At 42.3% G+C, this 72,089-nt stretch overlaps 1 protein-coding gene across 1 annotated transcript; it reads right to left on the bottom strand.

The window, feature by feature from the left end:
- Window positions 1-56,179: 56,179 nt before the first annotated feature.
- Window positions 56,180-62,497, bottom strand: LOC130273208 (histone H3.v1-like). Its single transcript, XM_056519625.1, has 3 exons — window positions 62,055-62,497; window positions 59,507-59,821; window positions 56,180-56,348 (listed from the first exon to the last, which is right to left on the bottom strand). The coding sequence occupies exons 1-3, from the start codon at window positions 62,254-62,256 to the stop codon at window positions 56,224-56,226; spliced, it is 642 nt and encodes a 213-aa protein (XP_056375600.1). The 5' UTR covers window positions 62,257-62,497; the 3' UTR covers window positions 56,180-56,223.
- Between the last annotated feature and the right edge of the window lie 9,592 nt (window positions 62,498-72,089).

The following is a 72,089-nucleotide window of genomic DNA, read 5'->3' as shown; positions in this document are numbered from 1 at the left end:
GAGCGAACTTACAGTAAATTTGATTCATCACAAACTTCTCGGCTCGGTGGTTGCTGACTTTTCCTGCATAAATTAGTTCAGCTTTTCGGTGCTCCGGTGGGCTGGAAAAGGTGGATACAGTCCTAGGAAAGAGTCTCCTAGGACTGTATCCACCTTTTCCAGCCCACGGGAGCATCTGAAAGCTGAACTAATTTATGCAGGAAAAGCCATCAACTGCCGAGCCGAGAAGTTTGTGACTAATCAAATTTACTGTAAGTTCGCTCATCTCTACTAGCTATCTTAACTTAGTTTAACATTGTGCTATTTGTTTTTGACAGGAGGTGGCACTTTTTTTTAATTACAAAAGCCTAGTAAGAAGGAATCTTGTTGTTTTTAAATCTGTATGTAAAATGTGTAGTTTTGCTATGTGTAAATTTGTACCAATAGTGTGCTGTACTTGCCAGCTATTGTGATAATTTTTTTAAATTCCTATTTCTACCTTTTTTAACCCAAATCATAGGTTTTTTTTACTGTCCATGATTTTTAACCAAAATCATGAGACTGAAAATTTTTTTCTTCACTTAAACAGCATATAACTCCTTGAGACGTTATGTATGTTGATTTGACAAAATTGGTGAATTTGAAAAATTTTGGTTAAAATTTTTTGAGATTGTAGGCTATGGAAGCATTTCTGCGTACTGTCATTTGCATAAAATGATGCACAGAATTGGTAAGGCACCAATTTTGGAGATGGATAGGAAGGCTGTAAGGGGAGGAGGAGGCCTCTATTAGGGCACAGTGTCTTTCATTTCTCTATGCTCTTAATAGATAATACAGTAATGTTCCCATAGCCAGCTATCGTAACTCAGTTTAACATTGTGCTATTTGTTTTTGACAGGAAGTAGCACTCAAAAGCCTAGAAAGAAGAAATCTTGTTGTTTTATATCTGTATGTAAAATGTGTAGTTTTGCTATGTGTAAATTTGTACCAATAGTGTGCTGTACTTGCCAGCAATTGTTATGATTTTTTTGTATTCCTACTTGTACCATTATTTTTAACCAAAATCATGAGACTGAAACATTTTTTCTTCACTTCAACAGCATATAACTCCTTGAGACGTTATGTATGTTGATTTGACAAAATTGGTGAATTTGAAAAATTTTGGTTAAAATTTTTTGAGATTGTAGGCTATGGAAGCATTTCTGCGTACTGTCATTTGCATAAAATGATGCAAAGAATTGGTAAGGCACCAATTTTGGAGATGGATAGGAAGGCTGTAAGGGGAGGAGGAGGCCTCTATTAGGGCACAGTGTCTTTCATTTCGCTGTGCTCTTAATAGATAATACAGTAATGTTCCCATAGCCAGCTATCGTAACTCAGTTTAACATTGTGCTATTTGTTTTTGACAGAAAGTGGCACTTTTTTTTTATCACAAAAGCCTAGAAAGAAGAAATCTTGTTTTAAATCTGTATGTAAAATGTGTAGTTTTGCTATGTGTAAATTTGTACCAATAGTGTGCTGTACTTGCCAGCTATTGTGATAATTTTTTAAATTCCTTTTTGTACCTTTTTTTTACCCAAATCATAGGTTTTTTTTTTACTGTCCATGATTTTTAACCAAAATCATGAGACTGAAATTTTTTTTCTTCACTTCGACAGCATATAACTTCTTGAGACGTTATGTATGTTGATTTGACAAAATTGGTGAATTTTAAAAATTTTGGTAAAAATTTTTTGAGATTGTAGGCTATGGAAGCGTTTTTGTGTACTGTCATTTGCATTAAATGATGCAAAGAATTGGTAAGGCACCAATTTTGGAGATGGTTAGGAAGGCTGTAAGGGGAGGAGGAGGCCTCCATTAGGGCACAGTGTCTTTCAATTCACTGTGCTCTTAATAGATAATACAGTAATGTTCCCATAGCCAGCTATTAGAGATGAGCGAACTTACAGTAAATTCGAATCGTCACGATCTTCTAGGCTCGGCGGTTGCTAACTTTTCCTGCATAAATTAGTTCAGCTTTCCGGTGCTCTGGTGTGCTGGAAAAGGTGGATACAGTCCTAGGAAAGAGTCTCCTAGGACTGTATCCACCTTTTCCAGCCCAGGGGAGCACCTGTAAGCTGAACTAATTTATGCAGGAAAAGCCATCAACTGCCGAGCCGAGAAGTTCGTGACAAATCGAATTTACTGTAAGTTTGCTTATCTCTACCAGCTATCTTAACTCAGTTTAACATTGTGCTATTTGTTTTTGACAGGAAGTGGCACTCAAAAGCCTAGTAAGAAGAAATCTTGTTTTAAATCTGTATGTAAAATGTGTAGTTTTGCTATGTGTAAATTTGTACCAATAGTGTGCTGTACTTGCCAGCTATTGTTATGATTTTTTTGTATTCCTATTTGTACCATTTTTTTAACCCAAATCATAGTTTTTTTTTTACTGTCCATGATTTTTAACCAAAATCATGAGACTGAAACATTTTTTCTTCACTTCAACAGCATATAACTTCTTGAGACGTTATGTATGTTGATTTGACAAAATTGGTGAATTTTAAAAATTTGGGTTAAAATTTTTTGAGATTGTAGGCTATGGAAGAGTTTCTGTGTGCTGTCATTTGCATAAAATGATGCAAAGAATTGGTAAGGCACCAATTTTGGAGATGGATAGGAAGGCTGTAAGGGGAGGAGGAGGCCTCTATAAGGGCACAGTGTCTTTCATTTCGCTGTGCTCTTAATAGATAATACAGTAATGTTCCCATAGCCAGCTATTAGAGATGAGCGAACTTACAGTAAATTTGATTCATCACAAACTTCTCGGCTCGGCGGTTGCTTACTTTTCCTGCATAAATTAGTTCAGCTTTCCGGTGGGCTGGAAAAGGTGGATACAGTCCTAGGAAAGAGTCTCCTAGGACTGTATCCACCTTTTCCAGCCCACGGGAGCATCTGAAAGCTGAACTAATTTATGCAGGAAAAGTCAACAACTGCCGAGCCGAGAAGTTTGTGACTAATCACATTTACTGTAAGTTCGCTCATCTCTACTAGCTATCTTAACTCAGTTTAACAATGTGCTATTTGTTTTTGACAGGAGGTGGCACTTTTTTTTAATTACAAAAGCCTAGTAAGAAGGAATCTTGTTGTTTTTAAATCTGTATATAACATGTGTAGTTTTGCTATGTGTAAATTTGTACCAATAGTGTGCTGTACTTGCCAGCTATTGTGATAATTTTTTTGTTTTCCTATTTGTACCTTTTTTTTAACCCAAATCATAGTTCTTTTTATTTTACTGTCCATGATTTTTAACCAAAATCATGAGACTGAAACATTTTTTCTTCACTTCAACAGCATATAACTTCTTGAGACGTTATGTATGTTGATTTGACAAAATTGGTGAATTTTAAAAATTTTGATTAAAATTTTTTGAGATTGTAGGCTATGGAAGCATTTCTGCGTACTGTCATTTGCATAAAATGATGCAAAGAATTGGTAAGGCACCAATTTTGGAGATGGATAGGAAGGCTGTAAGGGGAGGAGGAGGCCTCTATTAGGGCACAGTGTCTTTCAATTCACTGTGCTCTTAATAGATAATACAGTAATGTTCCCATAGCCAGCTATTAGAGATGAGCGAACTTACAGTAAATTCGAATCGTCACGATCTTCTATGCTCGGCGGTTGCTGACTTTTCCTGCATAAATTAGTTCAGCTTTCCGGTGCTCTGGTGTGCTGGAAAAGGTGGATACAGTCCTAGGAAAGAGTCTCCTAGGACTGTATCCACCTTTTCCAGCCCAGGGGAGCACCTGTAAGCTGAACTAATTTATGCAGGAAAAGCCATCAACTGCCGAGCCGAGAAGTTTGTGAGGAATCAAATTTACTGTAAGTTTGCTTATCTCTACCAGCTATCTTAACTCAGTTTAACATTGTGCTATTTGTTTTTGACAGGAGGTGAGGTGGCACATTTTTTTTATTACAAAAGCCTAGTAAGAAGGAATCTTGTTGTTTTTAAATCTGTATGTAAAATGTGTAGTTTTGCGATGTGTAAATTTGTACCAATAGTGTGCTGTACTTGCCAGCTATTGTGATCATTTTTTTTAATTCCTATTTGTACCTTTTTTTAACCCAAATCATAGGTTTTGTTTTTTACTGTCCATGATTTTTAACCAAAATCATGAGACTGAAATTTTTTTCTTCACTTCAACAGCATATAACTCCTTGAGACGTTATGTATGTTGATTTGACAAAATTGGTGAATTTGAAAAATTTTAGTTAAAATTTTTTGAGATTGTAGGCTATGGAAGCATTTCTGCGTACTGTCATATGCATAAAATGATGCAAAGAATTGGTAAGGCACAAATTTTGGAGATGGATAGGAAGGCTGTAAGGGGAGGAGGAGGCCTCTATTAGGGCACAGTGTCTTTCATTTCTCTATGCTCTTAATAGATAATACAGTAACGTTCCCATAGCCAGCTATCGTAACTCAGTTTAACATTGTGCTATTTGTTTTTGACAGGAAGTGGCACTCAAAAGCCTAGTAAGAAGAAATCTTGCTGTTTTAAATCTGTATGTAAAATGTGTAGTTTTGCTATGTGTAAATTTGTACCAATAGTGTGCTGTACTTGCCAGCTATTGTTATGATTTTTTTGTATTCCTATTTGTACAATTTTTTTTAACCCAAATCATAGTTTTTTTTTTACTGTTCATGATTTTTAACCAAAATCATGAGACTGAAACATTTTTTCTTCACTTCAACAGCATATAACTTCTTGAGACGTTATGTATGTTGATTTGACAAAATTGGTGAATTTTAAAAATTTGGGTTAAAATTTTATTGAGATTGTAGGCTATGGAAGCGTTTCTGTGTACTGTCATTTGCATAAAATGATGCAAAGAATTGGTAAGGCACCAATTTTGGAGATGGTTAGGAAGGCTGTAAGGGGAGGAGGAGGCCTCTATTAGGGCACAGTGTCTTTCATTTCGCTGTGCTCTTAATAGATAATACAGTAATGTTCCCATAGGCAGCTATTAGAGATGAGGAGAACTTACAGTAAATTCAATTTGTCACAAACTTCTCGGCTCGGCGGTTGCTGACTTTTCCTGCATAAATTAGTTCAGCTTTCCGGTGCTCCGGTGGGCTGGAAAAGGTGAAAAAAGTCCTAGGAAAGAGTCTCCTAGGACTGTATCCACCTTTTCCAGCCCACTGGATTATCTGAAAGCTGAACTAATTTATGCAGGAAAAGTCATAAACTGCCGAGCCGAGAAGTTTGTGACTAATCTAATTTACTGTAAGTTCGCTCACCTCTACCAGCTAACTTAACTCAGTTTAACACTGTGCTATTTGTTTTTGACAGGAGGGGGCACTTTTTTTTTATTACAAAAGCCTAGTAAGAAGGAATCTTGTTGTTTTTAAATTTGTATATAAAATGTGTAGTTTTGCTATGCGTAAATTTGTACCAATAGTGTGCTGTACTTGCCAGCTTTTGTGATAATTTTTTTGTATTCCTATTTGTACCTTTTTTTTTTAACCCAAATCATAGTTTGTTTTTTTTACTGTCCATGATTTTTAACCAAAATCATGAGACTGAAACATTTTTTCTTCACTTCAACAGCATATAACTCCTTGATACGTTATGTATGTTGATTTGACAAAATTGGTGAATTTAAAACATTTTTGTTAAAAATTTTTGAGATTGTAGGCTATGGAAGCATTTCTGTGTACTGTCATTTGTATAAAATGATGCAAAGAATTGGTAAGGCACCAATTTTGGAGATGGTTAGGAAGGCTGTAAGGGGAGGAGGAGGCCTCTATTAGGGCACAGTGTCTTTCATTTCGCTGTGCTCTTAATAGATAATACAGTAATGTTCCCATAGGCAGCTATTAGAGATGAGGAGAACTTACAGTAAATTCAATTTGTCACAAACTTCTCGGCTCGGCGGTTGCTGACTTTTCCTGCATAAATTAGTTCAGCTTTCCGGTGCTCCGGTGGGCTGGAAAAGGTGAAAAAAGTCCTAGGAAAGAGTCTCCTAGGACTGTATCCACCTTTTCCAGCCCACTGGATTATCTGAAAGCTGAACTAATTTATGCAGGAAAAGGCATAAACTGCCGAGCCGAGAAGTTTGTGACTAATCTAATTTACTGTAAGTTCGCTCACCTCTACCAGCTAACTTAACTCAGTTTAACACTGTGCTATTTGTTTTTGACAGGAGGGGGCACTTTTTTTTTATTACAAAAGCCTAGTAAGAAGGAATCTTGTTGTTTTTAAATTTGTATATAAAATGTGTAGTTTTGCTATGCGTAAATTTGTACCAATAGTGTGCTGTACTTGCCAGCTTTTGTGATAATTTTTTTGTATTCCTATTTGTACCTTTTTTTTTTAACCCAAATCATAGTTTGTTTTTTTTACTGTCCATGATTTTTAACCAAAATCATGAGACTGAAACATTTTTTCTTCACTTCAACAGCATATAACTCCTTGATACGTTATGTATGTTGATTTGACAAAATTGGTGAATTTAAAACATTTTTGTTAAAAATTTTTGAGATTGTAGGCTATGGAAGCATTTCTGTGTACTGTCATTTGTATAAAATGATGCAAAGAATTGGTAAGGCACCAATTTTGGAGATGGATAGGAAGGCTGTAAGGGGAGGAGGAGGCCTCTATTAGGACACAGTGTCTTTCATTTCACTGTGCTCTTAATAGATAATACAGTAATGTTCCCATAGCCAGCTATCATATCTCAGTTTAACATTGTGCTATTTGTTTTTGACAGGAAGTGGCACTTTTTTTTTATTACAAAAGCCTAGTAAGAAGGAATCTTGTTGTTTTTAAATTTGTATATAAAATGTGTAGTTTTGCTATGCGTAAATTTGTACCAATAGTGTGCTGTACTTGCCAGCTTTTGTGATAATTTTTTTGTATTCCTATTTGTACCTTTTTTTTTTAACCCAAATCATAGTTTGTTTTTTTTACTGTCCATGATTTTTAACCAAAATCATGAGACTGAAACATTTTTTCTTCACTTCAACAGCATATAACTCTTTGAGACTTTATGTATGTTGATTTGACAAAATTGGTGAATTTAAAAAATTTTGGTTAAAATTTTTTGAGATTGTAGGTTATGGAAGCATTTCTGCGTACAGTCTTTTGCATAAAATGATGCAAAGAATTGGTAAGGCACCAATTTTGGAGATGGATAGGAAGGCTGTAAGGGGAGGAGGAGGCCTCTATTAGGGCACAGTGTCTTTCATTTCGCTGTGCTCTTAATAGATAATACAGTAATGTTCCCATAGCCAACTATCGTAACTCAGTTTAACATTGTGCTATTTGTTTTTGACAGGAGGTGGCACTTTTTTTTTTTATTACAAAAGCCTAGTAAGAAGGAATCTTGTTGTTTAAATCTGCATGTAAAATGTGTAGTTTTGCTATGTGTAAATTTGTACCAAAAGTGTGCTGTACTTGCCAGCTATTGTTATAATATTTTTGTATTTCTATTTGTACCTTTTTTTTAACCCAAATCATAGTTTTTTTTTTTTACTGTCGATTTTTAACCAAAATCATGAGACTGAAACATTTTTTCTTCACTTCAACAGCATATAACTTCTTGAGGCGTTATGTATGTTGATTTGACAAAATTGGTGAATTGTAAAAATTTTGGCAACATTTTTTTGAGATTGTAGGCTATGGAAGCGCTTCTGCATACTTTCATTTGCATAAAATGATGCAAAGAATTGGTAAGGCACCAATTTTGGAGATGGATAGGAAGGCTGTAAGGGGAGGAGGAGGCCTCTTTTAGGGTAGTGTCTTTCATTTCGCTGTACTCTTAATAGATAATACAGTAATGTTCCCATAGCCAGCTATTAGAGATGAGCGAACTTACAGTAAGTTCGATTCGTCACGAACTTCTAGGCGCGGCGGTTGCTGACTTTTCCTGCATAAATTAGTTCAGCTTTCCGGTGCTCCGGTGGGCTGGAAAAGGTGGATACAGTCCTAGGAAAGAGTCTCATAGGACTGTATCCACCTTTTCCAGCCCACGGGAGCACCTGTAAGCTGAACTAATTTATGCAGGAAAAGTTATCAACTGCCGAGCCGAGAAGTTCGTGACAAATCGAATTTACTGTAAGTTCGCTCATCTCTACCAGCTATCTTAACTCAGTTTAACATTGTGCTATTTGTTTTTGACAGGAGGTGGCACTTTTTTTTATTACAAAAGCCTAGTAAGAAGGAATCTTGTTGTTTTTAAATCTATATATAAAATGCGTAGTTTTGCTATGCGTTAATTTGTACCAATAGTGTGCTGTACTTGCCAGCTATTGTGATAATTTTTTTGTATTCCTATTTGTACCTTTTTTTTAACCCAAATCATAGTTTGTTTTTTTTACTGTCCATGATTTTTAACCAAAATCATGAGACTGAAACATTTTTTCTTCACTTCAACAGCATATAACTCCTTGAGACGTTATGTATGTTGATTTGACAAAATTGGTGAATTTTAAAAATTTGGGTTAACATTTTTTGAGATTGTAGGCTATGGAAGCGTTTCTGTGTACTGTCATTTGCATAAAATGATGCAAAGAATTGGTAAGGCACCAATTTTGGAGATGGATAGGAAGGCTGTAAGGGGAGGTGGAGGCCTCTATTAGGGCACAGTGTCTTACATTTTGCTGTGCTCTTAATAGATAATACAGTAATGTTCCCATAGCCAGCTATCTTAACTCAGCTTAACATTGTGCTATTTGTTTTTGACAGGAGGTGGCACTTTTTTTTTATTACAAAAGCCTAGTAAGAAGTAATCTTGTTGTTTTTAAATCTGTATGTAAAATGTGTAGTTTTGCTATGTGTAAATTTGTACCAATAGTGTGCTGTACTTGCCAGCTATTGTGATAATTTTTTTGTATTCCTATTTGTACCTTTTTTTTAACCCAAATCATAGTTTTTTTTTTTTTTTACTGTCCATGATTTTTAACCAAAATCATGAGACTGAAACATTTTTTCTTCACTTCAACAGCATATAACTTCTTGAGGCGTTATGTATGTTGATTTGACAAAATTGGTGAATTGTAAAAATTTTGGCTAAATTTTTTTGAGATTGTAGGCTATGGAAGCGCTTCTGCGTACTTTCATTTGCATAAAATGATGCAAAGAATTGTTAAGGCACCAATTTTGGAGATGGATAGGAAGGCTGTAAGGGGAGGAGGAGGCCTCTATTAGGATAGTGTCTTTCATTTCCCTGTACTCTTAATAGATAATACAGTAATGTTCCCATAGCCAGCTATTAGAGATGAGCGAACTTACAGTAAGTTCGATTCGTCACGAACTTCTAGGCGCGGCGGTTGCTGACTTTTCCTGCATAAATTAGTTCAGCTTTCCGGTGCTCCGGTGGGCTGGAAAAGGTGGAAACAGTCCTAGGAAAGAGTCTCATAGGACTGTATCCACCTTTTCCAGCCCAGGGGAGCACCTGTAAGCTGAACTAATTTATGCAGGAAAAGTTATCAACTGCCGAGCCGAGAAGTTTGTGACAAATCGAATTTACTGTAAGTTCGCTCATCTCTACCAGCTATCTTAACTCTGTTTAATATTGTACTATTTGTTTTTGACAGGAGGTGGCAATTATTTTATTACAAAAGCCTAGTAAGAAAGAATTTTGTTATTACTATATCTGTATTTTAAATGTGTAGTTTTGCTATGTGTACTTTTATACCAATAGTGGGCTGTACTTGCCAGCCATTTTGATGGGTTTTCTGTATTCCTATTTGTACTTTTTTTTTTAAAACCCAAATCATACTTTTTTTTTTTACCGTCCATGATTTTTAACCAAAATCATGAGACTGAAACATTTTTTCTTCACTTCAACAGTATATAACTCCTTGAGACGCTATGTAAGTTGATTTTACAAAATTAGTGAATTTGAAAAATTTGGGTTAAAATTTTTTGAGATTGTTGGCTATGGAAGCCTTTCTGAGTGCTGTCATTTGCATAAAATGGTGCAAAGAATTGGTGAGGCACCAATTTTGGAGATGGATAGGAAGGTTGTACAGGAGGAGGAGGCATCTATTATGGCACAGTGTCTAACATTTCGCTGTGCTCTTAATAGATAAAACAGAAAAGTTCCCATAGCCAGCTATCTTTAATCTGTTTAATATTGTACTATTTGTTTTTGACAGGAGGTGGCAATTAGTAAGAAGGAACTTTGTTGTTCTTATATCTGTATGTGAAATGTGTAGTTTTGCTATGTTTACATTTATACCAATAGTGTGCTGTACTTGCCAGCTATTTTGATGATTTTTCTGTATTCCTATTTGTATCTTTTTTTTTTTTTAAACATTAGAACAAATGTTTTATTAAGTGCATAAAACAATAAACACGTGGACATAAATCACACAGAAGCTTTGGCATGAGGATAAAACAGCTCTGAAATACAAACAGAAGATCGCATAAGAACAATATCAGGTCCACTAAAGGATATCGGCAGATCTAGAAGAATATACTGAAAAGACCATGTCAACAGTAAGAAATAGCAAAAATAAAATTTGCAACCTAGGAACATAACGGAAAAGTTGAAAATAACCTTTTTTTCAACCCAAATCATAGTTTGCTTTTATTATTGTCCATGATTGTTAACAAAAATCATGAGACTGAAACATTTTTTCTTCACTTCAACAGTATATAACTCCTTGAGACGTTATGTAAGTTGATTGGACAAAATTGGTGAATTTTAAAAATTTTGGTTAATTTTTTTTTGAGATTGTAGGCTATGGAAGCTTTCTGCGTACTGTCATTTGCATAAAATGATGCAAAGAATTGGTAAGGCACCAATTTTGGAGATGGATAGGAAGGCTGTAAGGGGAGGAGGAGGCCTCTATTAGGGCACAGTGTCTTTCATTTCGCTGTGCTCTTAATAGATAATACAGTAATGTTCCCATAGCCAGCTATCGTAACTCAGTTTAACATTGTGCTATTTGTTTTTGACAAGAGGGGGCACTTTTTATTATTACAAAAGCCTAGTAATAAGGAACTTTGTTGTTTTTAAATCTGTATGTAAAATGTGTAGTTTTGCTATGTGTACATTTGTACCAATAGTGTGCTGTACTTGCCAGCTATTGTGATGATTTTTTTGTATTCCTATTTGTACCTATTTTTTTTAACCCAAATCATAGTTTGTTTTTTTTACTGTCCATGATTTTTAACCAAAATCACTAGACTGAATTTTTTTTCTTCACTTCAACAGCATATAACTTCTTGAGACGTTATGTATGTTGATTTGACAAAGTTGGTGAATTTTAAACATTTGAGTGAAAATTTTTTGAGATTGTAGGCTATGGAAGCGTTTCTGTGTACTGTCATTTGCATAAAATGATGCAAAGAATTGGTAAGGCACCAATTTTGGAGATGGATAGGAAGGCTGTAAGGGGAGGAGGCCTCTATTAGGGCACAGTGTCTTTCATTTCGCTGTGCTCTCAATAGATAATATAGTAATGTTCCCATAGCCAGCTATCTTAATTCAGTTTAACATTGTGCTATTTGTTTTTGACAGGAGGTGGCACTTTTTTTTTTTTATTACAAAAGCCTAGTAAGAAGGAATCTTGTTGTTTTTAAATCTGTATGTAAAATGTGTAGTTTTGCTATGTGTACATTTGTACCAATAGTGTGCTGTACTTTGCCAGCTATTGTGATTATTTTTTGTATTACTATTTGTACAGTAACCCCCCAACATTCGATGGCCCCGACATATGATCAAATCGACATACGATGGCCTCTGTGAGGCCATGGCATGTCGATGTCAGCATCGACACACGATGCTTTTATATGTCGGGTCCATCGCATTAAATGCTATCCGGCAGTGCAAAATGCTTAAGCTACTGTCAGATAGCAGTGTTATGTGCCCCAGCAGGTTCACTTACCTATCCCTGCTGCTCTGGGTCCTCTCCGGGGTCCGGGCCCCGCTTTCCGGCATCATTATTACATAGCTGCGCACGCCGTCCCGGCGCAACAACGTAATAACGTCACCAGAAAGTGATGCCCGGACACTGGTGAAGACACTGGGCCGCAGGACCCAGAAGAAGATGCCGGAGCAGCGGGACCCCATCGTGATCCCCTGGGAGACATCGGGAGCAGTGAGGACGCGGTGCGGAGCGGCGGGGACAGGTGAGTATTTAATGCACTTTTACATTGCACGAATCCCTCAACATACGATGGATTCGACAAACGATGGGTCGTTTGGAACGAATTACCATCGTATGTAGAGGGACCACTGTGCCTTTTTTTTTAACACAAATCATAGTTTGTTTTCATTATTGTCCATGATTTTTAACCAAAATCACGAGACTGAAACATTTTTTCTTCACATCAACAGCATATAACTCCTTGAGACGTTATGTATGTTGATTTGACAAAATTGGTGAATTTTTAAAATTTGGATTATTTTTAGATTGCATACACTTACCAATGCTGTGCCATAGCACAGAATTGATCAGTGTTATCGGCGCTATCTTACTACAGGCTGTTGAAGCTTTCTGCACTAATGGAGCATAGATCAGACGAGCCGGAGGCAGATAGGCACCCTCCGCTGAGCTGATCGGGACACCGCAATTTTGCCGTGGTCCTGATCAGCTCCTCTGGGCTATCTGACAACCTATTTTCATACTTTTAGATGCTGCAATGAACTTTGATTGTGGCATCTAATGTGGTTAATGCTGGACATCACCCTGATTGGTGAACTCTGACATTAGCCACATGTCCCAGCTTTGGTGATAGCAGGCGGAACCAACCGGTTATGAAGCATAGAACTGGAGGGGGGACAGGACGTACATTTACACCCTGCATCCTTAAGGAAATACACATATGCGTACACAGTCTCTATATACTCATACACAGCGCCAATACACACATACAGTCATGGCCGTAAATGTTAGCACCCCTGACATTTTTCAAGAAAATTAAGTATTTCTCACAGAAAAGGATTGCAGTAACACATGTTTTGCTATACACGTTTATTCCCTTTGTGTGTATTGGAACTAAACCAAAAAGGGGAGGGAAAAAAAGAAAATTGCACATAATGTCACCAGACTCCAAAAATGGGCTGGACAAAATTATTGGTACCCTTTCAAAATTGTGGACAAATAAGATTGTTTCAAGCATGTGATGCTCCTTTAAACTCACCTGGGGCAAGTAATAGGTGTGGGCAATATAAAAATCACACCTGAAAGCAGATAAAAAGGAGAGCAGTTCACTTAGTCTTTGCATTGTGTGTCTGTGTGTGCCGCACTAAGCATGGACAACAGAAAGAGGAGAAGAGAACGTCTGAGGACTTGAGAACCAAAATTGTGGAATAATTTCAACAATCACAAGTCCATCTCCAGAGATCTAGATTTGCCTTTGTCTACAGTGCCCGACATTATCAAGAAGTTTGCAACCCATGGCACTGTAGCTAATCTCCCTGGGCATGGATGGAAGAGAAAAATTCATTAACCCCTTCCCGCTATAGGACGTATGCATACGTCCAATCATCCGACATGTTCGTGCAATTGGACATATGCATACGTCATAGCGATCTCCTGCACTGCCGCGGGCAATCACAGCCAGTCAATCACAGCCGGATTCCCGCCGGTCCCCGCAGCATTAACCCCATAAATACCGTGATCCTGATCACGGCATCTATGGTGTTGACAGGGGGAGCGCTCTCCCTCTGTTCTCCAGCGGCTGCGCCACAATACAATCGCGGGTCGCCGTTGGTTGCTATAGCAGCAGGAGGCCAGATCATGACTTCCTGTATGCCTGCTACGGAAGCCTGTGAGATCCAGCCAGAGGCTGAATCGCATAGGCTGTAGTGTCTGCAGCTCATCAAGTTATACTGTGCTGCAGTACAAATGTATTGCAGCATAGTATAACCTGTAAAAAATAAAAAGTTCTAAAGTTCTTCAATAAAAGTATGACGTGTAAAAAAAAATAAAAAAATGCCCCTTTCCCAATAAAAGCCCTGTATTATTACCAAAAAACATCAAAAACACAAATCATATACATAATAGGTATTGCCATGTCCATAATGACGTGTACTAAAAAATTATAATATAAATTATCCCGCACGGTGAACACTGTAAAAAAAAAAACATACACAAAAATGCAAAATTCGCCAATTTTGGTACAAATAGCGGAAAGTGAAATATGGTGGAAGTTCAATGATGTTTTGGGGTTGTTTTGCTGCCTCTGGCACTGGGTGCCTTGAATGTGTGCAAGGCATCATGAAATCTGAGGATTTCCAATGAATTTAGGGTCGCACTGTACAGCCCAGTGTCAGAAAGCTGGGTTTGCATCCGGGTCTCGGGTGTTAGAGCAGGATAATGGGGGACATGTATCAAAGAATTTACACCGTTTTTGTGTGTAAATTCTTGCGCAAAATTTTGCGCAAGCAGTTTTTTGCGTCTTTTTTTTGCGTTCATTCCTCCTGATGTTGCGATATGGGGTACCTTGGAGTGACATCTATAGTATGAAAGGATTTATTAACTGCGTACTTTTCTTTTACACACAAACATTTTCCGCAAGTACATTTTTTTGAACACACATATAAGCCATCTTGGACTGCACTTAGCGAGATGCTCTAAATCATCGATATCATTTTACAGAGCGGATTGCGGAGATTACTCTGCTTCTGCCACTAGTCAGATTATTCCTATGATACTTAAAATCTTTCCATGTACCTTTAAATAACAATGAAATTATTATGGACACTTGTGATCACCCGTTCACTCGCAGTCTAATCTGATACACCCGATAATACACCGGGTTATAGTGCGGGAGAAATACTTCCCGACACAGATCACTGTGTAAAATTCAAACTCCCCACTTTCTTGATGAGTACAGGAGATTCCCTCCTGTGTAATGTAACTATGGTGACCACAGCTAAGAATATGCAACTGTAATGTGCAGGGAGGGAGAAGGAGGTACAGCTGTTGTGTGTATGTAGAGTGTGTATGCAGAGCTGAGTATGTTGTGTGTGTGTATGTAGCAGAGCTGAGTATGTTGTGTGTGTGAATGTAGCAGAGCAGAATATGTTGTGTATGTGAATGTAGCAGAGCCGAGTATGTTGTGGGTGTGAATATAGCAGAGCTGTGCGTGTGAATGTAGCAGAGCTGAGTATGTTGTGTGTGTGAATGTAGTAGAGCTGAGTATGTTGTGTGTGTGAATGTAGCAGAGCTGAGTATGTTGTGTGTGAATGTAGCAGAGCGGAGTATATTGTGTGTGTGAATGTAGCAGAACTGAGAATGTTGTGTGCTTGTATGTAGCAGAGTTGAGTATGTTGTGAGTGTGTGTGTGTGAATGTAGCAGAGCTGAGTATGTTGTGTGTGTGTGTGAATGTAGCAGTGCTGAGTATGTTGTGTGTGTGAATGTAGCAGAGCATGTTGTGTGTGTGAATGTAGCAAAGCTGAGTATGTTGTGTGTGAGTGAATGTAGCAGAGCTGAGTATGTTGTGTGTGAGTGAATGTAGCAGAGCTGAGTATGTTGTGTGTGTGAATGTAGCAGAGCTTAGTATGTTGTGTGTGTGTGAATGTAGCAGAGCTGAGTATGTTGTGTGTGAATGTAGCAGAGCTGAGTATGTTGTGGGTGAATGTAGCAGAGCTGAGTATTTTGTGTGTGAATGTAGCAGAGCTGAGTATGTTATGTGTGTGTGAATGTAGTAGAGCTGAGTATGTTGTGTGTGTGAATGTAGTAGAGCTGAGTATGTTGTGAGTGTGTGAATGAATCAGAGCTGAGTATGTTGTGAGTGTGTGAATGTAGCAGAGCTGAGTATGCTTTGTGTGTATGTAGCAGAGCTGAGTATGTTGTGTGTGTATGTAGCAGAGCTGAGTATGTTGTGTGTGTATGTAGCAGAGCTGAGTATGTTGTGAGTGTATGTAGCAGAGCTGAGTGTTGTGTGTGAATATAGAAGAGCTGAGTATGTTTTGTGTATGTATCAGAGCTGAGTATGTTGTGTGTGTATGTAGCAGGGCTGAGTATGTTATGTGTGTATGTACAGAGGTGAGTGTGTTATGTGTGTATGTAGCAGAGGTGAGTATTAGGGATCGACCGATATCGTTTTTTTAGGGCCAATACCGATAATTTGAGATGAGTGAATCGAATTTGACGAACCCGAATTCATTACGATTTTCATGAAAAATTTGATTTGCAACGAATACGAATATCGCCGCGATTCTATCGCACGAATCGCTTCATTAAACTTCATTTTACAGCGTTACAGGCTATTGCAGAGCTAAGATGGCGGATCCACATGTGAGTACATGGGGCAGGGGATTATGGGAGGGCGGGAAACAGCGGCGGGAATGAAGGTAGGCGGGCTGACCCTGAACCACATGTGAGATACAGCCTGTCAGTGTTCACTGACCCCTGTGATGTCACAGCCCCTATATAATCGGCGGCCATCTTGCCTCTCTTCATTTCATCTATGCACTCAGATGGAGAGGACGGGACTGTGTGTGTGTGAATAGCTCATACCACAGCGTTACACTGCAACTGCTAGTCACATCAGCATTAGGGAAAGGCAGGAGTGCAGAGTGCTGTGCTGTTACACTGAGAAGGATCATTGATTGCTAAAACTCCTATTCACGTTATTGAGCATTGCAGCAGAGAGGGGCAGATAGCTGTCAGCTGCCTCATACAGATCTCCAAGCTGCCTGAACTTTCTGAAGTATCTTTGCTCCTCATTTTTCAGCCCGATTGAGTTTTTTTTTTTTTTGCACCACAAATCTTCTGCTGCTCTGAATTGTGTGACAGAGTGCAATTTAGGGTTCAATCCCTGGATTTTTTTTTTTGGTGGTGCTGCACTGTTAGCTCCTGCTGCTGTTCAGAAATAAGTCATATTAGTGTGGACTTTAGTGCCTTTTTGCAATTTTTCACCTGTTACTCTGTCTCTGTGCTAAATTCAGTGTTGTACCACATGTTATACACCTGCTGGTGTATTAAAGAAAAAAAAGGTTTTCCTGTGTAAAAATACGCTTAACAGTGGCCTTATCATTGCAAAGGGCCTAAATACAAGAAAATAGCATACCATCTACTATCTTTTTTTCTGTCTCTGTGCTAAGTTAAGTGTTATACCACACGTTATACACCTGCCGGTGTATTCAAGAGAAAAAGTTTTTCATGTGTACAAATATGCTTTTTCAGTGGCCTTATCATTGCATAGGGCCTACATACAAGCAAATAGCGTACCATATACCACCTTTTTTTCTGTCTCTGTGCTAAATTCAGTGTTATACCACAAGTCATACACCTGCCGATGTATTAAAGAAAAAAAAGTTTTTCCTGCGTAAAAATACGCTTAACAGTGGCCTTATCATCGCAAAGGGCCTAAATTCAAGCAAATAGCGCATCATATACCATCTTTTTTTCTGTCTCTGTGCTAAATTAAGTGTTATACCACACGTTATACACCTGCCGGTGTATTAAAGAAAAAAAAACAAATACAAATACGCTTAACAGTGTGCTCATCATTGCAAAGGGCATACATACAACCAAGTAGTGTACTATTTAGTACCTGTATTTCTGTCTCGGTGCTAAATTCAGTGCTATTCCACACATTAGTATACATTGGCTGGTGTATACAACAAAAAAATAGTTTTTTTCTGCGTATAAATATGCTTAACAGTGCGCTCATCATTGCAAAGGGCATACATACAACAAAGGAGTGTACTATTTAGTAACTGTTATTCTGTCTAGAGCCTATATACTTTGAAGCCGAAGGTGGGTTGTGTGGAGCTGTAACTACGGGCAGGGACAATACATGTCTTTTACGGCCCACTGGGTAAATGTTGTTCCTGCACAGCCACAACAGCAACTTGGACAGGTCACACCGCTTCCTCCTCTACGCTTTGGCTCCCAGGCAGTTGGTCCTTTTACAGTGTGTGCCTCCTCCTCCTCCCCCGTGTCCACGGCCTCCACTGCACGTCCAAATCTTGGTGGCCCTTCATCGTTCCACGTGTGTAGGGCACAGCGGTGTCAAGCCGTCCTTCACATGGTTTGCCTCGGCGAACGGAGTCACACAGGGGAGGAACCCCTAAAGTTCATTAGGGAAGAAATGCGAGTATGGCTTACTCCACAAAATCTGGAAATGGGAACCATGGTGACCGACAATGGGAAGAACATTGTGGCCGTGCTGCGACAAGGAAGTGTGAACCATTCGCCCTGCATGGCACACGTGTTGAATCTGGTTGTCAAGAAGTTCATCAAGTCTTCACATCATTTGCAAGACATCCTGACAATGGCAAGGAAACTATGCATGCACTTCAGCCACTTGTACACCGCCAAGCACACTTTGCTTGAGCTGCAGCGTCAGAACGGTATCCCACAACATAGTTTCATTTGTGACGTTGCCACACGTTGGAATTCCACCCTCCATATGTTGGACAGACTATAAGAACAAAGAAAAGCCATCACGGATTTTTTGATGATACAAGCAGATAGGAGTACTCCCCTGTGTAACTTCAATGTGAACGAGTGGCAGCTCATATGTGACACCTGCCGTTTGCTGAGGCCCTTTGAGGAAGCCACATTTTTTGTTAGTCTCTCGAATTACGCCATGAACGACGTAATTCCACTCCTACATTTACTCCAAAAAATGATTGAAAACATGGCTGGTCACGGCAATGGAGATGTTGCGCCTACATCAGAAGGCTACATGAGTCCTGTGGGGGATGAACTGGAGGAGGATGATGAGGGACAGAACGGGGCACTGTTTACGGTGGATGAGATGGCTGGTGTTTCTGGTCATTGGACAGGAGAGGAGGAGCAGGAGCAGCCAGAGGAGCTGGAGGGTTATTACGAGGGAGGCGAGACAGAGGACCCAGACACACCGTGGCAGTATGCAGTGGAGATGGAGGCAGGTAGTCCCAGCGAGTCACTGTCACAAATGGCACTATGCATGCTGAGTTGCTTACGTAGTGACCCCGAATTGTCAAAATTCATCAGCGCCATGACTTCTGGATCTCCACCTTATTAGACCCTCGCTACTGGCCCAGAATGGGGGCCTTTTTTACACCCACTGAGAGGGAGGATAAAATGACCTACTTCAGGGAGCTTCTACGTAGTCGGTTGGCCGAAGCCATCGGCCACATGATCCATCCACTCGCAGGTCTTACTCGTGGGGCCCTCTGCTCTCACCTTCCACTGCCACGGCTGCTGGGGAGGGGAGGGGTGGCAGGAGCAGTACCGGCTTAATCAGCAGCAGCCTGAGTCTACAGTCGCTGAAGAGTAGCTTCCTTCAGCCGCATAGTGAAGCTACTCATGAGCAGCAGGTGGACATGGAGCAGGACCTGAACCAGCAGGTGGTGGCTTACCTCGACATGACCCTGCCAACAACCGTTGAAGATCCGCTGGACTTCTGGGCAGCCAAATTCGATTTATGGCCGCAACTAGCGGAGTTTGCCCTGGAAAAGCTGTCCTGCCCGTGCCATCAGAGCGGGTGTTTAGTGCGGTGTTTAGTGCGGCCGGGGCCAGAGTCACCCGAAGGCGAACTCGTCTGTCCACTAAAAATGTGGAGAGACTGACATTTGTCAAGATGAATCAGGGATGGATCAACCAGGATTTCCAGCCACCAATGACAGATGGGTCTGAGTAGATTGACCATGCTCTTACAACAACATTTTCTCTATGGTGGTTGGTTATGAAACCCTCTGGGGCAGACCTGGGCATTGTACAGCCCGCTTGCCACATACGGCCCTTTGATTGGCTCTGACAGGCCCGCGCTGATTGGGGGACAACTATGCTGACTAATCTGGGGGATATCTATGCTGCCTAATCTGGGGGACATCTATGCTGCCTAATCTGGGGGACAACTATGCTCCTAATCTGGGGGACATCTATGCTGCCTAATCTGGGGGACAAGTATGCTCCTAATCTGGGTGACATCTATGCTGCCTACTTTGGGGGACAAGTATGCTCCTAATCTGGGGGATATCTATGCTGCCTGATCTGGGTAACATCTATGCTGCCTAATCTGGGGGACAGCTATGCTCCTAATCTGGGTGACATCTATGCTGCCTAATCTGGGTAACATCTATGCTGCCTAATCTGGGGGACAACTATGCTCCTAATCTGGGGGATATCTATGCTGCCTAATCTGGGTGACATCTATGCTACCTAATCTGGGGGACATCTATGCTGGACAACTATGCTCCTAATCTGGGGGACATCTATGCTGCCTAATCTGGGGGACAAGTATGATCCTAATCTGGGGGACATCTATGCTGCCTAATCTGGGTGACATCTATGCTGCCTAATCTGGAGGACAACTATGCTCCTAATCTGGGGGACATCTATGCTGCCTAATCTGGGTGACATCTATGCTGGACAACTATGCTCCTAATCTGGGGGACATCTATGCTGCCTAATCTGGGTGACATCTATGCTGCCTAATCTGGGGGACAACTATGCTCCTAATCTGGGGGACAACTAAACTCCTAATCTGGTGGACATCTATGCTGCCTAATCTGAGGGACATCTATGCTTCCTAATCTGGGTGACATCTATGCTGCCTACTCTGGGGGACGAGTATGCTCCTAATCTGGGGGACATCTATGCTGCCTAATCTGGGTGACATCTATGCTGGACAACTATGCTCCTAATCTGGGGGACATCTATGCTGCTTAATCTGGGGGACAAGTATGCTCCTAATCTGGGGGACATCTATGCTGCCTAATCTGGGTGACATCTATGCTGCCTAATCTGGGGGACAACTATGCTCCTAATCTGGGGGACAACTAAACTCCTAATCTGGTGGACATCTATGCTGCCTAATCTGAGGGACATCTATGCTGCCTAATCTGGGTGACATATATGCTGCCTACTCTGGGGGACGAGTATGCTCCTAATCTGGGGGACATCTATGCTGCATAATCTGGGTGACATCTATGCTGCCTAATCTGGGGAACAAGTATGCTCCTAATCTGGGGGACATCTATGCTGCCTAATCTGGGGAAAAACTATGCTCCTATTCTGGGGGACATCTATGCTGCCTAATCTGGGGTACAACTATGCTGCCTAATCTGGGGGACAGCTATGCTCCTAATCTGGGGGACATCTATGCTGCCTAATCTGGGTGACATCTATGCTGCCTAATCTGGGGGACAACTATGCTCCTAATCTGGGGGATATCTATGCTGCCTAATCTGGGTGACATCTATGCTACCTAATCTGGGGGACAAGTATGCTCCTAATCTGGGGGACATCTATGCTGCCTAATCTGGGTGACATCTATGCTGGACAACTATGCTCCCAATCTGGGGCAGACCTGGTCATTGTACAGCCCGCTTGCCACATACGGCCCTTTGATTGGCTCTGACAGGCCCGCGCTGATTGGGGGACAACTATGCTGACTAATCTGGGGGATATCTATGCTGCCTAATCTGGGGGACTTCTATGCTGCCTAATCTGGGGGACAGGTATGCTCCTAATCTGGGGGACATCTATGCTGCCTAATCTGGGTGACATCTATGCTTCCTAATCTGGGGGACAACTATGCTCCTAATCTGGGGGACAACTAAACTCCTAATCTGGTGGACATCTATGCTGCCTAATCTGGGTGACATCTATGCTGCCTACTCTGGGGGACGAGTATGCTCCTAATCTGGGGGACATCTATGCTGCACAATCTGGGTGACATCTATGCTGCCTAATCTGGGGAACAAGTATGCTCCTAATCTGGGGGACATCTATGCTGCCTAATCTGGGGGACAAGTATGCTCCTAATCTGGGTGACATCTATGCTGCCTAATCTGGGTGACATCTATGCTGCCTAATCTGGGGGACAACTATGCTCCTAATCTGGGGGACAACTATGCTGCCTAATCTGGGTGACATCTATGCTGCCTAATCTGGGTGACATCTATGCTGCCTAATCTGGGGGACAACTATGCTCCTAATCTGGAGGACATCTATGCTGCCTAATCTGGGGGACAAGTATGCTCCTAATCTGGGTGACATCTATGCTGCCTACTCTGGGGGACAAGTATGCTCCTAATCTCGGGGACATCTATGCTGCCTAATCTGGGTGACATCTATGCTGCCTAATCTGGGGAAAAACTATGCTCCTATTCTGGGGGACATCTATGCTGCCTAATCTGGGGGACAACTATGCTCCTAATATGGGTAAAACTGATGCTTATGGCCTTGGGCCTATAATTTTTTGAAGTTTAACAGTAGCTAAATACATGCTTAATGCAAATGTCAACATTGATCTTTAAATGTAAGGGGTTATGAAACCCTCTTGGGTACTGCGAATGACTGCTCCAGACTCATTCTGTGTCTTTCACCAACTACTTGCCTCCTTGGTGCCTTAGGCCTTGGGCCTATAATTTTTTGAAGTTTAGCAGTAGCTAAATACATGCTTAATGCAAATGTAAACATTGATCTTTAAATGTAAGGGGTTATGAAAACCTCTTGGGTACTGCAAATGCATGCTCCAGACTCATTCTGTGTCTTTCAGGAACTACTTGCCTCCCTGGTGCCTCTGGCCTTGGCCCTTAAATTTTTGGATGTTTAGCAATAGCTAAATACATGCTTAATGCAAATTTCAACAATGATCGTTAAATTCTCGGCGCTCTGCCAGGGCCTTCTCCTACCCCGCCTGGGCCGATCCGAGGACCTCACTAACCAACTCACTAACTAATCCAATCGCTTATAGCGACGGTGTGTACAAAGGGCAGGGACTTAATAAACCCCAGCTTATGACCCTCACTTACTGGTAATTCCTCGTTTTAAGATTAAATAATTGCAATCACAGATCCCTATCACAAACTGGTTTCAGCGTGCAACACGCACCTGTCCTTGAAAGATAGAGACACGCTAATCCGTTCAGTGGAGCGCTAGTGCGGCCCAGGACATCTGAGGCCATAATACACCTGTTATTGCTCGATCTCGCAATTGATCGGGCAAGGTAAGGGGTTATTAAAGCCTCTTGGGTACTGCTGAGGCCTACTCCTGACTTCTCCTGGTGCAATGTATGGGGTAATTAAAGGGTACCTCTCATCAAATAAACTTTTGATATATTTTAGATTAATGAATGTTGAATAACTTTCCAATAGCATGTTAATGAAAAATATGCTTCTTTCTATTGTATTTTTCCCACAAGCATTTCTGATTCATGCTGGAGTCCTAAACACTCAGAGCTGCCAGCCTGCTTTGTTCACAGCCAAACAGGCTGTGAACAAAGCAGGCTGGTAGCTCTGAGTGTTCTCCTTTGTGAACAAAGCAGACTGGCAGCTCGTAGTGTTTAGGACTCCAGCATGAGTCTGAAATGCTTGCTGCCAGGACTGGTAGGGAGACCCCTAGTGGTCATTTCTTCAAAGTGGAAAATTAAATAGAAAGAAGCATATTTTTTAATAACATGCAATTGTAAAGTTATTCTGCATACATTAATCTATAATAAGGAAAAAAGGGGGTACCAAAAGCCTCTAGACTAATACCATAAATGGTAGATGATGATAAAATTGCAAAGGAATAGAGTCAGACTGTGCTTCACTTTAAATGATGAATAATATTTAATATAAAATAATTACAAATAAGACATAAATGTAAAAATAATATAAATAGTATAAATCAAATACATAAATATCTCCTTCCACAGTGCCCTTGTGGGGAGCTGATAGTATAGTAATAAAATAATTTAATGATTTAAAATCCGCATGTATGGTATATTCTTCCGCTAATCCAATTTTGTGTAAACCAGCATAGTTCACTTTTTATAAAGTGCACTCCGTGATCATAGAATTTGAAACAGTTCATATAGTAATATAGTTACCAACTCCCATGGATGATGTGATTGTATGGCTGGACGTCCCAGAGGCAGATGCAACTGCTGTGGAGGCTATGTCCAGCGCTGGCATGCGCTTGCGGTGACGGGCCCGGTTGCCACAGGCCTAAGAGAAGTCGCCGGTCACGGAGTTAGATGGATTACTCCGGAGATGGAAGCACACTCTGAGACAGATGGATCTACTCCAGGGACAAAGCAAAGCCTCATGGAGAATCTCTCGGCGTCTGGTGGTGAAGCAGGTAAAATACAGCCAGGTGTAAAAGCAGCGTATAACGGAGCATGGCAGGAGTGGTATCGGAGGTAGGAAGTTGCGGTTAGTGGATTGCGGTGGTCATGCGGTTAGTCTCTTTCCCTAGACGCGTTTCAGGGTACTTTGTAAACGACCCTTTCCTCAGTAGAGATATTATTGAAGCTCAAAGTCCTTTTATACATGTTGCCTGTCTAATTGTAACAGGTGTGTTTCTGTTTAGATCTTCCACAAATAGCGGAGTGGAACAGAAACCAAACGGTTATTTCATCTTGATGTTCACATTTAGTATCATTATACATGCGTTCGCAATTGAATACAGTGTCATATATATTGTAAACATCGAAAACAATACATGTAGCAAACAACAAGATATTTAAAATATACAGACTAAATAAACTGAAATAAAAATAAAATATGAAAATAAATATAAATAAAAATGAAAATAAGAATATAAATATAAATAGAGAATAATAGATAATTAATATAATGTAAAACGAATAAATAAAAATAAATGGAAATGTAAAAATAAAATAAAAAAAATTGATATAAAAGTAAAAATAAAAATAGATATGATAAGGATGAAAATGAATAAAAATAGAAATAAATGAATATAGAAGAAAATAAAATAAATTAGTAAGAGAAAAAAAAATATAAAATATATATATATATATATATATATATATATATATATATATAGAAAAAAATAATAATAGAAAAAGATAAAAAATAAAATACAAAAAACATGTGGAGTAAATCATTATAAAATCAGTAAACATAATTAAACTTAGGGGATGGCTTGTCACGCAGAACAGAATAGGGTGGGTCCAACTCCCCCATGGGGGCCCCCATTGTTGAAAAAATTGAGGGGGGCCCCCATGGGGGGAGTGAAACACACCCTAAAGAAATCCAAAAAGTTCAAAGTTTGAATTCAGGCCATTCGGCTCTAAAGAATTAAATTCATAAATCTTCTGACTTTCGGCCTTAGACATTTTGACAATGAAGCTGACAATGTCAAAATGTCTAAGGCCGAAAGTCAGAAGATTTATGAATTTAATTCTTTAGAGCCGAATGGCCTGAATTCAAACTTTGAACTTTTTGGATTTCTTTAGGGTGTGTCTCACTCCCCTCATGGGGGCCCCCCTCAATTTTTTCCACAATGGGGGCCCCCATGGGGGAGTTGGACCCACCCTATTCTGTTCTGCGTGACAAGCCATCCCCTAACTAAGTTTAATTTTGTTTACTGATTTAATATTGATTTACTCCACATGTTTTTTGTATTTTATTTTTTATCTTTTTCTATTATTATTCTTTTTTTTCTATATATATATATTTTTTATATATTTTTTTTTCTATTACTATTATTTTATTTATTTCATTTTATTCTATATTCATTTATTTCTATTTTTATTCATTTTCATCCTTATCATATCTATTTTTTTTTTATAAATATATGTTTTTCTTTTAATAATAAAAATTTACAAAAATACATTGTACAATTCAGATATAACAACGTCACCAATCAAGAAAAGACCAAAAACAAAAAGGCCAAATAGCCATACTTATACTTGTTTACATCTGAGAAGTATACCTACTCATTATTAACACCGACCCCCACCGCCACCCTACCCCCACCCCACATACTGGCACCGAGAAAAGGAAAGAGGAAAGAAAATTTTTTTTTTTTTTTTAGTAAATAATTGTTTATGTTTAAGTCTACCATACATTCCAAATTTTTCTACATTCTCTTTGACCCTTCTTACTCCTCATCCATCTAAACTCCTTATTTTTCATGATTTTTAACCCTTCCTTCCATTCCTCTATCTGCAATTCTTTAGGGGATATCCAATTCCTTAGTATGATCAGTCTGGCGAAGAACAAAATCCGATGTAATAGGCACTCAAATTTCCCCATATTACCAATAGCTCCCAGCAGTATAAACTCTATCGTACGAGGTACCTTCACAGGGATTTTACTTTCTATCTCTTTTATTACAGATTCCCAGAAAACAGATATCTTCTCACACGACCAGAAGCTATGTAAATAATCCGCTTCTTCCAAACCACATTTAACACACTGTGACGTAATTTTCACCCCTATCCTATATAAATGAAGCGTGGAATAGTGGGTCCTGTGTAGTATCTTAAATTGTGTGATTTTATGTTCCATGTTACGAGAAACCTTACTTATATTTTGGGCCATAATGTCCCACTCATCTTCAGACACAGTACCCACTATCCCGGACCATTTTTCTTTAATTCTATCGGTCCCCCTTACTCCAATAATCTTATTTAATTTCTTATACAAAATTGATATTCCTTTTTTTTTTAAGTGCTCTATTTGGATTAGTGCTTCTATCAAATTGTGTTTCTGTGCTACATATACCTCCTTATCTATCGTGTTATGGACTGCATGATTAACCTGCCAATAGTACAGCCAATCATTATCACTGATGTCATACCCCCTTTTTATGTGCTCAAATTAAAAAAGTTGTCCTTTATCAAATATTTGTTCCAATCGTTTTATACCCTTACTATCCCAAAAAGTTGACTCACAATCCACCAATTCTTTAAATTTGTTGTTACCCCATAAGGGTGTGAACCCAAAACTATTTTCTATATGTAATTCTTCCTTTAATCTTTCCCATACTTTTCTGTATTTATGCAGTAGCATCGTGTTATTTGAACCGCTCTCCTCATAATCATCTAATTCCAACACCTCATATATGTTCTCTTTCTCCTTATCTACTACAATCTTCTCCAGATATCTAGAATTCCTCCAATTCACGACTCGTACCAACTGCGCGGCCAAGTAATAAACAAGAAAGTTGGGCATGTCCAATCCCCCCCTATCTCCAGGGGCCATAAAATATCTGTACTTCAGACGGACCCTTTTTCTTCCCCATAACAATCTGCCCAGTATCACTTCTATCTTCAGGAACCAGCACTTGCCGATCTACATTGGCGAGGCACTAAGAAAAAAAAGGATCTGTGGGAGGACCACCATTTTTACTATCGCCATCCTTTCTGACATAGAGAAAGGCATTTTAATCCATACTTCTACTCTCTTCACTAGACTATTTAATAGGGGGCGTATATTGTTAATCACAAACCTATCATTTGTGGCTGCTATTTTTACTCCCAGATAGGGGAAACATTCGTTTTTTTAGCACGGATAGTCTTCCCACCATCTCCCCCATATCTTCATCCAGGGGGAGCATAGTAGATTTACTCCAGTTTATCTCCAACCCAGATAGAGGGGCAAACACCTCGAACAGCTTAATGATACGATGTATTTTTTCTTGTGGGTTAGTTACAAAAAGGAGGATATCATCTGCAAATAATAAGATCTTACTCATTTCTCCATTTACTCCAAATCCCTCATAGACATTGTTATCTCTTATCCAAGCCGCTAAGGGTTCAATATAAATTAAAAATAAAGAAGGTGAGAGGGGGCAGCCCTGCCTTGTTCCTCTACTTAGTTTGAATGGGTAGGAGGGAATTCCATCCACCACTACACTCGCCTCCGGGTTAGTATACAATAACTGAATATAACTCAAAAATCTAGGGCCCACCCCCACCCTCTTCAAAACTTCCCAGAGGTATCCCCACTCCACCCTGTCAAAAGCTTTAGTAGCGTCCAGTGACAGAATGGAGCGGGGGTGTCACGATGCCGGCTGGCAGGTAGTGGACCCTCTGTGCCAGAGAGGGATTGGCGTGGACCGTGCTAGTGGACCGGTTCTAAGCCACTACTGGTTTTCACCAGAGCCCGCCGCAAAGCGGGATGGTCTTGCTGCGGCGGTAGTGACCAGGTCGTATCCACTAGCAACGGCTCACCTCTCTGGCTGCTGAAGATAGGCGCGGTACAAGGGAGTAGGCAGAAGCAAGGTCGGACGTAGCAGAAGGTCGGGGCAGGCAGCAAGGATCGTAGTCTGGGGCAACGGCAGAAGGTCTGGAAACACAGGCAAGGAACACACAAGGAACGCTTTCACTGGCACTAAGGCAACAAGATCCGGCAAGGGAGTGCAAGGGAAGTGAGGTAATATAGGGAAGTGCACAGGTGAAAACCCTAATTGGAACCACTGCGCCAATCAGCGGCGCAGTGGCCCTTTAAATCGCAGAGACCCGGCGCGCGCGCGCCCTAGGGAGCGGGGCCGCGCGCGCCGGGACAGAACAGACGGGGAGCGAGTCAGGTAGGGGAGCCGGGGTGCGCATCGCGAGCGGGCGCTACCCGCATCGCGAATCGCATCCCGGCTGGCAGCGGGATCGCAGCGCCCCGGGTCAGAGGACGTGACCGGAGCGCTGCAGCGGAGGGAGTGAAGCGAGCGCTCCGGGGAGGAGCGGGGACCCGGAGCGCTCGGCGTAACAGTACCCCCCCCCTTGGGTCTCCCCCTCTTCTTGGAGCCTGAGAACCTGAGGAGCAGACTTTTGTCAAGGATGTTGTCCTCAGGTTCCCAGGATCTCTCTTCAGGACCACAACCCTCCCAGTCTACTAAAAAAAAATTTTTCCCTCTGACCTTTTTGGCAGCCAAAATTTCCTTGACCGAGAAGACGTCCGAGGAGCCGGAAACAGGAGTGGGAGGAACAGATTTGGGAGAAAAACGGTTGAGGATGAGTGGTTTGAGAAGAGAGACGTGAAAGGCATTAGGGATACGAAGAGAAGGAGGAAGAAGAAGTTTATAAGAGACAGGATTAATTTGACACAAAATTTTGAAAGGACCAAGATAGCGTGGTCCCAACTTGTAGCTAGGGACACGGAAGCGGACATATTTAGCGGAGAGCCATACCTTGTCTCCAGGGGAAAAAACGGGGGGAGCTCTTCTTTTCTTATCCGCGAACCTCTTCATGCGTGAAGAAGCCTGTAAGAGAGAATTTTGGGTCTCTCTCCATATAATGGAAAGGTCACGAGAAATTTCATCCACAGCGGGCAGACCAGAGGGCAAGGGGGTAGGGAGGGGGGGAAGAGGGTGACGGCCGTACACCACGAAAAATGGGGATTTGGAGGAAGATTCAGAGACCCTGAAGTTATACGAGAATTCGGCCCATGGAAGGAGATCTGCCCAGTCATCTTGGCGGGAGGAAACAAAATGTCGCAAATAATCACCCAGGATCTGGTTAATTCTTTCTACTTGTCCATTGGACTGGGGATGATATGCAGAGGAAAAATTTAATTTAATCTTGAGTTGTTTACAGAGAGCCCTCCAGAATTTAGACACGAATTGGACCCCTCTATCCGAGACAATCTGCGTAGGCAACCCGTGAAGACGAAAAATGTGTACAAAAAATTGTTTAGCCAACTGAGGCGCAGAAGGAAGACCAGGAAGAGGGATGAAATGTGCCATTTTGGAGAATCGATCAACGACCACCCAAATAACGGTGTTGCCACGGGAAGGGGGTAAATCAGTAATAAAATCCATACCAATCAGAGACCAAGGCTGTTCGGGGACAGGCAGAGGATGAAGAAAACCAGCGGGCTTCTGGCGAGGAGTCTTATCCCGGGCACAGATAGTGCAGGCTCGCACAAAGTCCCCAACATCCGTCTCCAGAGTCGGCCACCAATAGAAGCGGGAGATGAGTTGCACAGATTTCTTGATGCCCGCATGACCTGCAAGATGGGAGGAGTGACCCCATTTGAGGATTCCGAGGCGTTGGCGTGGAGAAACAAAGGTCTTTCCTGGAGGAGTCTGCCTGATGGAGGCAGGAGAAGTGGAGATCAGGCAGTCAGGTGGAATGATGTGTTGCGGAGGGAGATCAACTTCTGAGGCATCCGAGGAACGAGAGAGAGCATCGGCCCTAATGTTCTTATCGGCAGGACGAAAGTGAATCTCAAAATTAAATCGGGCAAAGAACAGAGACCACCGGGCCTGGCGAGGATTCAGCCGTTGGGCAGACTGGAGGTAGGAGAGGTTCTTGTGGTCGGTGTAGATAATAACAGGAAATCTTGATCCCTCCAGCAGATGCCTCCATTCCTCAAGTGCTAATTTAATGGCTAGAAGCTCTCGATCCCCGATGGAGTAGTTCCTCTCCGCTGGAGAGAAGGTCCTAGAGAAAAAACCACAAGTGACAGCATGCCCGGAAGAATTTTTTTGTAGAAGAACAGCTCCAGCTCCCACTGAGGAGGCATCAACCTCCAATAGGAAGGATTTGGAAGGGTCAGGTCTGGAGAGCACGGGAGCCGAAGAAAAGGCAGACTTGAGTCGTTTAAAGGAGTCTTCTGCTTGAGGAGGCCAGGACTTGGGATCAGCATTTTTTTTGGTTAAAGCCACGATAGGAGCCACAATGGTAGAAAAATGTGGAATAAATTGCCTGTAATAATTGGCGAACCCCAAAAAGCGTTGGATAGCACGGAGTCCGGAGGGGCGTGGCCAATCTAAGACGGCAGAGAGTTTGTCTGGATCCATCTGTAGTCCCTGGCCAGAGACCAAATATCCTAGAAAAGGAAGAGATTGGCATTCAAACAGACATTTCTCAATTTTGGCATAGAGTTGGTTGTCACGAAGTCTCTGAAGAACCATACGGACATGCTGGCGGTGTTCTTCTAGATTGGCAGAAAAAATTAGGATATCGTCCAGATATACAACAACACAGGAGTATAACAGATCACGAAAAATTTCATTGACAAAGTCTTGGAAGACGGCAGGGGCATTGCACAGTCCAAAGGGCATGACCAGATACTCAAAGTGTCCATCTCTGGTGTTAAATGCCGTTTTCCACTCGTCCCCCTCTCTGATGCGGATGAGGTTATAGGCGCCTCTTAAGTCCAATTTAGTGAAGATGTGGGCACCTTGGAGGCGATCAAAGAGTTCAGAGATGAGGGGTAAGGGGTAGCGGTTCTTAACCGTGATTTTATTAAGACCGCGGTAGTCAATGCAAGGACGTAGGGAGCCATCTTTTTTGGACACAAAGAAAAATCCGGCTCCGGCAGGAGAGGAGGATTTACGGATAAAGCCCTTTTTTAGATTCTCCTGGACGTATTCGGACATGGCAAGAGTCTCTGGGGCAGAGAGAGGATAAATTCTGCCCCGGGGTGGAGTAGTACCCGGGAGGAGGTCGATAGGGCAATCATAAGGCCTGTGAGGAGGTAGAGTCTCAGCTTGTTTTTTGCAGAAAACATCCGCGAAGTCCATATAGGCCTTAGGGAGACCGGTTACTGGAGGAACCACAGAGTTACGGCAAGGGTTACTGGGAACCGGTTTTAGACAGTTCTTGGAACAAGAGGACCCCCAACTCTTGATCTCCCCAGTGGACCAATCCAGGGTTGGGGAATGAAGTTGAAGCCAGGGAAGTCCAAGGAGAATCTCCGAGGTGCAATTAGGGAGGACCAAAAGTTCAATCCTCTCATGATGAGATCCGATGCTCATAAGAAGGGGCTCCGTGCGGAAACGTATGGTACAGTCCAATCTTTCATTATTTACACAATTGATGTAGAGGGGTCTGGCGAGACTGGTCACCGGGATGTTGAACCTGTTGACGAGAGAGGCCAAAATAAAATTTCCTGCAGATCCAGAGTCCAAGAAGGCCACTGTAGAGAAGGAGAAGGCAGAGGCAGACATCCGCACAGGCACAGTAAGACGTGGAGAAGCAGAGTAGACATCAAGGACTGTCTCACCTTTGTGCGGAGTCAGCGTACGTCTTTCCAGGCGGGGAGGACGGATAGGACAATCCCTCAGGAAGTGTTCGGTACTAGCACAGTACAGGCAGAGGTTCTCCATACGGCGTCGTGTCCTCTCTTGAGGTGTCAGGCGAGACCGGTCGACCTGCATAGCCTCCACGGCGGGAGGCACAGGAACAGATTGCAGGGGACCAGAGGAGAGAGGAGCCGAGGAGACGAAACGCCTCGTGCGAACAGAGTCCATATCCTGGCGGAGTTCCTGACGCCTTTCAGAAAAACGCATGTCAATGCGAGTGGCTAGGTGAATAAGTTCATGTAGATTAGCAGGAATTTCTCGTGCGGCCAGAACATCTTTAATGTTGCTGGATAGGCCTTTTTTGAAGGTCGCGCAGAGGGCCTCATTATTCCAGGACAATTCTGAAGCAAGTGTACGGAATTGTACGGCATACTCGCCAACGGAAGAATTACCCTGGACCAGGTTCAACAGGGCAGTCTCAGCAGAAGAGGCTCGGGCAGGTTCCTCAAAGACACTTCGGATTTCCGAGAAGAAGGAGTGTACAGAGGCAGTGACGGGGTCATTGCGGTCCCAGAGCGGTGTGGCCCATGACAGGGCTTTTCCGGACAGAAGACTGACTACGAAAGCCACCTTAGACCTTTCAGTGGGAAACAGGTCCGACATCATCTCCAGATGCAGGGAACATTGGGAAAGAAAGCCACGGCAAAACTTAGAGTCCCCATCAAATTTATCCGGCAAGGATAAGCGTATCCCAGGAGCGGCCACTCGCTGCGGAGGAGGTGCAGGAGCTGGCGGAGGAGATGACTGCTGAAGCTGTGGTAGCAACTGTTGTAGCATAACGGTCAGTTGAGACAGCTGTTGGCCTTGTTGCGCTATCTGTTGTGACTGCTGGGCGACCACCGTGGTGAGGTCAGCGACAACTGGCAGAGGAACTTCAGCGGGATCCATGGCCGGATCTACTGTCACGATGCCGGCTGGCAGGTAGTGGACCCTCTGTGCCAGAGAGGGATTGGCGTGGACCGTGCTAGTGGACCGGTTCTAAGCCACTACTGGTTTTCACCAGAGCCCGCCGCAAAGCGGGATGGTCTTGCTGCGGCGGTAGTGACCAGGTCGTATCCACTAGCAACGGCTCACCTCTCTGGCTGCTGAAGATAGGCGCGGTACAAGGGAGTAGGCAGAAGCAAGGTCGGACGTAGCAGAAGGTCGGGGCAGGCAGCAAGGATCGTAGTCTGGGGCAACGGCAGAAGGTCTGGAAACACAGGCAAGGAACACACAAGGAACGCTTTCACTGGCACTAAGGCAACAAGATCCGGCAAGGGAGTGCAAGGGAAGTGAGGTAATATAGGGAAGTGCACAGGTGAAAACCCTAATTGGAACCACTGCGCCAATCAGCGGCGCAGTGGCCCTTTAAATCGCAGAGACCCGGCGCGCGCGCGCCCTAGGGAGCGGGGCCGCGCGCGCCGGGACAGAACAGACGGGGAGCGAGTCAGGTAGGGGAGCCGGGGTGCGCATCGCGAGCGGGCGCTACCCGCATCGCGAATCGCATCCCGGCTGGCAGCGGGATCGCAGCGCCCCGGGTCAGAGGACGTGACCGGAGCGCTGCAGCGGAGGGAGTGAAGCGAGCGCTCCGGGGAGGAGCGGGGACCCGGAGCGCTCGGCGTAACAGGGGGCCCCGGGATCCATTCTGGACCTCATACACCTGGTGGATATTGTCATGGACCGTTCTTCCTGACCTAAATCCTCCCTGGTCATTCCCCACCACTTCCTCCACCACTTTATCTAATCTCCTTGTCAATACTTTCGCTATTATCTTTATATCTGTATTAAGCAAGGAGATAGGGCGATATGAACCCAAATCCAAAGGATCTTTATCTTTTTTCCTAATGAGTCTAATATTAGCCTCACACATTGATTTAGAGAGAACCCCCTCCAGGATTCATTAATGATACCCAGCAGTTTTGGAAGTAGCAGGGTTGAATATATCCTATATATCTGGAATGGAATACCATCGGACCCGGGGGATGTATTCCCTTGAATTGATGCCAATGCTTTCTCCAGCTCCTGGAGTGAGATTGGGTCATCCAAGGAATCCTTGGCATCCTCTGTCAGACTTGGAATATTAATTCCCCTCAAAAATTCCACTACATCAGCCCTATTAATATTGCTACTTATATAGAGATTGGAGAAAAAAGAGCTAACCATTTGGGCTATTTCTTCTCATTCTGTGGTTATGCTGCCATCCTCCCTCCTCAGAGCCATAATACCACATTCCTCACCTTGATTTTTAAGTAATCTTGACAATGTCTTATTTGGTTTCCCTTTCTCAAAAAAGTTAAATTGCCCACTAAAGAATAGTTTATTTTGTGCCTTTTTAAGTAGATATTCTTTATATTCCTCTTGAGCTGCCTTCAATTCTAACAGCCGTTCCCCCCCCACTGTCCTCATCTATCCCTGCTTCTAATGTTGCCACTTTACTATTCAGTGTTGATTCTTCCTGTGAAAATTCCTTTTTCTTTTTATTAATTCGCCCTATATATAGGCCCCTCAAATATGTCTTCATGGTATCCCATACTACCTGAGGGTTCGCTGACTTATGATTAATCTCCCAGAATGCCTCTATTTCCTGTCTAAACCAGTCCTGGTCTCCCACTAATTCTATCCAGTGGGGGTTGAGCCGAAAGCCCAACCTTTTCCCACCCATTGCCTTACCTCCGATTTCCACCACCACTGGGCAATGGTCCGATAGGGTTTTAGCTTTATACTGCACCCTACTGGTCCAGGTCATCGCATTCTTATCACAAAGACAAAGGTCAATTCGGGAAGCAGTGTTATATGAGGTACTAAAGCATGAGTACTGTCTTACTCCTGGGTTTAATTTCCGCCACCCATCAACCCAATTCATCTCTCCACAGTACCTCGCCAATGCTGTTTCACTCCCCCCTACATTCCTACCTAATTTGTATCTGTCCATACTAGGGTCCATTACATTATTCAAATCTCCAACTATCCATAATGCCGCATGTGTCTTACTTTCGCTATAACTCACGAGGTCCCTCAGAACATCCACTCTAAAAGGTGGAGGAATATAAACAAAGGCCAAGATAATGGCCCTATTTTCCCATATTCCATAAAGAAATACGTATCGACCATACTTGTCTACCTTTGCATTTTTAGTTTCGAATGGTACCTTCCTATGGACATATACTGATACTCCCATGGAATAAGAAGAGAGTAAGACTAAGCATATGATCGCAGGAAGGCACCTCCGAATATAATCAAAGATTGCACACTTTTTAATTCTATCCGACATGCCCCGCACGTTCCAGACTAACAATTTAAGCATAGACATATTAACCTAAAAAAAAAAAACACCTCTTTCCACCCCCTCCCCATAATGCACCGTACTTCTACTATGCATTCCTATCCTAGTGACACCCCAAAGGTCCCCCCCACCCCCCCTCCCCCCTGAGACGTAGATTTAATACTCAGCTATTACTTCCAACCCCTAATGCCACAATAGTATGTTATATTACATGCCTTCTTCATCCATCCAATCTGAGACTTCCTGTGGAGTTCCAAATATTGTTACCTTTCCCTTATGCTCTACCCGGAGTCTCGTTGGAAACAAAAGAGAGAAAGGCACCCCCGCATTATTTAGCCGCCTTTTTATCTCCCGAAAGGATGCCCTTTTCCTCTGGGTCTCCCAGGAGAAATCCGGATATACAAAAATATTCTGCCCATTGTACTGTAGGTCCCTCACCTCTCTTGCCCTCCTAAGGATAGTGTCCCTATTCTGGGAGGTATATAACTTAATTACGATTGTCCTAGGGGGGCCCCCCGGAGGGGGCATCCGCCTTGGTACCCGATGAGCTCGTTCAATCCCAAACATTGGGGTAAAATGCCCTTCACCTATCACGTCCTTCAGCCATCTACTGAGAAACTGGATAGCAGAATCCCCCCCCCCTCTGCCCCTTCAGGAAATCCCACCATCCTTATATTACAACATCTAGATCTATCTTCAAGGTGAGTGAGCTTATCTTTGATGGATATCTTCTCCTTTTTCAAATCATTAACCTCCTCCTCCAGAACCTTAATCCTATTTTCTGTTTTAGGGACTTCTTTCTCCAGTCTGGAAATCCTATCTCTCATCTTAGTCATATCGTGTCTTATCAGAGATACCTCAGTAGATACCACACCCAGTTGTTTATTTATCTCCTCAATTGCACAGTTAGATTTTTTTACCCCTCCCAAGATCTCCTCCAACATCTGAGCTCCCATAGGGGGCACAGTCTGCCTATCCTCAGTTTCTTCCACCTCCAAAACCGAGTACCTAGAGCCTGTTTTACTAGGGGAGAGATCCTTCTGGGTTCTAGTTTTAATACCCACAGCTGGAGACTTCCATATTTTATCCAGTTTACCCATAGCCCCCTTATCTTTTTGTGGCGAGCTGTCCCCTGATCTTCTGGGGTTCACCTTAGGGGCCATTTCTCCCGCTTTATCTCTTCGCTTTATATTTGTGAGGTGTACGTATTGCCACCAGGGTGTCACCTATTATCTTAGCGACTTTATGCACCATAGGCCCCTCCCACTCAGAAATTTACATCCAATTATTTACAACATACAAAGGTGAGGATTCGCAGTCCCACACGGCTCTGGGATGTGCTTTGAACAGAGGGTATCACAGCCTGATCTAGCAGTATCCACCACCAAATATAGCATACTAATATGCAACTAAAGAATCGTTAGCGTGTTCATGCTAACCCTGATAGACAGTCCGATCTCCCCCTAGAGTCACTGATCTTATTGGGTCCAGGGAGAGGGTCCAATTCCATGGAAGAGGGGGTCTGCTAAGGCCAAGTTGTTCGATTTAGTCCGTGAGTCCAGGTTTCTCCAAGTCGCTAGGAGGAGTGACCAGGCAGGGAGTCTGGCATCCAGTATTGTCTATTCCACATGGGACCAGTGCTGGGGGCTGCTGCTGTTCAAAATATTGCCGAGGTATTAATAACTGGTTTCACCGGCTTAAAGGCTGTTAAGATAATTATCACATGTAGCATCAGATCGTTTTCTCAATTCCTCTCTCCTTTCCACAAGAAAGGGTCTGGTCCGGCCTAATCAAGTCCCAGCAAGGAGTAGCGGAGCTCCACGCGTACCCCTCACACATCCACGCCGCTATACCGCGCTATGAGGCAGGTGCCACCATATATGGGCTTCCGGAGCAAGCCCAAAACTCCTCTCAGTGACTGGCCGCAAAGTCCACACCTCCCTCTCTCTCACCTCCTCTCCGGCGTCTCCTTCCGCAGCACACGGGGGGAGAGAAGACATCCGCCCCGCCACCTCCGCCTCCCGTCCAACAATGGGTCGCGCCACCACCATCTCACTCCTCCCTCCTCCCGCGGCCAAATCCAGCGCCCCCAGCTCTCACAGGGCGTCCGGGTAGGCAAGCATTGCTGGCGGCGTTACTCTGTGAGTATCCCGGCATCCTGGGGTCAGCATCAGCTCCACGTCCGTCCCGAGGGCTCAGGGGGCGGGGCCAGAGCCCCGGAGTGCGCGGCCCTAGCTCATGCCGCCGTCACTTCCTCATTCCCATCTATTTTTATTTTTACTTTTATATCTATTTTTTTTATTTTATTTTTACATTTCCATTTATTTTTATTTATTTGTTTTACATTATATTTATTATCTATTATTCTCTATTCATATTTATATTCTTATTTTTATTTATATTTATTTTCATCTCTTTTATTTTTTATTTCAGTTTATTTAGTCTGTATATTTTAAATATCTTGTTGTTTGCTACATTTATCGTTTTCGATGTTTACAATATATATGACAATGTATTCAATGGCGAACGCATGTATATTGATACTAAATGTGAACATTGTTCTCTCAAGATGAAATAACCCTTTGGTTTCTGTTCCACTCCGCTATTTGTGGAAGATCTAAACAGAAACACACCTGTTACAATTATACAGGCAACATGTATAAAAGCACTTTGAGCTTCACTGTTAAAGATATCTCTACTGAGGAAAGGGTCGTTTACAAAGTACCCTGAAACGCATCTAGAGAAAGAGACTATTACTGCATGACCACCGCAATCCACTAACCGCAACTTCCTACCTCCGATACCACTCCTGCCAAGCTCCGTTATACGCTGCTTTTACACCTGGCTGTATTTTACCTGCTTCACCACCAGACACCGAGAGATTCTCCACGAGGCTTTGCTTTGTCCCCAGAGTAGATCCATCTGTCTCAGAGTGTGCTTCCATCTCCGGAGTAATCCATCTAACTCCGTGACCGGCGACTTCTCTTAGGCCTGTGGCAACCGGGCCCGTCACCGCAAGCGCATGCCAGCGCTGGACATAGCCTCCACAGCACTTGCCATCTGCCTCTCGGACGTCCAGCCATACAATCACATCATCCATGGGAGTTGGTAACTATATTACTATATGAACTGTTTCAAATTCTACAATCACGGAGTGCACTTTATAAAAAGTGAACTATGCTGGTTTACACAAAATTGGATGGAAGAATATACCATACATGCGGATTTTAAATTATTAAATTATTTTATTACTATACTATCACCTCCCCACAAGGGCCCTGTGGAAGGAGATATTTATGTATTTGATTTATACTATTTATATTATTTGTAATTATTTTATATTAAATTTTATTCATCATTTAAAGTGAAGCACAGTCTGACTCTATTCCATTGCAATTTTATCATCATGTACCATTTATGGTATTAGTCTAGAGGCTTTTGGTACCCCCTTTTTTCCTTATAAACTACTTTATATTTGTATTTTTTGGTGTAAATACTTTCCATATAGCCTCGACTAATTTATTTTGTGAGCTGCACATACCCCAATTTTTTCTATTAATCTATAATATATCAAAAGTTTTTTTGATGAGAGGTACCATTTAAACACTCTTGGGTAGTGTTATTGTTAAATTTACTGGTCATTCTATCAGTAATAAAATTGAATTTTACAGAATGCTAACCGTTACACAACGGAACGCTTGTTGTGTGTGATTTTTTAATGAAAAAAAAAATTTGATGGAGAGGGATTAACTCTGCTTGATAATTTTTGGCGATTAGAATCCTTTTGCCATCTGATTTTTTGGAGACAGATGCGCTTACACACTTGTAATAATTTTTTTAACCAAATTTCAAACATTGTGTGGTTTATTATTTTTGAGAAGAATGTCTTTTGGTGGTCCACCATCCTGCATTGTAGAGTCTTCTGAACTGCTGTATATGCGCTTTAAAAAAAAAAAAAAAAAAAAAAAGGTATTTTGTCAGAGAATTTCGATAAAATTTTGCATTTTTTTGGGGTGGATTGTGAAGCCTGGGTGATGGGTGTGTAGTGTGTACTCGTGCATCAGTCAACTCCAGTCTGTGTCCGTTAGGCAATATATGGGTTACTGATGCAGCAGAGGTGGGGCCTTGGTCTTGGAATTTCAATTATTTAAAAAAAATTGAACATATTGTGTGGTTTATTATATTATAAAAAGAATGTCTTTGGGTGGTCCACCGTCCTGCATTATAGAGTCTTCTGAACTGCTGTATATGCGCTTGTTTTAACAAAAAGGTATTTTATCAGACAATTTCAAAAAAATTTGCGTTTTTTTGGGGTGGATTGTGAAGCCCGGGTGTGTACTCGTGCATCAGCCAACTCCAGGCTGTGTCTTTCAGACAATCTATGGGTTACTGATGCAGCTAAGGTGAGGCCTTGGTCTAGGAATTTCAATTTTAAAAAAAAATTCAACAATTGTGCGGTTCATTATTTTTGAGAAGAAAGTCTTTGGGTGGTTCACCGTCCTGCCTTATAGAGTCTTCTGAAATTTTGGATATGCGCTTGTGCTTACACAAAGTTGTAAATTTAAAAAAAAATTCATACAATTTTGATGATTTTGGGGCGGATTGTGAAGCCCTGTGTGTACTGGTGCATCAGCCAACTCCAGGCTGCAATAAATGGGTTCCTGATGCCGCAGAGGTGGGGCCTGGGTCTGAGAATTTAAAATATTTGGATTGCGGGTGCTACAAAAAAAGATGGACACACCCTAATCCGTTCAGTGGAGCGCGCCTGCGGCCCCGGACATCTGAGGGCATAACATACCTGTTATTGCTCGATCTCAGGAGAAGGGGGGTTCATCATCGGGAGAAGAGAGTTGCAGTCAGCAAGGCGGTAGGTTGGTAGTCAGCGTGGTGTGGCAGTAGTGGAAATTCTGGAGCCAAACGTGCCCGGGGGAGGCCACCTGCTTCGCGGCAGCTTACCTTTCATGGAGTTAGCGGGTTACCAGCACCGGTCGATGAAAGATAGAGACACTCTAATCCGTTCAGTGGAGCGTGCCTGCGGCCCCGGAAATAAGAGGGCATAACACTCCTGGTATTGCTCGATCTCGCAATTGATCATGCAAAGGTAGGGGGTTATTAAAGCCTCTTGGGTACTGCTAAGGCCTACTCTTGACTGCTCCTGGGGCAATGTATGGGGTTCTTAAACACTCTTGGGTAGTGTTTTTTATTTTTTATTTACTGATAATTTTATCAGTAATAAAATTGAATTTTCCAGAATACTAATCGTTACACAACGGAACGCTTGTTACGTGTGATTTTTTAATGAAAGAATAAAATAAAAAATAAGGACAGGGATTAACTCTGCTTCATCATTTTGGGCAAAAAAAGTCCTTTGGTGATCTGATCTTTTGGAGACAGGTGCGCTTACACACATATTGAATTAGTTTTTGTAAAAAAATTTCAATCATTGTGGGGTTTATTATTTTTGAGAAGAATGTCTTTGGGTGGTCCACCGTCCTGCATTATAGAGTCTTGTGAACTGTTGGATATGCGCTTGTTCTTACACAAAGGTATTTCTTTAAAAAAATTCTAAAATGTTGTTGTTTTTTGGAGGTGATTGTGAAGCCCGGGTGTGTACTGGTGCATCAGCCAACTCCAGGCAATATATGGGTTCCTGATGCCGCAGAGGTGGGGCCTGGGTCTGGAAATTTCTAATTTTTGGATAGCGGGTGCTACCTATGAGAAATCTTTGTCAACAATTTCATATATTGTGTTGTTTTTTTGGGGGGGATTATGAAGCCCTGGTGTGTACTCTTGTATCAGCCAACTCCAGGCTGTGTCATGCAGGCAATATATGGGTTACTGATGCCACAGGGGTGGGGCCTGGTTCTGGAAATTTCAAATTTTTGGATAGCGGATGCTACAATGAGAAATCTTTGACAAAAATTTCTCATTGTGTTGATTTTGGAGGGGGGATTGTGAAGCCCTGGTGTGTACTGGTGCATCAGCCAACTCCAGGCTGTGTCCTTCAGGCAATATATGGGTTACTGATGCCGCAGAGGTGGGACCTGGGTCTGTTAATTTCAAATTTTTGGATAACGGGTGCTACCAATGAGAAATCTTTGTCAAAAATGTCATATATTGTGTTGTTTTTTGGGGGGGGATTGTGAAGCCCTGGTGTGTAGTGTACTAGTGCATCAGCCAACTCCACGCTGTGCCATTCAGCCACTAAATGGTCTCCTCTTGCTGCCAACATGTCCACGCTATGTCATTCAGTCACTATATGGTCTCCTGACACTGATGCCACCACCAGGCTCTGTCATTGTGCTGCTGTGCGGCAGTGATTCTAAGAGCGATGCCGGTAATCTGCATGCTATTCTGAATAACAGTATTATTTCACTACCCCAGCACGCTCCATATGCGTTTTAGGACACAGCAAAGTGTTCTATACCCCTATAGAGGCTGTATGTAGGCTAGAAATAGCCTTTTTTAATATCGATTTGCCGCAAATAAATTTGGATCGAAACAAACTTTTCGGGAAAATTCGGCGAATCGGCCGAATCGGATTTTTGAAAAGTTTGCTCATCTCTACCGATAATCTGTGGAGGTTAGGGCCGATAGCCAATAACTTATACCGATATTCCGGTATAAGTTATCGGCTATTTATCCCCCCGCGACAACGCTGCAGATCACTGATTTAAAGCGGGTGCTTTAAATCAATGAACTGCAGCGGCTTTTGCGGTGCCATAGACCACCGCTGCCTCTCGCTTCTCTCCCCTGCCTGTCCGGGGGTCCTCCTGAGTCCTATCACCGCCACCGCGACCGCCCTCCCCCCCACCGCTGCACCGCTCCGTGCTCCCTACAGTGCCACTGCTCCGGCCCCATTGCCTCCCCCATCCCCGGTTTTATAATTACCTGTTCCTGGGGTCCACTCTACATCTGGCTCCGGTGGTTTCCTCCTGTCACTGTGCGCACTGACGGTGACGTCGCGTCATGTCACTCGTCATTGCGCACAGCGTAACGCAGGACACAGAAGGAGCCAGAAGTAGCGTGGACCCCGGGAACAAGTAATTATAAAACTGGGGATGGGGGAGGCAATGGGGCCGGGGCGGTGCGGTGGGGCTTTGCAAAACTGCAACTCACAGCATGCCACGTTTTGCAACACTTGGAGGCATTCTGGTTGGTAAACACAGATATAGAGGTAAGGGGACAGATTGTTCAGCAAAATTACATATTTTTTAAACCCAGACATTCTGGGGGAGATTCACAAAAACTACTGTAATTTCTGTTCCAGCGATATTATTCACAATTTTTTTTTCTCCTCACATTTCAAATGTCTCTTTTGCTGCTTTGAAAATATGTGAAAATTCATTTTTGCACCACTTTTTTTTTTGTGCCAAAATTGTTGATTTTTGCGCCAACTTTTACATCCAGGAAAATTCTGGTGGAAACATCTCAAGAAATATTCCATGGTTACTAGTGCCCAGACAAGGGATAACTGTATAAATAAAACATTTCTGAGCTTAAATGTGAGTGCAGGTGCAGTTACCAAGAAAAAAATTTAAATAAAAGTGTGTGTATATATATATATATATATATATATATATATTTATATATATATATATATATAACATTATTCAATAAGATTTTTTTTATTAATACTTACATAACCCCCCCCCCCCCCCCCCCCAAAAAAAAAAAAAAAAAAAAAAAAACACTAAACAATAAAACTGCAACCATTTCTGTGATTTCTACACTATCAAAAAGCTGGTGTGAAATTTTTGATGCAAACTGGACTCTCACCCCACGTATAAATATCATGTAAAGCAGAAAATATACGCGGACACGCCCACTTTTACAAAACTGACGTGAACAGTGTAAACTGCGGCACAAAGCTCTTTAAACATGTGGTGATACTTTTCGCACAAAAATTGATTTTTCATTTTATTTTTTGGTGCAAAATTCTTTGAGAATCTCCCACTCTGTGTACTTTATACAGATTTATGATTTTACTATTATGCAGAGTTTTGTTCGGCCCACCTGCTGCTCCAGCACTTCTAGCTATGAGCAGTGAGCAGTGTACCGTGGGAAGGAGTGCACGGTAGAGCGAGGGGGGGGGGGGGGGCGTTTCTATATTTGCAAAAAATTTATCAAAGGACATGCACAACTTTAGTAAATCTTGAGCAACAGTGTAAATTAGAGAAGCAGTGTAAAGGGGTAGAACTGTGTCTACAACAGACACCTAATGATACATGTCCCCCACTGCCCCTATATACACACACATGGCCATCATACACAGCTTCTATATGCACATACACTGCCACTATATAGACACACATCCATCATAAATATATACACTGGCCCACATTTATCATTGTAGGTGTAAGTGAAGCATTTTTTTGTGTGCTGGTAATGTGTAGGAGCACCATATTTATTAAATGTTCACAGAGCATATGATAAATTTTATGCAGGTCACATTTTCTCAAATTTCTCTCTTCACATACACTAAAAATCTACGCCAGGTCTGGGGTGGTGTAGTTTTAGAGACTTTTCAGTGGCTTTGCGCCTTTTTACAAAAAGGCGCAGTTCATAAATCCCTTCTATATCATGTGTATTGCCAAAATCAGTGGATTGCAACTCAAAATCAGCAGAAATGTGTAAAAAAAAAGGCGCAAATAAACCCTGCTTGCGCATTTTTGTGCCTTTTGTAGAGACAAAAATCAGTCTAAAGACAATGATAAATGTCGGCCACTGCCTCTATATACACACACTGCCCCTTTATACACACATGGCTAGGGCTGCAACGATTAATCGATGCAATCGATAAAAAAATCGATAACGGGATTCGTTGTCGACTAATCCCGTTATCGAATAATCGCCCGATTCGTTGTCTGCCATCAGTGGCGGCAGTGAGTGAATGAATGAATGAATGAAGCCGACATGTCTCCGCCGCTGCCCTGCTTCTAGTGCAATCAGCCACCGCCGGGACATGTTTATTCTATGCTGCTCATCTCTGTTGGGTAAAGAGATGAGCAGCAGAGAATAGACATATCCTGGCGCTGCGCTAGGAGCAAGGCAGCAGTGGGGACATGTCGGGCTGCGGCAGCAGGGCCCCCTTTAGACCGCAGCCCCCACCCTTGTATACAGCTCACCTACAGCTGTACTCTGTCGCGTACTGCCGCTCCGCTGCCCCGTTCTCTCGTCCGCATCACGTTGTCCTATGGAGGACCATGTGACATACATGTCCTCCTCCTCCCCTGCGCCCGACATAACGTTACGGAGTGACATGTGTGTCACATGGTCCTCCATAGCACAACGTGATGCGGACGGGAGAACTGTGCAGCGGAGCGGCAGCCCCCGACAGAGGACAGTTGCAGGTGAGCTGTCTACAAGGGTGGGGGCTGCGGTCTAAAGGGGGGGCCTATTCTCTAAAGGGGGGGCCTGCGGTCTAAAGGAGGGCCCTGCTGTCTAAAGGGGGGGGGGGTGCTGTCTAAAGGGGGGTCCCTGCTGTCTTAAAAAAAAAAAAAAAAAAAAACACTAAACAATAAAACTGCAACCATTTCTGTGATTTCTACACTATCAAAAAGCTGGTGTGAAATTTTTGATGCAAACTGGACTCTCACCCCACGTATAAATATCATGTAAAGCAGAAAATATACGCGGACACGCCCACTTTTACAAAACTGACGTGAACAGTGTAAACTGCGGCACAAAGCTCTTTAAACATGTGGTGATACTTTTCGCACAAAAATTGATTTTTCATTCAGCTAGAATGTCCTGCTGTCTAAAGGGGGGGGGCTGCTATCTAAAGGGGGGGTCTTCTGTCTAAAGGGGGGGCTGCTGTGTAAAGGGGGGGGCTGCTGTCTAAAGGGGTCTGTAAAAGCAATGTTCTGCAGTCTGCATATACACATGTGTATAGGAGTGCTATATAACAAAAAAGTTTTAAAAAAAAGAAATAAAATTACATTTACTTCTCCCCCAATAAAAATTAGCTCCCCCATTTCCTATAGCAATACAAAAAAAGTTAAATAATTATTTTTTTTTAAATATTTGATACTACCGCATGCTAACTGTCTGAACTATTAATATATTAGTGAATCATTAACATTTTTTTTTTTATAGTTTAATAGTTACCCATGCGGCAGTATCAAATTATGCTGGTTTCTGTACAGGATCATTAATAATGATCCTGTACAGCAACCGGTTTAAACTTGAAAAAATTTTTTTTTTTATAAAATTGCTGCTATTTGGTCACATCACATGCTAGAAACTTTTAATATGGCCATTGTACATAGTTTTTCAAGTAGAATCAGCTGAACCCCTTTTTTATGGCATTTTGACATTTTTTCCAATTAATCGATTAATCGATAAAATAATCGACAACTAATCGATTATTAAAATAATCGTTAGCTGCAGCCCTACACATGGCCATCATACACACATACACAACTTCTATATGTATATACACTGCCACTACATATACACACACTGCCATCATACACACATATACAACCACTATATACACATACACTGCCACTGTATATACACACACATCCATCATAAATATATATACACTGCCTCTATATACAGAGACTGCCCCTTTATACACACATGGCCATCATACACACATATACATCCACTATATACACATACACTGCCACTGTATATACACACACAGCCATCATACACACATATACAGCCACTATATACAAACACTGCCACTGTATATATACACACACATCCATCATAAATATATATACACTGCCTCTATATACACTTACACTGCCACTGTATATACACTGACATCCATCATAAATATATACACTGCCTCTATATACACACACTGCCCCTTTATACACACACAGCCATCATACACATACACAGCTTCTATATGCATATACACTGCCACTATATAGACACACACTGCCATCATACACATACACAGCTTCTATATGCATATACATTGCCACTATATAGACACACACTGCCATCATACACATATATACAGCCACTATATACACATACACTGCCACTGTATATACACATACAGCCATAATAAATATATACACTGCCTCTATATACACTAGTGTTGCTCACGAATATTCGCAATGCGAATATTCGTCGCGAATATAGCATATTCGCGAATTCGCGAATATTTAGAATATCGCGAATAATATTCGCGATTACGAATATTCGTTTTTTTCCCAAACTTGTTGAAACACAGATCACATTATAGTGATCTCCATCGACGGATAATTGCATTGCTGGTATGATTAGAGACCATGGGGGTAGAATCTAAGGCAATTAGTTAGTGCATGCGAATATTCGTATTGCGAATATTCGTATTGCGAATATTCGCGAATATTTTCCACGCCCTTCTTATGCCTCTGAGCCAATGATAGTTCTGCAACCACAGTTGTCAGAGGTTAGCAACCTCCCTAGCAACCAATGGAAACTTGCTGGCACGACCAGTATATAAGATCACTCCCAGCAGTATTTGCTTGCAGATTCACATGGTGGTTTTGAGAGTGGAGTGCTTCTGTCATTTTTACAGCGTCCTTTGAGCTTTGTGCTTCATAGTACTACGTTAGACCCAACTGCTTTTTTCAAAGCAAAAGCCCCAACTGCTTTTTTCAAAGCAAAAGCCCCAACTGCTTTTTTCAAAGCACATATCTTTGTTTTTTTGTCTAGGTTAGTGTAGATTAGTGTTAGATTTCTGTGTAGTTAGTTTACGTGTAATTTTCTTTAAGGTAGATTAATTTAGTGTGTGTTTATTTTGTGTGTTTTGTGTTAAAAAAAAAAAGAAGAAAAAAATTAGGTTTAGTTTCGTTTAGTCATATATTAGTTTGTGTAAGTAGAGTTATTGTTTAGTTTATATTAGTTTAGTATTTGTTTTCATCGTCCGTGTCAGCGTCTGTCTGTTAGCTTAAAAAAAAAAAAAGTTTAGTTTTAGCTGTTAGTTTAGTTTTAGTTCCAGTTTAGTAGTTGTTGTCTGTGTCCTTGTCTTTGTCTTTGTGAAAAAAAAATAAAATAAAAAAAAAAGTTGTAGTTTACATATAGTTTAGTATTTGTTGTCATCGTCCGTGTCTGCGTCAGTTAGTGTAAAAAAAAAAAAAAAAAAAAAAAAAAAAAAAGTTTTAGCTGTAGTAGTTTAGTTCTAGTTTAGTAGCTGTCTGTGTCCTTGTCTACGTCTTTGTCCTTGTGAAAAAAAAAATTATTGTAGTTGAGTAGTCTTTGTCTGCGTGCTTGTCTTTGTTTTAAAAATAAAAAAACATCTCACATTCCCCCCCCCCAATAAAGTTTCACCCCTCCCCATCAGCAAGTATGAGCAATATACGTGGCCGTGGCCGTGGCAGCAGGGGTAGGGGAGTTACTCCCAGTGCTGGGTCGCTGCCAGCACGGGGTAGCTCTCGCGCCCCTACAAGTGGATCAGGTGGAAGGGGAGTCCGCCTGATCCGTGATTTTTTTTCCGCGGGCAGCCGCCCGATATTAGCGTCTCAGGCTCCGATAGTGGTGGAGTTTATGGGGCACAGCAGTGCCACGGAGTCCTCAGTCCCAACTCCAAGCAGCCCCCACAGCAGCACCACCAGTACACCGGTGTTGCCTTTAGGACCTGCCCCCAGCCCCCAAGAGTCAAGCCTCTTACTGTTTGACAGCGACAGTGAGAGGGATATCTTGGGGGAGGCCCTGCATCAGGCAGACATCCAGTTCTGTCCTCATGCTCAGGACCTTTTGGAAGGGATGATGGAGGAGGAGGAAGGGGTACCTGCTGTCAGTACCCCAGAGACATCCCTTCCAAGTGGTGCGGGTGTTTTTGGGCAAGAAACACCCGCATCTAATCAGACCCAGGCGTCAGTGAGGGGACAGTGGAGCCAGGTTAGCGGCTCCATGTCAGCTGTTTCCCTCAGCCCACCACAGTTTAGCCCTGGGTCTGACATATCTGGGGGCGAAGAGGAGGGTGACCCAACATGGGTGCCACCTCCCTTGTCAGTTCACAGCAGCAGTGACGAGGAAGGTAGGCACCCTGGGGAAACGGTGCGCCAGGTCACCAGGGAGACCAGCGTCAGGGTCTCCCCTGGTGATGGAAGCAGGAGGTGCCAGCAGCAGCAGCAGCCAGCTCCACCTGTGCGCACTGAGCCCGAGCAGGTGCAAGTCAGCACCACCCCATCTGATAGGAGGGGGGTGCTGAAGTCACCTGTCTGGGCTTACTTCACCCTGGCAGCAGACAATCCTACCATAGCCATCTGTCAGCTTTGTCGTGCCAGGGTGAGGAGAGGGAAGTGTTTGGCTCGGCTGGGTACCACAGCTCTGACCCAGCATCTCCGAGTCAACCACTGGCGGGAGTATGAGCGTATGAGGGGTGGTGGTAGCAGCGCCACCACCAGTGTGCAGGGTACAGCAGCCCCTGCCACACCCTCACCTGATCCCATTAGTTCATGCTCCCCCGCTCCCTCTGGTAGAGGTACTGGTACCGGCAGCCAGACCTCTTCCTCCAATGCACCCTCCTCTTCAGTGTCCTGCACTGCCGTCCGGCGCCAGCCGTCTGTCACAGACGCATTTGACCGCACCACTCCCTTCCCCCCTGGAGACCGACGTGTGCGTTCCCTCAATGGGCTCCTGGCAAGGGTTATCGCCCAACATCTGCTGCCCTTCAACATCGTGGACAGCAACCCCTTCAGGCAGATGTTGGAGCAGGCCCAACCCAGATGGCGTGTCCCCAGCCGCCATTTTTTTGCCAGGACTGGTGTCCCTGCCCTACACCAGCACATTGTGGAGAATGTATCCCTGTCGCTGGATCACGCTGTCAGCGACAGGGTGCATCTCACAATGGATGGCTGGACCAGCAGGCATGGGCAGGGGCGATACATCAGCTTCACGGCCCATTGGGTTTCCCTCCGAGGCGCCGGGGAGGGATCGGCGGCATCAGCTGCTGAGCCTCCCAGCAAGCGTCCCCGTAGCTACTTAAGTGTGGGGCACGTGCGCTGTCAGGCCGTGCTCCAGCTTGTTAGCTTAGGGGACCGGAGACACACTGGACATGAAGTGCTGACCGCACTTCAGGCTCAGGTCCAGAAGTGGCTGACACCCCGAAGGCTCCAGGCAGGTATGGTTGTCTGTGACAACGGCAGCAACCTACTCTCCGCCCTCCATGCTGGCAGTCTGACTCACGTGCCCTGTCTGGCACATGTCCTCAACCTTGTGGTGCAGAAGTTCCTGCACACCTATCCCGGGTTGAGTGACATTGTGCTAAGGGTACGTAGGATTGCCAGCCACTTCAGGCGCTCCCCAACCGCTGCCGCGTCCCTGTCCAAGTTGCAGCAGGACAACAGCCTGCCCCCTCACAGGCTGATTGTGGACAGTGTGACGCGGTGGAACTCCACCCTCCACATGCTGGAGAGGTTGTGGGAGCAGCGAAGGGCAGTGAGAGAATACCTGCTGGAGCAAGGCACTTCCGGGCCAACACAAACCCTCCCGTACATCACCAATGTGGAGTGGGGGCAGATACAGCAGGTCTGCCATGTGTTGGCCCCTTTCGAGCAGGCGACCAAGATGGTCAGCAGGGAGCATGTCGGCCTCAATGACGTGCTCCCCATAGTGTTCCTGCTGGACAGGGCACTAGATCGCCTGCTCGATGCTGGGGAGAGTGCCTTGGTGGAGCAGGAGGAGGCAACACTGCTCCACCAAGACCAGGCCCAGGACGAGGAGGAGGAGGAGGAGGTTACTGCTGATGTCCTGGAGTCAGGGCCTGGTCAGGAGGGAGAGCCGGTGTTGGGGGCACCGATAGTCCGGGGGTGGGGCATCTCAGAGCGTGAGCAGCAGCGCCTGCAGCATGAGGAGCAAGAGGTCATGGACCCGGGCAGCCATGAGGAGTCACAGCGGGCTGTGCTCTTCCCCATGGCTGCCCACATGCTGCGATGCCTCAGGAGGGACCCCCGGATCAAGACTATCAAGGAGAGGGATGATTTTTGGATGGCCACCCTTTTAGATCCGCGGTGCAAGGGGAAACTGGAGCAGTTCCTCCCAGCCAGCCGGAGGCAGCACCGGTTGGAGGAACTGCAGGCCCGCATGGTCAGCCGGTTGGAGCAGGCAACTCCCCGGCCTCCAGTTGTCCCCGCCCATCTCACCCAGCAGGTGGCTGCACCAAGCAGCAGCAGCCGAGCAGGGGACCTAATGGGTGAGATGAGGATGTTCTTCCAATCTGAGCGACCCAGTAGCAGCAGCAGCAGCAGCAGTCACCACCAGCGGCTGGCCCGCATGGTGGCAGACTACATGGGGTCCGTTGCTGCTTCTGACAGTATGAGCACCGACGACCCCATGGAGTACTGGGTTGCCAGATTGGACACCTGCCGCGAGCTCGCTCAGCATGCGCTGGAGTTATTGTCTTGCCCCCCCTCCAGCGTACTATCTGAGCGGACATTCAGTGCGGCAGGTGGGGTGGTCACGGACAAGAGGACCCGTCTGTCCACAGACTCCGTGGACAGACTCACATTCATCAAGATGAATGAGTCCTGGATCGGCGGCGACTTTGTGGCACCTGCCGTCGGTTCAGGGCGCTGAAGGGTCCCTTGTCATTCATTCCCTCTCCTTGGCTCTCCCTCCATTAAATCCGTTGTTTTTTAACTTTTTAATTATTTATTTATTTATTTATATATATATATATATATATATATATATATATATATTAATTTATTTCTTTTATAATCATGGTAGAATGGCTTAATATAGTAATTTGATGATGAATTTATTCACTTTTTAATCATGGTTTAATTTATATATTATTTATAATCATGAAATTATGTAAATAAATCTGTACATTTGAGTTTAATTATTTATTTAGCTATTTATTTATGTATAAATCTGTCCTTAGGGACCTCTCTGGCAGAGTGACCCCAGGGCCCCCTGTTATGTTTCTCAGGTTTTAAATTTGTCTTTTAATACCTTAACTTGTGTGCAAAAGTAGTGTTCTACTTTTAAAATGCTGTTTAATTTATAAGTCAAGTGTTCTTTAAGTCTATCAAGGTCAGGTGACTCAGGCAGACCAATTAGACCATTGTTGTTAACTCCTCCCTACGAAAAGCCCACATGGAAATTTTTATTCAGCAGTTATAAACAACAACAAAAAATAATTAAAAAGGAGACCACACGTTTTTTCTAAAGAATAACTTTTTAATAAATCATAAAATCAACTATAACAACAACCCAAAAAAAAAAAAAATCTAAGATAACTTAATGATTATCTCCTATCATTTTCTTCTTGTTTTCACGCTCCATGCGCCTATATGTCTCCATATGGTTTCGCATCTTCTCCTGATGTTTTGTCAGGTCTCTCATTTTTTTTTAAGTTGTTTTGCAAGAGATATGAAATAAAATTTTGAATTACTTCTAATGAAGAGTCAAAAGGATTTTTGTATAGTATATGTAAAAGCACTTACAATACATAACATAACAAAATATTAAACTAAGTAATAACTTAGTTATCAAGTATAAATGCTTTATAAATAACATTAACAACTTTTTTTCTTTAAATAGATGAGCGAATCTAATTGTTCTAATCATTTTTTTTTATAATTTACAAAAAAAGATATTTTCAGTGGTGAATAAATTCCCCTGAAATCCACACCATTATGTAAGAAAAATGTAAATAAAATCATAAACCTTTCAGGACCTCACCATAGATACTGGTGCATGACTGAGGTAGTATAATAAAATATATAACATATATATATATATATATATATATATATATATATATATATACATATATATATATATATATATATATATATATATATAATATAATATGAGGATTTTTTTTTCATTAAAAGTGATTACTTTGTCGATTTTAGAATACACATTACTACTGCAATGCATTTTCAATTATCAGGAAAGCTATTTTTCTTTAGTCCGGACTGAATCGTACAATCCCGTTAATGCACTTTCAAACAGTCGGCCTTTGCTACCAACATCTCACTCTATTTTGACCTTATCATGGCGTCAGACGCCACTCCGCTGGCGCTCTGGTCTTGCCGACTGGAACAACTAACCAAAACGGAGTGGGACAGTGGAGACGGTGTTTTCCAATCCATCATACGGCCCGTCGCAGAACGGTGCACACCGTCCTCCCCTGTTAGAGCTGACCCTATGCACATAATTTTTAACAGAATATACATTCAATTGCACTAACTTCAACTTATCCTGACGTCAGACGCCACTCCGCTGGAGCTCTGGTCTTGCCGACTGGAGCAACAAACCAAAATGGAGTGGGACAGTGGAGACAGTGTTTTTCAATCCATCATATGGCCCGTTGCAAAACGGTGCCCACCGTCCTCCCCTGTTAGAGCTGACCATATGCAGGACCCCCATAACTTACCTACTTCTATCTAACATTATTTAGACTTCTGTTTTGTGTCTGTGAGTGAGAAGTTTAAAGGCCGATAGCAACATACTTTCAACCATAATAGTCAATTCCATTGCAGTAATTGTGTGTATTCAAAATTTTTTTTTAAATGACATTCAAAATTTTTTAGAGTTTCCTCATATTGTTATATAAATTATATATTTTATTACAATACTAAAGTCATGCACCAGTAACACTGGTGATGTTTTTGATATTTCTTGATTTTTATTATGCATTCCAAGAAAGTGTTATAATATGCACTTTGGACTTTAAATTATTTTCCTTTTAAACTCATAGTGGGCAGTTAGTGTTAAAGAGCATAAGTATTTCCAGGCTGTGTCATTAAGCCACTATATGCTGTCCTTATGCTGCTGGAACATTAGTTTAAAATGTAATTGCTCATCTATTTAAAAAGTTATTTATTGCATAGAAAAAAAGTTATTTTAACTTTTTAATTTTGAGGCCATATGGTGTAGTCAGGCTACAGCAACCTCAGGCCTGTGTCATTCTGCTTTTCCAATCTACTACCCATGCTGCTGCAACTTCAAGCCTTTGTCATTTTGCCACTATATGGTCTCCTACTGCTGATGCCAAAAGGCTGAGTGATTATGTACCTATATAGTACTCATACTGCTGCTGTCACCCTTTGCCCCAGTGATTTGCAACTTTCTATTACTACTGCTGCTGCTGATGGCACCTCTTGGCAGAGTGATTTTCCACTATCTATTACTACTGCTGCTGCTGATGGCACTTCTTGCAAGAGTGATTTTCCACTATCTATTACTATTACTACTGCTGCTGCTGATAGCACCTCTTGCCTGAGTGCTCTGCCATTTTTTTTATTACTATTACCACTGCTGCTGATGGCACCTCTTGGCAGAGTGATTTGCCATTTTTTTATTACTATTATCACTGCTGCTGATGGCAACTCTTGCCCGAGTGATCTGCCATTTTTTTTTATTACTATTACCACTGCTGCTGATGGCACCTCTTGCCAGAGTGATTTGCCACTATCTATTACTATTACTACTGCTGCTTCTAATGATGGAACTTCTTGCAAGAGGGATTTGACACTATATACTACTATTAACACTGCTGCTGCTGCTCATGGCACCTGTTGCCCGAGTGATTTGACACTATATTGGCCCTCATTTACTATTCTAAACCCGACCTCTTTTGTCGGGTTTTTTTGGCGCATCTTTGTCTGCGCCATGTCGCAGACATTGTGCGCCAGTCTGCGACACTATGCAACATTTTTTCCCGACGGACCCGATGTGGATTCTCCCAAACCCGAAAAAGGGGCGTAACCCGACATTTCTGAGCTTTCCCACGTATTTATTAAGGTTTCCAACCCGAATTTGTTGAATTGTTGTGGATTTTTTCCCGACAGCTCAGAGGAGTTGGAAACCAAAACCAACAAAACCCACGTGCGACAAACAGGATGCGACATAGTAATAAATACCAGGGGAAAAAAGCAGTCGGGTAAGAAAGCAACATAGACTTACAACCCGATTTTCTTAGTAAATGAGGGCCATTGTCTACTATTACTATTCATGCTGCTGCTCATGGCATCTCTTGCACGAGTGATTTGTCACTATATAGTACTATACTACTATTACCACTACTGCTGCTGTCACCTCTTCCCCGAGTTTTTTTACACTATCTAGTACTATAGCGACTACTGCTGCTGCTTGTAACCCTTGCCTGAGTGATTATGACATTATAGATTACTATTACTACTGCTTCTACCAGCATGATGATTTTTTTGCCTCTATATTGTCTGATCATGCTGCTGTCACATAAAACCTGAGTCATTCTACCACTATATTGTGTGATCATGCTGCTGTCACATAAAACCTGAGACATTCTACCACTATATTGTGTGATCATGCTGCTGTCACATAAAACCTGAGACATTCTACCACTATATTGTCTGATCATGCTGCTGTCACATAAAACCTGAGACATTCTACCACTATATTGTGTGATCATGCTGCTGTCACATAAAACCTGAGTCATTCTACCACTATATTGTCTGATCATGCTGCTGTCACATAAAACCTGAGACATTCTACCACTATATTGTGTGATCATGCTGCTGTCACATAAAACCTGAGTCATTCTACCACTATATTGTCTGATCATGCTGCTGTCACATAAAACCTGAGTCATTCTACCACTATATTGTGTGATCATGCTATTGTCACATAAAACCTGAGACATTCTACCACTATATTGTGTGATCATGCTATTGTCACATAAAACCTGAGACATTCTACCACTATATTGTCTGATCATGCTACTGTCACATAAAACCTGAGACATTCTACCACTATATTGTCTGATCATGCTACTATCACATAAAACCTGAGACATTCTACCACTATATTGTCTGATCATGCTACTATCACATAAAACCTGAGACATTCTACCACTATATTGTGTGATCATGCTACTGTCACATAAAACCTGAGTCATTCTACCACTATATTGTGTGATCATGCTATTGTCACATAAAACCTGAGTCATTCTACCACTATATTGTCTGATCATGCTGCTGTCACATAAAACCTGAGACATTCTGCCACTATATTGTGTGATCATGCTGCTGTCACATAAAACCTGAGACATTCTACCACTATATTGTCTGATCATGCTACTGTCACATAAAACCTGAGTCATTCTACCACTATATTGTCTGATCATGCTGCTGTCACATAAAACCTGAGTCATTCTACCACTATATTGTCTGATCATGCTGCTGTCACATAAAACCTGAGACATTCTACCACTATATTGTGTGATCATGCTGCTGTCACATAAAACCTGAGTCATTCTACCACTATATTGTGTGATCATGCTACTGTCACATAAAACCTGAGTCATTCTACCACTATATTGTCTGATCATGCTGCTGTCACATAAAACCTGAGACATTCTACCACTATATTGTCTGATCATGCTGCTGTCACATAAAACCTGAGTCATTCTACCACTATATTGTCTGATCATGCTGCTGTCACATAAAACCTGAGTCATTCTACCACTATATTGTCTGATCATGCTGCTGTCACATAAAACCTGAGACATTCTACCACTATATTGTCTGATCATGCTACTGTCACATAAAACCTGAGTCATTCTACCACTATATTGTCTGATCATGCTGCTGTCACATAAAACCTGAGTCATTCTACCACTATATTGTCTGATCATGCTACTGTCACATAAAACCTGAGTCATTCTACCACTATATTGTCTGATCATGCTGCTGTCACATAAAACCTGAGTCATTCTACCACTATATTGTCTGATCATGCTGCTGTCACATAAAACCTGAGTCATTCTACCACTATATTGTGTGATCATGCTACTATCACATAAAACCTGAGACATTCTACCACTATATTGTCTGATCATGCTGCTGTCACATAAAACCTGAGACATTCTACCACTATATTGTGTGATCATGCTGCTGTCACATAAAACCTGAGTCATTCTACCACTATATTGTCTGATCATGCTGCTGTCACATAAAACCTGAGACATTCTGCCACTATATTGTGTGATCATGCTATTGTCACATAAAACCTGAGACATTCTGCCACTATATTGTCTGATCATGCTACTGTCACTTAAGAACCCAAGTCAATTTGCCACAATATTGACTACTCATGCTGCGATCACGTCTGGTGCTGTCATGTCTACTCATGCTGCAGACCCATTAGACCATTGCTGTTAACTCATCCCAACGAAAAGCCAACATGAAAATTTAGAGTCACCTGTTCTAAACAAGGGAAGAAAATAAATAAAAAGGAGACCACACGTTTTTTTTTTTTTTTTTTTTATGATTAACTTTTAAAGAAAAAGAAGAAATAAATATAACAACCAAAAAAAAAAAACTATGTTAACTTATTAATCAACTCCTCCAATCCCGTTATTTTCCGCGCCATCCTCATCATGTCCTTTCTCATTTTTTCATGGTCTTTTTTTATTTTTTTTATTTCCTTTTTTAATTGTTGCGCAACTGATAAAAAAAAAAGCATAGAATTAATTGTAATGAAGAGTAACATGTATGTTTGTATAGCATATGTAAAAGCACTTACAATACATAGCATAACAATATATTAAACAAATTTATAACTTTGTTATCAAGTATAAATGCTTTAGAAATAACATTAACAAATTATTTGTTTTTTAAATACATGAACAAATATATTTGTCCTAATAACTTTTTTATTTTAATTTACAAATAATATCTTATCACCAGTGAATAAATTCCATACCATTATGTAAGAAAAATAAAACTATAATCATAAACCTTCAGGACCTCACCATAGATACCGATGCATGACTGAGGTATTATAACAAAAATATAAAACACACACACACACATATATATAAATATATATATATATATATATATATAAAAAGCAAAATCATCGGTAGTTGCAGTATCTTGTAATACCTTTTTTATTGGACTAACAAGATTTTGTAGAGACAAGCTTTCGGGATTCCTCCCTTTATCAAGTCATAAGCATTTCTGAGCTCACAAGGAGAAAACACAGGTTCTATCTCACAAAATATGCAGGGGTTAAAACAACATTAGTGGAGAATGGACATTAAGTTGGGCCATAAATTGTATATTAATAGGACGATAGATACAGATAAGGATGAGGAGGGGGGGGGGGGAGAGCAGAGGTGAGAATAATGGTTACGCTGGACAGACAATTTTACTATAGAGCCATAGACTGAAGATAAGACTAGACAGGGGAGGGGGAGCAGGGGTGGGGGATGGTGTTAGAGCAGGGAGAGGGTAGAGAGTTTAGCAAAGGTTATAGGAAATTTTGATAATGGGATTCAATCCTTCCCAAAGGACTCACAAAAAGGATTAGAGACACTCATACCCACCGATCCCAAAACAGGGACATTCTACATGCTCCCAAAAATCCACAAATCTGGAAACCCTGGCAGACCAATAATAACAGGTATGGACACACTAACTGGACAGATATCTGGTTTGGTAGAAAACACACTAAAACCCTTTGTTACACGCACCAGCAGCTTCATACAGGACACCACTGACTTTCTTAACAAACTGAGTCAGATTACGAACTTGCCTGCCAACTCCATATTGGTAACATTGGACGTAGAATCTCTGTATAGTAACATCCCACACAGAGATGGAATTGAGGCCTGCTCACTGTTCCTCTCCCCCCAGACCCACAACCAGAAATACAGCCCTCAGATCATCACCAAACTTATAGAATTCATTCTCACACACAACTACTTCAGCTTCAACAATGAAATATACCTACAGACGATGGGAACTGCTATGGGGACCAAGATGGCACCACAATATGCCAATCTGTTCATGGCTGACCTTGAAGAGCGATTCCTGAATACCCAAATTCCCAAACCCTACAGATACTACAGATACATTGATGATATTTTCATTGTTTGGACTGAAGGAGAGGATAAACTCAAACAATTTCATGATGCCTTCAACACATTTAATCCATCCATCAAACTCAAAATGGACTTCTCTACAGAAAGTGTAAACTTTCTGGACACCACTGTAACTATAAACAAGGACACAATACAGACATCTGTATACAGAAAGCCCACAGACCGATCCAGCTATCTACACAATTCAAGTTCCCATCCGTCCCACACCAAGAAAGGCATAATATACAGCCAAGCCATCAGGTACCACCGCATCTGCTCCAACCCTGATGACAGAGACACACATCTACAAACGCTAGCTGAGAAATTTAAACAAAAAGGTTACAAACCAAGGACCATCCATAAGAAAATCCACTCTGCTCTTCAAACACCACGTGAACACCTGCTGCAATACAGAGAGAAACAAACCTCATCACGCATACCACTGGTAACCACATACAATCCCACCCTTGAGGAAATACGCAAAATCATCAAGGACCTGCAGCCAATACTAGCAGAAGATGAGGTGTTAAAGCAAATCTTCCCTGAACCACCCATCTTGGCCTTCAGACAACCACCCAACTTAAAACAAAAGCTGGTCAATAGGAAACTACCCACAGACACATCAGATACAGACAATGGGACCAAACCCTGCGGCAAACCGCGCTGTAAACTCTGTCAACACATCTGCACAAATTCTGAGGCCTCCCACAACAACAAGACATACAACATCAAGGGACAATACTCCTGCACCACAGAGAATGTAGTCTACATGATACAATGCACCAAGTGTCCCCTGGGATGTTACATTGGTGAGACCAGTCAGCCACTCAATAAAAGGATGAACCTCCACAGATCGTCCATCAACAACCATAGAGAAAAGGACTATTGCACCCCAGTTGGACACCACTTCACCCAAACAGGTCCCTCCCTACAGGACCTCAAAATCAAGATCCTGAAAGGAAACTTCAAGAACACCCAGGAAAGAAAGACATTTGAAGCCAAAATGATAGATTTTTATGACTCCAAGAACAGAGGACTTAATGTGGATTTAAGCTTCTTATCCCATTATCAAAATTTCCTATAATCTTTGCTAAACTCTCTACCCTCTCCCTGCTCTAACACCATCCCCCCCCCTGCTCCCCCTCCCCTGTCTAGTCTTATCTTCAGTCTATGGCTCTATAGTAAAATTGTCTGTCCAGCGTAACCAGCATTCTCACCTCTGCTCTCCAGCCCCCCCCCCCCCCCTCCTCATCCTTATCTGTATCTATCGTCCTATAGCTATACAATTTATGGCCCAACTTAATGTCCATTCTCCACTAATGTTGTTTTAACCCCTGCATATTTTGTGAGATAGAACCTGTGTTTTCTCCTTGTGAGCTCAGAAATGCTTATGACTTGATAAAGGGAGGAATCCCGAAAGCTTGTCTCTACAAAATCTTGTTAGTCCAATAAAAAAGGTTATTACAAGATACTGCAACTACCGATAATTTTGCTTTTTGCATCACTGGACTAATACGGCTACTCCTAACTAATCTATATATATATATATATATATATATATATATATATATATATATATATTTATCTACATGAATTTATTTATATTTATTTACATGAATTACTGGCTAATGTTACTTTATAAAATTACTGTATTGTTTTGTTTCACATTGAATGTTGCCCTCTTTATTCTGTACATCTTATGCATACAAAATTCTAAGGATGTTTGCATATACTTACTCTCCTGATTTGGAGTGTAGGCCACATCTTGACTGGAGAGTGGGGAGGAATTCCCCTCCTCTCCCTCCTGTGGTGCTGCTGGTGGTGGTGGTGGTGGTATGGCTTGGGCCATGTGGGAGGGCCCTGGCTGTTCCTCCTCCTGCTCCTGTGTCTCCTCCTCCTCCTCCAGGATGATCCCCTCCTCTTCCTCCTCCAGGATGATCCCCTCCTCTTCCTCCTCCAGGATGATCCCCTCCTCCTCCTCCTCCTCCTCCTCCTCCTCTGCCTCGGCCTGTCGCCTGGTCCGCTTTGGACGGACCGTGGCTAGAGTAGCTCCTATAATAACACAATGTTTATGAAGTTAAAAATCAGTTATTATAACCTATGCAGTTATAAAATACCAACCCTTCCCCTTTAACCCACCACACCACTTCACTTTAATTCTATGGTTTAACTTGATGGACGTATGTCTTTTTTCAGCCATACGATGAATACCTTGACTGGTGATATATGTGTAATGTCCCCGAACAGTGTCTGCAATACTGTCCTGCTGATGAGCCTTTGACCTTCGGCTGAACATGTGCCTTTGGGGTCCTAAGTTAATGTCTTTTATGCACTATCCTTGTATTGTATAGATAACATGTGGTTTAGAATATATTTTGTTATCATAGCACTTATATTGATTCCAGTATTAATCCTGTTTTTGCATAATACTCTGTTTAATATGCATATTCATATGTTTTGCACTTAAGGAGTTAATGCATGTGCGGTGTCCCACTACCGCATTCTATACGGTACCTATTTATTCATGGGTCCCCATAGCCAGAGTCCCTAGGACTTAGGGATCGCTGTTAGCCAGTCTACCCCTAGTCGCCTCTATTATAGTGTATAAATCTCTAATTTATGCATAGGTTAATGTAAATAGAATAACATGTGTAAATAAATGGTTAATTACTTGTTTACATTAGCGTTGCAGGACCTGCGGGTCATGTGACGAGGTGAACTCTATGGTATTTAGCTTAAGGACCTTTGGAGGCCCTTTGACGTAAGCAATCCCATCACACCATGTAATGGTGAATGGCAGACGTTTGGACCAATCAGATTCGCCCCGCCCCCTGCCCATATAAGGGAGCGGCGGACATCTTCTCTCTCTCTTGTTCCTGGTCAAGCAGGCAAGCAAGACCTGTACAGCAGTAATTGCAGTGAGTTTGGCCCGAGCCTTGCGGCAACGGCTGAACAATTATAATTATAGAGTATATCACCACCCAAACACTCTGCAGCTTCAAGGACCTAATAACTCCCCTAAATCCGGACAGATCCGCAAATCTCTTCCAAATTAATAGACTTTATGTCTACCTCAAGGTCCGCAACTTATGCCAGTCACTAAGCAACCTAAGGACTGTTTGTATGAGACTGTGACTGTGCCGTGGATATTGCAAGCACTTCAGTAAAAGTTATTCAAGTTCAAGTTCTAATCAAGTTCAAATCTCCTTGTGGACCTTCAGTTATTCTATGCACTTATCATTACTGGGAAGGGCGGCAATAGGCCGGAACACTGATTCAGCATACCAACCCTCAGCCTGGCGTCACGAACTATCGGGTTAACATTAACCCTTCACATACCGATACCATACCACCACTATCATACACCCCCCCAAGGGCTACCACACATGCATAAAGCATGAAACTTCTCTTGTTACCATGGGTTACTGGTAGGATCATGTGACATGTGGTGAGCCTATCAGGATTGCTGAGCATTAAGACAACCCCCTACACTGTATATTCTAGTTTAATCTAGGTCTACCCTTTGCCAAGGCAAGATCTAGTGTGGCTGCTGTGCAAGTCTCTAGTGGCTAGTGTGGAGAAAGTGGCCCGAATACTGCACCTGTGCAGAGGCCTATGCTATCGAACTCTTCTATACAGAATGAATCTCTAATCTCCCAAATCGCAGAACTTGGTCACCACATATGTTACCACAATCTGGAGTCAGACTCACAAACAAATAGGGTTAACAACATCTGCCCTAAGATTAATTACTGTATTTATCGGGGTATACCACGCACCGGCCTATAACACGCACCCTCATTTTACCAAGGATATTTGGGTAAAAAAAGTTTTTTACACAAATATCCATGGTAAAATGAGGGTGTGTGTGTGCGCGTGTATACCCCGATACACCCCCAGGAAAAGCAGGGGGAGAGAGGCCGTCGCTGCCGGCTTCTCTCTCCCTGCCTTTCCTGGGGTCTAGAGCCCTGCTGCCGGCCCTTCCCTCCCCCGGGCTATCGCCGCCGGCAATGGGGCGCCGTCACCGATAGTCAGGGGGACAGAACAGGCAGTGGCGCCGATAGCCAGGGGGAGAGAAGGGCTGGCAGCAGGGCTCTACACCCCAGGAAAGGCAGGGGGAGAGAAGCGGGCAGCGACGGCCTCTCTCCCCCTGCCTTTCCTGGGGGTGTATCGGCGTATAACACGCACATCGACTTTAGGCTAAAAAATTTTGCCTAAAAAGTGCGTGTTATACGCCGATAAATACAGTACATCTGCCCTTACATAACTGTCACCAATACCTTACCTGGGTGATACTGGTCCCGTATTTGTCGGACCCGATCCATGTGTCGCCTCTTTAGGTCCGACCATTTTTTTAAGACCGCCATGCGGTCATGTCTGCCGCCGTGTTTTCTCCTCAGCTCCCGCATTAGGGAGTGGACAATGTCCTTCTTCACGATCTGGGAGCGGGTCTGATCATACCCCTTTTCAAGGAAACGCTGCAACATGAAGAAACAAGTAAATTCTCACACTTTTGTTTAACCCCTTATGGACATATGACGTAAATGTCAGGCAGTGATTAACACGGCGATAACACAGTGATAACTCTCTGAGTAAAGTTTATGTAGTAAATGTGACTTGCAGTCCTATGTAACACCACAGATAACAGTGATAACTCTCTGAGTACAGATAATGTATAGATGTGACCTGCAGTCCTATGTAACACCACAGATAACAGTGATATCTCTCTGAGTACAGATAATGTATAGATGTGACCTGCAGTCCTATGTAACACCACATATAACACAGTGATAACTCTCTGAGTACAGATAATGTATAGATGTGACCTTCAGTCCTATGTAACACCACAGATAACAGTGATATCTCTCTGAGTACAGATAATGTATAGATGTGACCTGCAGTCCTATGTAACACCACCAATAACACAGTGATAACTCTCTGAGTACAGATAATGTATAGATGTGACCTGCAGTCCTATGTAACACCACAGATAACACTGATAACTCTCTGAGTACAGATAATGTATAGATGTGACCTGCAGTCCTATGTAACACCACCAATAACACAGTGATAACTCTCTGAGTACAGATAATGTATAGATGTGACCTGCAGTCCTATGTAACACCACAGATAACACAGTGATAACTCTCTGAGTACAGATAATGTATAGATGTGACCTGCAGTCCTATGTAACACCACAGATAACACAGTGATAACTCTCTGAGTACATATAATGTATAGATGTGACCTGCAGTCCTATGTAACACCACAGATAACAGTGATAACTCTCTGAGTACAGATAATGTATAGATGTGACCTGCAGTCCTATGTAACACCACAGATAACAGTGATAACTCTCTGAGTACAGATAATGTATAGATGTGACCTGCAGTCCTATGTAACACCACAGATAACAGTGATATCTCTCTGAGTACAGATAATGTATAGATGTGACCTGCAGTCCTATGTAACACCACATATAACACAGTGATATCTCTCTGAGTACAGATAATGTATAGATGTGACCTGCAGTCCTATGTAACACCACATATAACACAGTGATAACTCTCTGAGTACAGATAATGTATAGATGTGACCTGCAGTCCTATGTAACACCACAGATAACAGTGATATCTCTCTGAGTACAGATAATGTATAGATGTGACCTGCAGTCCTATGTAACACCACATATAACACAGTGATATCTCTCTGAGTACAGATAATGTATAGATGTGACCTGCAGTCCTATGTAACACCACATATAACACAGTGATAACTCTCTGAGTACAGATAATGTATAGATGTGACCTGCAGTCCTATGTAACACCACAGATAACAGTGATATCTCTCTGAGTACAGATAATGTATAGATGTGACCTGCAGTCCTATGTAACACCACATATAACACAGTGATATCTCTCTGAGTACAGATAATGTATAGATGTGACCTGCAGTCCTATGTAACACCACATATAACACAGTGATAACTCTCTGAGTACAGATAATGTATAGATGTGACCTGCAGTCCTATGTAACACCACAGATAATACAGTGATAACTCTCTGAGTACAGATAATGTATAGATGTGACCTGCAGTCCTATGTAACACCACCAATAACACAGCGATAACTCTCTGAGTACAGATAATGTATAGATGTGACCTGCAGTCCTATGTAACACCACAGATAACAGTGATATCTCTCTGAGTACAGATAATGTATAGATGTGACCTGCAGTCCTATGTAACACCACATATAACACAGTGATAACTCTCTGAGTACAGATAATGTATAGATGTGACCTGCAGTCCTATGTAACACCACAGATAACAGTGATATCTCTCTGAGTACAGATAATGTATAGATGTGACCTGCAGTCCTATGTAACACCACCAATAACACAGTGATAACTCTCTGAGTACAGATAATGTATAGATGTGACCTGCAGTCCTATGTAACACCACAGATAACACTGATAACTCTCTGAGTACAGATAATGTATAGATGTGACCTGCAGTCCTATGTAACACCACAGATAACAGTGATATCTCTCTGAGTACAGATAATGTATAGATGTGACCTGCAGTCCTATGTAACACCACATATAACACAGTGATAACTCTCTGAGTACAGATAATGTATAGATGTGACCTGCAGTCCTATGTAACACCACAGATAACAGTGATATCTCTCTGAGTACAGATAATGTATAGATGTGACCTGCAGTCCTATGTAACACCACCAATAACACAGTGATAACTCTCTGAGTACAGATAATGTATAGATGTGACCTGCAGTCCTATGTAACACCACAGATAACACAGTGATAACTCTCTGAGTACATATAATGTATAGATGTGACCTGCAGTCCTATGTAACACCACAGATAACAGTGATAACTCTCTGAGTACAGATAATGTATAGATGTGACCTGCAGTCCTATGTAACACCACAGATAACAGTGATAACTCTCTGAGTACAGATAATGTATAGATGTGACCTGCAGTCCTATGTAACACCACAGATAACAGTGATATCTCTCTGAGTACAGATAATGTATAGATGTGACCTGCAGTCCTATGTAACACCACATATAACACAGTGATATCTCTCTGAGTACAGATAATGTATAGATGTGACCTGCAGTCCTATGTAACACCACATATAACACAGTGATAACTCTCTGAGTACAGATAATGTATAGATGTGACCTGCAGTCCTATGTAACACCACAGATAACAGTGATATCTCTCTGAGTACAGATAATGTATAGATGTGACCTGCAGTCCTATGTAACACCACATATAACACAGTGATATCTCTCTGAGTACAGATAATGTATAGATGTGACCTGCAGTCCTATGTAACACCACATATAACACAGTGATAACTCTCTGAGTACAGATAATGTATAGATGTGACCTGCAGTCCTATGTAACACCACAGATAACAGTGATATCTCTCTGAGTACAGATAATGTATAGATGTGACCTGCAGTCCTATGTAACACCACATATAACACAGTGATATCTCTCTGAGTACAGATAATGTATAGATGTGACCTGCAGTCCTATGTAACACCACATATAACACAGTGATAACTCTCTGAGTACAGATAATGTATAGATGTGACCTGCAGTCCTATGTAACACCACAGATAATACAGTGATAACTCTCTGAGTACAGATAATGTATAGATGTGACCTGCAGTCCTATGTAACACCACCAATAACACAGCGATAACTCTCTGAGTACAGATAATGTATAGATGTGACCTGCAGTCCTATGTAACACCACAGATAATACAGTGATAACTCTCTGAGTACAGATAATGTATAGATGTGACCTGCAGTCCTATGTAACACCACCAATAACACAGCGATAACTCTCTGAGTACAGATAATGTATAGATGTGACCTGCAGTCCTATGTAACACCACAGATAACACTGATAACTCTCTGAGTACATATAATGTATAGATGTGACCTGCAGTCCTATGTAACACCACAGATAACAGTGATAACTCTCTGAGTACAGATAATGTATAGATGTGACCTGCAGTCCTATGTAACACCACAGATAACACAGTGATAACTCTCTGAGTACATATAATGTATAGATGTGACCTGCAGTCCTATGTAACACCACAGATAACAGTGATAACTCTCTGAGTACAGATAATGTATAGATGTGACCTGCAGTCCTATGTAACACCACAGATAACACAGTGATAACTCTCTGAGTACATATAATGTATAGATGTGACCTGCAGTCCTATGTAACACCACAGATAACAGTGATAACTCTCTGAGTACAGATAATGTATAGATGTGACCTGCAGTCCTATGTAACACCACAGATAACAGTGATAACTCTCTGAGTACAGATAATGTATAGATGTGACCTGCAGTCCTATGTAACACCACAGATAACAGTGATATCTCTCTGAGTACAGATAATGTATAGATGTGACCTGCAGTCCTATGTAACACCACATATAACACAGTGATATCTCTCTGAGTACAGATAATGTATAGATGTGACCTGCAGTCCTATGTAACACCACATATAACACAGTGATAACTCTCTGAGTACAGATAATGTATAGATGTGACCTGCAGTCCTATGTAACACCACAGATAACAGTGATATCTCTCTGAGTACAGATAATGTATAGATGTGACCTGCAGTCCTATGTAACACCACATATAACACAGTGATATCTCTCTGAGTACAGATAATGTATAGATGTGACCTGCAGTCCTATGTAACACCACATATAACACAGTGATAACTCTCTGAGTACAGATAATGTATAGATGTGACCTGCAGTCCTATGTAACACCACAGATAATACAGTGATAACTCTCTGAGTACAGATAATGTATAGATGTGACCTGCAGTCCTATGTAACACCACCAATAACACAGCGATAACTCTCTGAGTACAGATAATGTATAGATGTGACCTGCAGTCCTATGTAACACCACCAATAACACAGCGATAACTCTCTGAGTACAGATGATGTAGTTTGTGTGACCTGCAGTCCTATGTAACACCACATATAACACAGTGATAACTCTCTGAGTACAGATAATGTATAGATGTGACCTGCAGTCCTATGTAACACCACAGATAATACAGTGATAACTCTCTGAGTACAGATAATGTATAGATGTGACCTGCAGTCCTATGTAACACCACCAATAACACAGCGATAACTCTCTGAGTACAGATAATGTATAGATGTGACCTGCAGTCCTATGTAACACCACCAATAACACAGCGATAACTCTCTGAGTACAGATAATGTATAGATGTGACCTGCAGTCCTATGTAACACCACATATAACAGTGATATCTCTCTGAGTACAGATAATGTATAGATGTGACCTGCAGTCCTATGTAACACCACAGATAACACAGTGATAACTCTCTGAGTACATATAATGTATAGATGTGACCTGCAGTCCTATGTAACACCACAGATAACAGTGATAACTCTCTGAGTACAGATAATGTATAGATGTGACCTGCAGTCCTATGTAACACCACAGATAACAGTGATAACTCTCTGAGTACAGATAATGTATAGATGTGACCTGCAGTCCTATGTAACACCACAGATAACAGTGATATCTCTCTGAGTACAGATAATGTATAGATGTGACCTGCAGTCCTATGTAACACCACATATAACACAGTGATATCTCTCTGAGTACAGATAATGTATAGATGTGACCTGCAGTCCTATGTAACACCACATATAACACAGTGATAACTCTCTGAGTACAGATAATGTATAGATGTGACCTGCAGTCCTATGTAACACCACAGATAACAGTGATATCTCTCTGAGTACAGATAATGTATAGATGTGACCTGCAGTCCTATGTAACACCACATATAACACAGTGATATCTCTCTGAGTACAGATAATGTATAGATGTGACCTGCAGTCCTATGTAACACCACATATAACACAGTGATAACTCTCTGAGTACAGATAATGTATAGATGTGACCTGCAGTCCTATGTAACACCACAGATAATACAGTGATAACTCTCTGAGTACAGATAATGTATAGATGTGACCTGCAGTCCTATGTAACACCACCAATAACACAGCGATAACTCTCTGAGTACAGATAATGTATAGATGTGACCTGCAGTCCTATGTAACACCACCAATAACACAGCGATAACTCTCTGAGTACAGATGATGTAGTTTGTGTGACCTGCAGTCCTATGTAACACCACATATAACACAGTGATAACTCTCTGAGTACAGATAATGTATAGATGTGACCTGCAGTCCTATGTAACACCACAGATAATACAGTGATAACTCTCTGAGTACAGATAATGTATAGATGTGACCTGCAGTCCTATGTAACACCACCAATAACACAGCGATAACTCTCTGAGTACAGATAATGTATAGATGTGACCTGCAGTCCTATGTAACACCACCAATAACACAGCGATAACTCTCTGAGTACAGATGATGTAGTTTGTGTGACCTGCAGTTCTATCTAACACCACAGATAACAGTGCTTTGGAGAGAAATTTTTTTGCTTGGGGGGGCCTTTTCGCATTTTGGAAGCCCTTATGGTGCCAGGAACGCAAAAAATAAAGCCCACATGGCATACCATTTTGGAATCTAGACCCCTTGAGAAACGTTACAAGGGGTACAGTGAGCCTTAATACCCCACAGGGGTCTGACAGATCTTTGGAACAGTGGGCTGTGCAAATAAAAAAATTAAATTTTTCATTTTCACAGATCACTTTTACCTGTCAGACACCAGTGGGGTGTAAATTCTCACTGCACCCCTCATTACATTCCATGAGGGGTGTAGTCTCCAAAATGGGGTCACATGTGTGTTTTTTTTTTTTTTTGCTTTTGTCTGAACCGTTGTAACAATCAGCCACCCCTGTGCAAATCACCTCAAATGTACATGGCGCACTCTCCCTTCTGGGCCTTGTTGTGCGCCCCCAGAGCACTTTGCGTCCACATATGGGGTATCTCCGTACTCAGGATTGTGTTACAATTTTTTGGGGGGCATTTTTCCCTTTTACCTCTTGTGAAAATGAAATGTAGAGGACAACACCAGCAAGTTAGTGTAAAATTTTGAATTTTTTACACTAACATGCTGGTGTACATCCCAACTTGACCTTTTCATAAGGGTTTAAAGAAGAAAAAGCCCCCCAATATTTTTTAGGCAAATTCTCCCGAGTCCGGCGATACCCCATATGTGGCCCTAAACTTTTGCCTTGAAATACGACAGGGCTCCAAAGTGAGAGCGCCATGCGCATTTGAGGCCTAAATAAGGGACTTGCATAGGAGTGGACATAGGGGTATTCTACGCCAGTGATTCCCAAACAGGGTGCCTCCAGCTGTTGCTAAACTCCCAGCATGCCTGGACAGTCAGTGGCTGTCTGGTAATACTGGGAGTTGTTGTTTTGCAACAGCTGGAGGCTCCATTTAGGAAACAGTGGCGTACCAAACGTTTTTCATTTTTATTGGGGAGGGGGGCTGTGTAGGGGTATGTGTATATGTAGTGTTTTTTTACTTTTTATTTTATGTTAGTGTAGTGTTGTGTTTTTAGGGTAAAGTCACACGGGCGAGGGATCAAATTAGTTTACCGCTGAGAGTTTGAGCTGCGGCAGAAAATTTGCGGCATATCAAACTTGCAGCTAGAAACACACTCTAAGCCCCCACCCATGTGAGTGTACCCTGTACATTCACATTGGGGGAGAGGGGGGGGGGATGCAGGGAGTTGTATGCTGGGAGTTGTAGTTTTGCAACAGCTGGAGGCACACTGGTTGCAAAACACTGAGAGTTTGTTACCTAACTAAGTGTTTCACAACCAATGTGCCTCCAGCTGTTGCAAAACTACAACTCCCAGCATGTATGGTCTGTTAGTGCATGCTGGGAGTTATAGTTTTGCCACAGCTGGAGGCACATGGGTTGGGAAACACTGAGTTAGGAAACAGACAATGTTTCCTAACCAGTGTGCCTCCAGATGCTGCAAAACTACAACTGTCCAGGCAGATGCTGTCCAGGCATGATGAGAGTTGTATTTCGGCAACAACTGAAGTGCCAGTTGTTACCGAACTACAATGCCCAGCATTCCTAGACAGTGAGCAGGCTGAGAATTGTAGTTTTGCAGCATCTGGAGGGCCGCAGTTTAGAGACCCCTGTATAGTGGTCTGAAAACTGTGGCCCTGCAGATGTTGCAAAACTACAACTCCCAGCATGGCCAGACTGTCCAGGCAACAGACGTGTTTCCCAACCAGTGTGCCTCCAGCTGTACAGGCATGCTGGGAGTTGTAGTTTTGCAACAGCTGGAGACACACTGTTTGGGAAACACAGCTATATGATCTTATATCATGATTCATGACTAGATTAAAAGTTATGATTCATAACTTTTAATCTAGTCTAAAATGCATTTAAATATAATTAACTAACAGTGGTGAAAATACTTACACAAATCAGAACTCTCTCCTCACTTTCGCTGAAATTACTGCCCACCATCTTCGCATGGGTTATTCGCGATCGCGATCCCACTGGCAAGCATCCAGGAAACGATCTCTGTTATCGCGTGATGTAATAGCGCGCATGCGCGCGCGCGAAAATATTTTCGCAATCAGTTATTTTCGCAATTATTTTCGCAATTGCCGAAAATTCGCAATATTTAAAAATCAACTCGGATATAACGAATATTCGTAATTCACGAATATATGACGAATATTCGTCAATATATTCGCGAAATATCGCGAATTCGAATATGGCATATGCCGCTCATCACTAATATACACACACTGCCCCTTTATACACACACATGGCCATCATACAAATACACACACAGCTTCTATATACACACACTGCCCCTTTATACACACATGGCCATCATACACATACACAGCTTCTATATACACACACTGCCTCTTTATACACACATGGCCATCATACACACATTCACAGCTTCTACCTGTATATGCATATACACTGCCATTATATAGACACACACTGCCATCATACACACATCTACAGCCACTATATACACACAGACACTGCCACTGTATATACACACACATCCATCATAAACACATACACAGCTTCTATATACACACACTGCCCCTTTATACACACATGGCCATCATACACACATACACAGCTTCAATATACACACACTGCGCAGGGATGTGGAAATCCTATCGCCCGACGCCCGGGACATGTAGTTTCGGGCGCTGGGCAGGTGAATTTGTCATAGATTTAGCCCTGTATTGGACAAGCAGGGACAGAACGCCTTCCCCCTTATTTTTCTTTTATGCCGGTGTAAGGCGCAGGAGCCTATGCAAGTCTGAACCTCACACCGGCGCTCAGGGTGTATGGAGGGGGCGGTGGCGGCCCTCAGCTGATTTCAGTAGCCGGGGGCCGCTGCTCAGAGCCCCCCCAGCCGGTGTGAGGGGATCTCACCTCACAGCTCCTCGCCTCCGCTCTTCAAAGTTTGCCGAAGCTAGAGCCAGGAGGAGCGAGGGCAGAGCCCGAGGTCGCACGTCTGAAGGAGATGATTAAGCCACGCCCCCTCATCCCCCCTCCCGGAGTATGGAGAGCGCAGCTCTGCATAATAAAAGACAGGGGGAGAATGAGGACGTACACAGCTCCTCCCCTCCCCTGCTCTGTCTACACAGGACCTAATTTACAACGGGGAGGTTTCAAGTTTTCACAGGGGAAAATACTGAGCAGGGGGAGGGGAGAGGACATGTGTGAGGAGACATACTGCACTGCACTGCACAGGCTGGGGATTTCACCTCACACCGGCTCAGGTGGTTGTATATGTATGTAATGTATGATTGGGGGGGGTGTATCAGCGGCAGGTGTATGTATGATGTGTGCATATGTATGGTGTATGTGTGATATTTGTATGTAATGTATGATATAGGGGGCAGTGGCAGGTGTATGTATGATGTGTGCAAATATATGGTGTGAGTGTATGTGTATATATGATGTGTGTATGGTGTATGTGCGTATGTAATGTATGATGTGGGGTGGGCAGCAGCAGGTGTATGTATGATGTGTGCATATGTATGGTGTATATTTATGGTGAGAGTGTATGTGCATATATGATGTGTGTATGGTGTATGTGTGATGTGTGTATGTAATGTATGATATAGGGGGCAGTGGCAGGTGTATGTATGATGGGGGGGATTCATCAATCTATATAGAGTAATTTTAAGTGTATTTTCTTGCGCAAAATCTTGCGCAATGATATTTTCTGCGTTCTTTTTGTGCATCTTTTTTGGTGGAACTTTTT

Source organism: Hyla sarda, chromosome 5, assembly GCF_029499605.1.
Source record: "Hyla sarda isolate aHylSar1 chromosome 5, aHylSar1.hap1, whole genome shotgun sequence".
In the NCBI taxonomy this organism is placed as follows: Eukaryota; Metazoa; Chordata; class Amphibia; order Anura; family Hylidae; genus Hyla; species Hyla sarda.
The sequence above is the reverse complement of the archived record's forward strand: the minus strand, read 5'-3'. Positions and strand labels throughout refer to the sequence as shown.

Bases quoted from the DNA above. Each gene is read 5' to 3' on its own strand.
- LOC130273208 (XM_056519625.1), bottom strand. From the start codon at position 62,256: ATGTTGCAGCGTTTCCTTGAAAAGGGGTATGATCAGACCCGCTCCCAG. The intron at 59,822-62,054 runs GTAAGGTATTGG...GTGTTATTATAG, and splicing joins ACGGGACCAGTATCACCCAG to GAGCTACTCTAGCCACGGTC. The intron at 56,349-59,506 runs GTAAGTATATGC...TTTTTTTATCAG, and splicing joins CTACACTCCAAATCAGGAGA to TTGCGCAACAATTAAAAAAG.